Genomic DNA, 72,089 nt, shown 5'->3' with positions numbered 1-72,089 from the left:
TCCCTGTGGTAAAGCCTGTCACACTGCATCATGGACATGCCCGTTGTCCCCCTGAGAAGAGAAAAGGGACAATGAGGGACCCAGCATTTGCAGCTCTAGTGCAGAGCCCCATGCCTGGCTTGCAGGAAATGCCAGATCATGAAGACAAACGGAGATCATCTTCAGCCTAAAACCAGCTCTCCTTTGCCTATCGCAGGATCTGGTCAATAAAGAGCAGCCAGTTATAATTGCTGTTTTTCTAGGGAATTTTACCCATATATTTCCCAGGTCTTTACTCTTTTTGTAGCAGTTTAATGCAGGCTTCAAACACTTCCTAGTCAGATCAGGTGAAATCATTTTCCTTCCCATACCCTCGATGTATTTCACATCTAGTAATTCATTTTTTTAAGATCTTATTTACCCATTTCACAGACAGATCACAAGTATGTAGAGAGTGAAGCAGAGAGAGAGGGGGCAAGCAGGCTCCCCGCTGAGCAGAGATCCCAATGTGGGGCTCCATCCCAGGACCCTGAAATCTTGACCTGAGCTGAAGGCAGAGGCCTAAACCACTGAGCCACCCAGGAGCCCCCATATCTGGTAATTTTTAACCAACGTGGATTTGCTGCATCAAATAGTTCCTTCTTCTTCAAATATAAATATATAAATAAAGTGATCAAGTCACTCGCATGTCTTAGGAGAACGTCATACCTTTAGTAGCAATCTTGAAATCGTGGCCATTGGTTTTGATTTTTGTTTTGGTTAGATTTGGTTCGGTTTTTGTCATTTTAAAAATCCCTTCAGCCCTTGGCTCTGTCTGACCTGATTGCTTTCAGCTGTTTCTGCAACAAAATTGTCTGGGCAGCGAAAAGTCTCATTATTTACAGTGGCGCCCCCTTCTGAACACTTTGTTAATAAAAAGCTTTTTTTTTTTTTTTTTTCGGGTTATGGTAAATGTGGAACAACCATGAGGTATTTCAAAGAGGTGAACCACAGATAAATTTCTCTAAGGGTGGGGTGAGGGTTACTCAAAAAGGAACTTGACAAGGCTTTTAAAGATATCGACAATCATTATAACATAACGTGACTGATTGTTTCCGTGCTCTTAACTGGGCAAACACTTGTTGGCTTCCAAGAAAGACTAACATAGTTGAGATGGTTCTAGCAGCCTTCTAGCACAGGGTCTCTTGAGGCAGGGATTCTAGCCACTGGCTGTGCAAGGCATGAGGGCTGTTAGTGATTCTATTTTTTCCTCTGCAGAATAGGTCTTTCTACATTCCAAGTCCTTTCTACCCCAATAAATAATGTGGCGATTCTCTCAGTGAGTTGGACTATTGGTTTAAACAGCCAACTGTCTCTTTAAAAGGACTTTTGTTTAAATTCCTTTAAAAAAAAGTCCTTTCAAAAAAATCTTTTTTCTTTCTTTTTTATTTTTTATCCCATATGTTTACTCTGATCGTGGAACTTTGTCATTTTGACCTTCTCTGCTGGTTAAAATATTCTTCATCATCAGCACCTACTGCTCTCCTCTCCATGTGGTCTCTCCGGAAGGGGTCTTCTCTAGGTCTTCTAGCAGGTGATGGGCACTTCCCCTCTACCCCTGTTGCCAGACCAGCTTTACCTATCTTGCAGGGTCAGGTCGGCCTGGCCCTTTATCTGTTGTTCTCCTCTGAGTGGTTAGATTTTCATAGATCCCGTGCTTTGCTTTTGTCAGGATTTACCTGGATTATCAAAACCCTTTTCTTGTGCCAGTGAAGCCTAAGAAACAGTCCTAATGAGAGAACCAGGAACTCAAACAGATCATATTTATCCTGAAGGTTCTGTCCAAAATGAAAAATTCATTTCAGAGGAGCCTCAAGATCTCTGAGAAGGGAAGTTTCACCAACTCTGTCATGTAGGGGCATCAATTCCGATTCTGTGTCAATTTTCCTACTTTCCCAGCTAGTAATCCTCTCCATCAGAAAGCCCACTCTCAACCGTTTCCTCTTTCAAAGGCAGTTGCTCCTAGAGTCTGCACATGGCACTTGGGGCCTGCTGGTCGTTGGCTACTGCCCTCTGTACCTTGGGTCTAACAGCTGCGGGGCATCAAGATGAGCACGTCTCTTGTTCTAGGACTTAATATAGTTTGGGGCACATGGTAAGCAATAATCACTACTTTAGTTGATCCAAGTGTTGGATCTTTCTTAATTATTCTACTACCACAATTTACTTGTTCTAAGATTTGTCCCCTCCCCCCATTTTAATATCTCTTAAGGTGGCACTCACCTTGCACTTGATGACATATCCTACTTTAACTGACAGCATTTCTCTTTCTTAGTCGAACATAAACTATAGTGCATCTTACCCTTGATGAAAGCTAGGATGCAATTAAATACTCTATTACGGTTACCATTCTGATATCTGAAATCCTCCGGTAGCTCCCTGTGCCCCCACAGTGTAGTACCTCACCTCCTCGCCATAGTATACAAACCTTCTCACCCCCAGTGTTAACCCCAGGGCTCAGCCTCCATCCCCAGGGGATGCTGCCAGATCAGCTGTCGGTTGTCATAAACTTGCTGTAGTTTCCCGAATGCACTGTGCTGTCTCCTGGCACTTTGAAACTTGACACACTCATCCTCATTCTTCGCTTTGCCCTTGTCTATCACCTCCCCTGAAAATCTGTTCCTAAGTGGCTTTTCCCAGCTCCCACCTACCCTTGGCAGTCTTTTATCTCCCTGTGGTTAAGCCTGTCACACTGCATCATGGACATGCCCGTTGTCCCCCTGAGAAGAGAAAAGGGACAATGAGGGACCCAGCATTTGCAGCTCTAGTGCAGAGCCCCATGCCTGGCTTGCAGGAAATGCCAGATCATGAAGACAAACGGAGATCATCTTCAGCCTAAAACCAGCTCTCCTTTGCCTATCGCAGGATCTGGTCAATAAAGAGCAGCCAGTTATTATTGCTGTTTTTCTAGGCATTTTTACCCCATATATTTTTCAGGTCTTTAGTATTTTTGTAGCACTTTAATTCAGGCTTCAACCACTTCCTAGTCAGATCAGGTGAAATCATTTTCCTTCCCATACCCTCGATGTATTTCACATGGGGGAATTCTGTTTTTTAAGATCTTATTTACCCATTTGACAGGCAGATCACAAGTAGGTAGAGAGGGAGGCAGAGAGAGAGGGGGGAAGCAGGCTCCCCGCTGAGCAGAGATCCCAATGTGGGGCTCCATCCCAGGACCCTGAAATCATGACCTGAGCCGAAGGCAGAGGCCTAAACCACTGAGCCACCCAGGAGCCCCCATATCTGGTAATTTTTAACCAACGTGGATATGCTGCATCAAATAGTTCATTCTTCTTCAAATATAAATATATAAATAAAGTGATCAAGTCACTCGCATGTCTTAGGAGAATGTCATACCTTTAGTAGCAATCTTGAAATCGTGGCCATTGGTTTTGATTTTTGTTTTGGTTAGATTTGGTTCGGTTTTTGTCATTTTAAAAATCCCTTCAGCCCTTAGCTCTGTCTGACCTGATTGCTTTCAGCTGTTTCTGCAACAAAATTGTCCGGGCAGCGAAAAGTCTCATTATTTACAGTGGCGCCCCCTTCTGAACACTTTGTTAATAAAAAGCTTTTTTTTTTTTTTTTTTCGGGGTATGGTAAATGTGGAACAACCATGAGGTATTTCAAAGAGGTGAACCACAGATAAATTTCTCTAAGGGTGGGGTGAGGGTTACTCAAAAAGGAACTTGACGGGTGCCTGGGTGGCTCAGTGGTTAAGCCGCTGCCTTCGGCTCAGGTCATGATCTCAGGGTCCTGGGATCGAGTCCCGCATCGGGCTGTCTGCTCAGCAGGGAGCCTGCTTCCCTCTCTCTCTCTCTCTGACTGCCTCTCCATCTACTTGTGATTTCTCTCTGTCAAATAAATAAATAAAAAATCTTTAAAAAAAAAAAAAAAAAGGAACTTGACAAGGCTTTTAAAGATATCGACAATCATTATAACATAACGTGAATGATTGTTTCCGTGCTCTTAACTGGGCAAACACTTGTTGGCTTCCAAGAAAGACTAACATAGTTGAGATGGTTCTAGCGGCCTTCTAGCACAGGGTCTCATGAGGCAGGGATTCTAGCCACTGGCTGTGCAAGGCATGAGGCCTGTTAGTGATTCTATTTTTTCCTCTGCAGAATAGGTCTTTCTACATTCCAGGTCCTTTCTACCCCAATAAATAATGTGGCGATTCTCTCAGTGAGTTGGACTATTGGTTTAAACAGCCAACTGTCTCTTTAAAGGACTTTTGTTTAAATTCCTTTAAAAAAAAGTCCTTTCAAAAAATTATTTTTCTTTATTTTTTATTTTTTATCCCATATGTTTACTCTGATCGTGGAACTTTGTCATTTTGACCTTCTCTGCTGGTTAAAATATTCTTCATCATCAGCACCTACTGCTCTCCTCTCCTGGTGGTCTCTCCGGAAGGGGTCTTCTCTAGCTCTTCTAGCAGGTGATGGGCACTTCCCCTCTACCCCTGTTGCCAGACCAGCCTTACCTATCCTGCAGGTTCAGGTCGGCCTGGCCCTTTATCTGTTGTTCTCCTCTGAGTGGTTAGAGTTTCATAGATCCCGTGCTTTGCTTTTGTCAGGATTTTCCTGGATTATCAAACCCTTTTCTTGTGCCAGTGAAGCCTAAGAAACAGTCCTAATGAGAGAACCAGGAACTCAAACAGATCATATTTATCCTGAAGGTTCTGTCCAAAATGAAAAATTCATTTCAGAGGAGCCTCAAGATCTCTGAGAAGGGAAGTTTCACCAACTCTGTCATGTAGGGGCATCAATTCCGATTCTGTGTCAATTTTCCTACTTTCCCAGCTAGTAATCCTCTCCATCAGAAAGCCCACTCTCAACCGTTTCCTCTTTCAAAGGCAGTTGCTCCTAGAGTCTGCACATGGCACTTGGGGCCTGCTGGTCGTTGGCTACTGCCCTCTGTACCTTGGGTCTAACAGCTGCGGGGCATCAAGATGAGCATGTCTCTTGTTCTAGGACTTAATATAGTTTGGGGCACATGGTAAGCAATAATCACTACTTTAGTTGATCCAAGTGTTGGATCTTTCTTAATTATTCTACTACCACAATTTACTTGTTCTAAGATTTGTCCCCTCCCCCCATTTTAATATTTCTTAAGGTGGCACTCACCTTGCACTTGATGACATATCCTACTTTAACTGACAGCATTTCTCTTTCTTAGTTTAACATAAACTATAGTGCATCTTACCCTTGATGAAAGCTAGGATGCAATTAAATACTCTATTACGGTTACGATTCTGATATTTGAAATCCTCCGGTAGCTCCCTGTGCCCCCACAGTGTAGTACCTCACCTCCTCGCCATAGTATACAAACCTTCTCACCCCCAGTGTTAACCCCGGTGCTCAGCCTCCATCCCCAGGGGATGCTGCCAGATCAGCTGTCGATTGTCATGAACTTGCTGTAGTTTCCCGAATGCACTGTGCTGTCTCCTGGCACTTTGAAACTTGACACACTCATCCTTATTCTTCGCTTTGCCCTTGTCTATCACCTCCCCTGAAAATCTGTTCCTAAGTGGCTTTTCCCAGCTCCCACCTACCCTTGGCAGTCTTTTATCTCCCTGTGTTAAAGCCTTTCACACTGCATCATGGACATGCCCGTTGTCCCCCTGAGAAGAGAAAAGGGACAATGAGGGACCCAGCATTTGCAGCTCTAGTGCAGAGCCCCATGCCTGTCTGGCAGGAAATGCCAGATCATGAAGACAAACGGAGATCATCTTCTGGCTAAAACCAGCTCTTCTTTGCCTATCGCAGGATCTGGTCTATAAAGAGCAGCCAGTTATTATTGCTGTTTTTCTAGGGATTTTTACCCCATATATTTCCCAGGTCTTTACTCTTTTTGTAGCACTTTAATTCAGGCTTCAACCACTTCCTAGTCAGATCAGGTGAATTCATTTTCCTTCCCATACCCTCGATGTATTTCACATCTAGTAATTCATTTTTTTAAGATCTTATTTACCCATTTGACAGACAGATCACAAGTAGGTAGAGAGGGAGGCAGAGAGAGAGGGGGGAAGCAGGCTACCCGCTGAGCAGAGATCCCATTGTGGGGCTCCATCCCAGGACCCTGAAATCATGACCTGAGCCGAAGGCAGAGGCCTAAAACACTGAGCCACCAGGAGCCCCCCTATCTGGTAATTTTTAACCAACGTGGATTTGCTGCATCAAATAGTTCCTTCTTCTTCAAATATAAATATATAAATAAAGTGAACAAGTCACTCGCATGTCTTAGGAGAATGTCATACGTTTAGTAGCAATCCTAAAATCGTGGTCATTGGTTTTGATTTTTGTTTTGGTTAGATTTGGTTTGGTTTTTGTCATTTTAAAAATCCCTCCAGCCCTTGGCTCTGTCTGACCTGATTGCTTTCAGCTGTTTCTGCAACAAAATTGTCCCGCTAGCGAAAACTCTCATTGTTTACAGTGGTGCCCCCTTCTGAACACTTTGTTAATAAAAAGTTTTTTGTTTTTTTTTTTTCCGGCTATGGTAAATGTGGAACAACCATGAGGTATTTCAAAGAGGTGAACCACAGATAATTTTCTCTAAGGGTGGGGTGAGGGTTACACAAAAAGGAACTTGACAAGGCTTTTAAATATATCGACAATCATTATAACATAACGTGAATGATTGTTACCGTGCTCTTAACTGGGCAAACACTTGTTGGCTTCCAAGAAAGACTAACATAGTTGAGATGGTTCTAGCGGCCTTCTAGCACAGGGTCGCATGAGGCAGGGATTCTAGCCACTGGCTGTGCAAGGCATGAGGCCTGTTAGGGATTCTATTTTTTCCTCTGCAGAATAGGTCTTTCTACATTCCAGGTCCTTTCTACACCAATAAATAATGTGGCGATTCTCTCAGTGAGTTGTACTATTGGTTTAAACAGCCAACTGTCTCTTTAAAAGGACTTTTGTTTAAATTCCTTTAAAAAAAAGTCCTTTCAAAAAAATCTTTTTTCTTTATTTTTTATTTTTTATCCCATATGTTTACTCTGATCGTGGAACTTTGTCATTTTGACCTTCTCTGCTGGTTAAAATATTCTTCATCATCAGCACCTACTGCTCTCCTCTCCTGGTGGTCTCTCCGGAAGGGGTCTTCTCTAGCTCTTCTAGCAGGTGATGGGCACTTCCCCTCTACCCCTGTTGCCAGACCAGCCTTACCTATCCTGCAGGGTCAGGTCGGCCTGGCCCTTTATCTGTTGTTCTCCTCTGAGTGGTTAGAGTTTCATAGATCCCGTGCTTTGTTTTTGTCGAAATATACCTGGATTATCAAAACCCTTTTCTTGTGCCAGTGAAGCCTAAGAAACAGTCCTAATGAGAGAACCAGGAAATCAAACAGATCATATTTATCCTGAATGTTCTGTCCAAAATGAAAAATTCATTTCAGAGGAGCCTCAAGATCTCTGAGAAGGGAAGTTTCACCAACTCTGTCATGTAGGGGCATCAATTCCGATTCGGTGACAATTTTCCTACTTTCCCAGCTAGTAATCCTCTCCATCAGAAAGCCCACTCTCAACCGTTTCCTCTTTCAAAGGCAGTTGCTCCTAGAGTCTGCACATGGCACTTGGGGCCTGCTGGTCGTTGGCTACTGCCCTCTGTACCTTGGGTCTAACAGCTGCGGGGCATCAAGATGAGCACGTCTCTTGTTCTAGGACTTAATATAGTTTGGGGCACATGGTAAGCAATAATCACTACTTTAGTTGATCCAAGTGTTGGATCTTTCTTAATTATTCTACTACCACAATTTACTTGTTCTAAGATTTGTCCCCTCCCCCCATTTTAATATCTCTTAAGGTGGCACTTACCTTGCACTTGATGACATATCCTAATTTAACTGACAGCATTTCTCTTTCTTAGTCGAACATAAACTATAGTGCATCTTACCCTTGATGAAAGCTAGGATGCAATTAAATACTCTATTACGGTTACGATTCTGATATTTGAAATCCTCCGGTAGCTCCCTGTGCCCCCACAGTGTAGTACCTCACCTCCTCGCCATAGTATACAAACCTTCTCACCCCCAGTGTTAACCCCAGGGCTCAGCCTCCATCCCCATGGGATGCTGCCAGATCAGCTGTCGGTTGTCATGAACTTGCTGTAGTTTCCCGAATGCACTGTGCTGTCTCCTGGCACTTTGAAACTTGACACACTCATCTTCATTCTTCGCTTTGCCCTTGTCTATCACCTCCCCTGAAAATCTGTTCCTAAGTGGCTTTTCCCAGCTCCCACCTACCCTTGGCAGTCTTTTATCTCCCTGTGGTAAAGCCTGTCACACTGCATCATGGACATGCCCGTTGTCCCAGTGAGAATAGAAAAGGGACAATGAGGGACCCAGCATTTGCAGCTCTAGTGCAGAGCCCCATGCCTGGCTTGCAGGAAATGCCAGATCATGAAGACAAACGGAGATCATCTTCTGGCTAAAACCAGCTCTTCTTTGCCTATCGCAGGATCTGGTCAATAAAGAGCAGCCAGTTATTATTGCTGTTTTTCTAGGGATTTTTACCCCATATATTTCCCAGGTCTTTACTCTTTTTGTAGCACTTTAATTCAGGCTTCAACCACTTCCTAGTCAGATCAGGTGAAATCATTTTCCTTCCCATACCCTCGATGTATTTCACATCTAGTAATTCATTTTTTTAAGATCTTATTTACCCATTTGACAGACAGATCACAAGTAGGTAGAGAGGGAGGCAGAGAGAGAGGGGGGAAGCAGCCTCCCCGCTGAGCAGAGATCCCAATGTGGGGCTCCATCCCAGGACCCTGAATTCATGACCTGAGCCGAAGGCAGACGCCTAAACCACTGAGCCACCCAGGAGCCCCCATATCTGGTAATTTTTAACCAACGTGGATTTGCTGCATCAAATAGTTCCTTCTTCTTCAAATATAAATATATAGATGAAGTGATCAAGTCACTCGCATGTCTTAGGAGAATGTCATACCTTTAGTAGCAATCTTAAAATCGTTGTCATTGGTTTTTATTTTTGTTTTGGTTAGATTTGGTTCGGTTTTTGTCATTTTAAAAATCCCTCCAGCCCTTGGCTCTGTCTGACCTGAGTGCTTTCAGCTGTTTCTGCAACAAAATTGTCCCGGCAGCGAAAACTCTCATTGTTTACAGTGGCGCCCCCTTCTGAACACTTTGTTAATAAAAAGCTTTTTTTTTTTTTTTTTTTTTTTTTCCGGCTATGGTAAATGTGGAACAACCAGGAGGTATTCCAAAGAGGTGAACCACAGATAAATTTCTCTAAGGGTGGGGTGAGGGTTACTCAAAAAGGAACTTGACAAGGCTTTTAAAGATATCGACAATCATTATAACTTAACGTGAATGATTGTTACCGTGCTCTTAACTGGGCAAACACTTGTTGGCTTCCAAGAAAGACTAACATAGTTGAGATGGTTCTAGCGGCCTTCTAGCACAGGGTCTCATGAGGCAGGGATTCTAGCCACTGGCTGTGCAAGGCATGAGGCCTGTTAGTGATTCTATTTTTTCCTCTGCAGAATAGGTCTTTCTACATTCCAGGTCCTTTCTACCCCAATAAATAATGTGGCGATTCTCTCAGTGAGTTGTACTATTGGTTTAAACAGCCAACTGTCTCTTTAAAAGGACTTTTGTTTAAATTCCTTTAAAAAAAAGTCCTTTCAAAAAAATCTTTTTTCTTTATTTTTTATTTTTTATCCCATATGTTTACTCTGATCGTGGAACTTTGTCATTTTGACCTTCTCTGCTGGTTAAAATATTCTTCATCATCAGCACCTACTGCTCTCCTCTCCTGGTGGTCTCTCCGGAAGGGGTCTTCTCTAGCTCTTCTAGCAGGTGATGGGCACTTCCCCTCTACCCCTGTTGCCAGACCAGCCTTACCTATCCTGCAGGGTCAGGTCGGCCTGGCCCTTTATCTGTTGTTCTCCTCTGAGTGGTTAGATTTTCATAGATCCCGTGCTTTGCTTTTGTCAGGATTTACCTGGATTATCAAAACCCTTTTCTTGTGCCAGTGAAGCCTAAGAAACAGTCCTAATGAGAGAACCAGGAACTCAAACAGATCATATTTATCCTGAATGTTCTGTCCAAAATGAAAAATTCATTTCAGAGGAGCCTCAAGATCTCTGAGAAGGGAAGTTTCACCAACTCTGTCATGTAGGGGCATCAATTCCGATTCTGTGTCAATTTTCCTACTTTCCCAGCTAGTAATCCTCTCCATCAGAAAGCCCACTCTCAACCGTTTCCTCTTTCAAAGGCAGTTGCTCCTAGAGTCTGCACATGGCACTTGGGGCCTGCTGGTCGTTGGCTACTGCCCTCTGTACCTTGGGTCTAACAGCTGCGGGGCATCAAGATGAGCACGTCTCTTGTTCTAGGACTTAATATAGTTTGGGGCACATGGTAAGCAATAATCACTACTTTAGTTGATCCAAGTGTTGGATCTTTCTTAATTATTCTACTACCACAATTTACTTGTTCTAAGATTTGTCCCCTCCCCCCATTTTAATATCTCTTAAGGTGGCACTCACCTTGCACTTGATGACATATCCTACTTTAACTGACAGCATTTCTCTTTCTTAGTCGAACATAAACTATAGTGCATCTTACCCTTGATGAAAGCTAGGATGCAATTAAATACTCTATTACGGTTACGATTCTGATATTTGAAATCCTCCGGTAGCTCCCTGTGCCCCCACAGTGTAGTACCTCACCTCCTCGCCATAGTATACAAACCTTCTCACCCCCAGTGTTAACCCCGGGGCTCAGCCTCCATCCCCAGGGGATGCTGCCAGATCAGCTGTCGGTTGTCATGAACGTGCTGTAGTTTCCCGAATGCACTGTGCTGTCTCCTGGCACTTTGAAACTTGACACACTCATCTTCATTCTTCGCTTTGCCCTTGTCTATCACCTCCCCTGAAAATCTGTTCCTAAGTGGCTTTTCCCAGCTCCCACCTACCCTTGGCAGTCTTTTATCTCCCTGTGGTAAAGCCTGTCACACTGCATCATGGACATGACCATGTCCCCCTGAGAATAGAAAAGGGACAATGAGGGACCCAGCATTTGCAGCTCTAGTGCAGAGCCCCATGCCTGGCTTGCAGGAAATGCCAGATCATGAAGACAAACGGAGATCATCTTCTGGCTAAAACCAGCTCTTCTTTGCCTATCGCAGGATCTGGTCAATAAAGAGCAGCCAGTTATTATTGCTGTTTTTCTAGGGATTTTTACCCCATATATTTCCCAGGTCTTTACTCTTTTTGTAGCACTTTAATTCAGGCTTCAACCACTTCCTAGTCAGATCAGGTGAAATCATTTTCCTTCCCATACCCTCGATGTATTTCACATCTAGTAATTCATTTTTTTAAGATCTTATTTACCCATTTGACAGACAGATCACAAGTAGGTAGAGAGGGAGGCAGAGAGAGAGGGGGGAAGCAGCCTCCCCGCTGAGCAGAGATCCCAATGTGGGGCTCCATCCCAGGACCCTGAATTCATGACCTGAGCCGAAGGCAGACGCCTAAACCACTGAGCCACCCAGGAGCCCCCATATCTGGTAATTTTTAACCAACGTGGATTTGCTGCATCAAATAGTTCCTTCTTCTTCAAATATAAATATATAGATGAAGTGATCAAGTCACTCGCATGTCTTAGGAGAATGTCATACCTTTAGTAGCAATCTTGAAATCGTGGCCATTGGTTTTGATTTTTGTTTTGGTTAGATTTGGTTCGGTTTTTGTCATTTTAAAAATCCCTCCAGCCCTTGGCTCTGTCTGACCTAAGTGCTTTCAGCTGTTTCTGCAACAAAATTGTCCCGGCAGCGAAAACTCTCATTGTTTACAGTGGCGCCCCCTTCTGAACACTTTGTTAATAAAAAGCTTTTTTTTTTTTTTTTTTTTCCGGCTATGGTAAATGTGGAACAACCAGGAGGTATTCCAAAGAGGTGAACCACAGATAAATTTCTCTAAGGGTGGGGTGAGGGTTACTCAAAAAGGAACTTGACAAGGCTTTTAAAGATATCGACAATCATTATAACTTAACGTGAATGATTGTTACCGTGCTCTTAACTGGGCAAACACTTGTTGGCTTCCAAGAAAGACTAACATAGTTGAGATGGTTCTAGCGGCCTTCTAGCACAGGGTCTCATGAGGCAGGGATTCTAGCCACTGGCTGTGCAAGGCATGAGGCCTGTTAGTGATTCTATTTTTTCCTCTGCAGAATAGGTCTTTCTACATTCCAGGTCCTTTCTACCCCAATAAATAATGTGGCGATTCTCTCAGTGAATTGTAGTATTGGTTTAAACAGCCAACTGTCTCTTTAAAAGGACTTTTGTTTAAATTCCTTTAAAAAAAAGTCCTTTCAAAAAAATCGTTTTTCTTTATTTTTTATTTTTCATCCCATATGTTTACTCTGATCGTGGAACTTTGTCATTTTGACCTTCTCTGCTGGTTAAAATATTCTTCATCATCAGCACCTACTGCTCTCCTCTCCTGGTGGTCTCTCCGGAAGGGGTCTTCTCTAGCTCTTCTAGCAGGTGATGGGCACTTCCCCTCTACCCCTGTTGCCAGACCAGCCTTACCTATCCTGCAGGGTCAGGTCGGCCTGGCCCTTTATCTGTTGTTCTCCTCTGAGTGGTTAGATTTTCATAGATCCCGTGCTTTGCTTTTGTCAGGATTTACCTGGATTATCAAAACCCTTTTCTTGTGCCAGTGAAGCCTAAGAAACAGTCCTAATGAGAGAACCAGGAATTCAAACAGATCATATTTATCCTGAATGTTCTGTGCAAAATGAAAAATTCATTTCAGAGGAGCCTCAAGATCTCTGAGAAGGGAAGTTTCACCAACTCTGTCATGTAGGGGCATCAATTCCGATTCTGTGTCAATTTTCCTACTTTCCCAGCTAGTAATCCTCTCCATCAGAAAGCCCACTCTCAACCGTTTCCTCTTTCAAAGGCAGTTGCTCCTAGAGTCTGCACATGGCACTTGGGGCCTGCTGGTCGTTGGCTACTGCCCTCTGTACCTTGGGTCTAACAGCTGCGGGGCATCAAGATGAGCACGTCTCTTGTTCTAGGACTTAATATAGTTTGGGGCACATGGTAAGCAATAATCACTACTTTAGTTGATCCAAGTGTTGGATCTTTCTTAATTATTCTACTACCACAATTTACTTGTTCTAAGATTTGTCCCCTCCCCCCATTTAAATATCTCTTAAGTTGCACTCACCTTGCACTTGATGACATATCCTACTTTAACTGACAGCATTTCTCTTTCTTAGTCGAACATAAACTATAGTGCATCTTACCCTTGATGAAAGCTAGGATGCAATTAAATACTCTATTACGGTTACGATTCTGATATTTGAAATCCTCCGGTAGCTCCCTGTGCCCCCACAGTGTAGTACCTCACCTCCTCGCCATAGTATACAAACCTTCTCACCCCCAGTGTTAACCCCGGGGCTCAGCCTCCATCCCCAGGGGATGCTGCCAGATCAGCTGTCGGTTGTCATGAACTTGCTGTAGTTTCCCGAATACACTGTGCTGTCTCCTGGCACTTTGAAACTTGACACACTCATCTTCATTCTTCGCTTTGCCCTTGTCTATCACCTCCCCTGAAAATCTGTTCCTAAGTGGCTTTTCCCAGCTCCCACCTACCCTTGGCAGTCTTTTATCTCCCTGTGGTAAAGCCTGTCACACTGCATCATGGACATGACCATGTCCCCCTGAGAATAGAAAAGGGACAATGAGGGACCCAGCATTTGCAGCTCTAGTGCAGAGCCCCATGCCTGGCTTGCAGGAAATGCCAGATCATGAAGACAAACGGAGATCATCTTCTGGCTAAAACCAGCTCTTCTTTGCCTATCGCAGGATCTGGTCAATAAAGAGCAGCCAGTTATTATTGCTGTTTTTCTAGGGATTTTTACCCCATATATTTCCCAGGTCTTTACTCTTTTTGTAGCACTTTAATTCAGGCTTCAACCACTTCCTAGTCAGATCAGGTGAAATCATTTTCCTTCCCATACCCTCGATGTATTTCACATCTAGTAATTCATTTTTTTAAGATCTTATTTACCCATTTGACAGACAGATCACAAGTAGGTAGAGAGGGAGGCAGAGAGAGAGGGGGGAAGCAGCCTCCCCGCTGAGCAGAGATCCCAATGTGGGGCTCCATCCCAGGACCCTGAATTCATGACCTGAGCCGAAGGCAGACGCCTAAACCACTGAGCCACCCAGGAGCCCCCATATCTGGTAATTTTTAACCAACGTGGATTTGCTGCATCAAATAGTTCCTTCTTCTTCAAATATAAATATATAGATGAAGTGATCAAGTCACTCGCATGTCTTAGGAGAATGTCATACCTTTAGTAGCAATCTTGAAATCGTGGCCATTGGTTTTGATTTTTGTTTTGGTTAGATTTGGTTCGGTTTTTGTCATTTTAAAAATCCCTCCAGCCCTTGGCTCTGTCTGACCTGAGTGCTTTCAGCTGTTTCTGCAACAAAATTGTCCCGGCAGCGAAAACTCTCATTGTTTACAGTGGCGCCCCCTTCTGAACACTTTGTTAATAAAAAGCTTTTTTTTTTTTTTTTTTCGGGCTATGGTAAATGTGGAACAACCAGGAGGTATTCCAAAGAGGTGAACCACAGATAAATTTCTCTAAGGGTGGGGTGAGGGTTACTCAAAAAGGAACTTGACAAGGCTTTTAAAGGTATCGACAATCATTATAACATAACGTGAATGATTGTTACCGTGCTCTTAACTGGGCAAACACTTGTTGGCTTCCAAGAAAGACTAACATAGTTGAGATGGTTCTAGCGGCCTTCTAGCACAGGGTCTCATGAGGCAGGGATTCTAGCCACTGGCTGTGCAAGGCATGAGGCCTGTTAGTGATTCTATTTTTTCCTCTGCAGAATAGGTCTTTCTACATTCCAGGTCCTTTCTACCCCAATAAATAATGTGGCGATTCTCTCAGTGAGTTGTACTATTGGTTTAAACAGCCAACTGTCTCTTTAAAGGACTTTTGTTTAAATTCCTTTAAAAAAAAGTCCTTTCAAAAAAATCTTTTTTCTTTATTTTTTATTTTTTATCCCATATGTTTACTCTGATCGTGGAACTTTGTCATTTTGACCTTCTCTGCTGGTTAAAATATTCTTCATCATCAGCACCTACTGCTCTCCTCTCCTGGTGGTCTCTCCGGAAGGGGTCTTCTCTAGCTCTTCTAGCAGGTGATGGGCACTTCCCCTCTACCCCTGTTGCCAGACCAGCCTTACCTATCCTGCAGGGTCAGGTCGGCCTGGCCCTTTATCTGTTGTTCTCCTCTGAGTGGTTAGATTTTCATAGATCCCGTGCTTTGCTTTTGTCAGGATTTACCTGGATTATCAAAACCCTTTTCTTGTGCCAGTGAAGCCTAAGAAACAGTCCTAATGAGAGAACCAGGAACTCAAACAGATCATATTTATCCTGAATGTTCTGTCCAAAATGAAAAATTCATTTCAGAGGAGCCTCAAGATCTCTGAGAAGGGAAGTTTCACCAACTCTGTCATGTAGGGGCATCAATTCCGATTCTGTGTCAATTTTCCTACTTTCCCAGCTAGTAATCCTCTCCATCAGAAAGCCCACTCTCAACCGTTTCCTCTTTCAAAGGCAGTTGCTCCTAGAGTCTGCACATGGCACTTGGGGCCTGCTGGTCGTTGGCTACTGCCCTCTGTACCTTGGGTCTAACAGCTGCGGGGCATCAAGATGAGCACGTCTCTTGTTCTAGGACTTAATATAGTTTGGGGCACATGGTAAGCAATAATCACTACTTTAGTTGATCCAAGTGTTGGATCTTTCTTAATTATTCTACTACCACAATTTACTTGTTCTAAGATTTGTCCCCTCCCCCCATTTTAATATCTCTTAAGGTGGCACTCACCTTGCACTTGATGACATATCCTACTTTAACTGACAGCATTTCTCTTTCTTAGTCGAACATAAACTATAGTGCATCTTACCCTTGATGAAAGCTAGGATGCAATTAAATACTCTATTACGGTTACGATTCTGATATTTGAAATCCTCCGGTAGCTCCCTGTGCCCCCACAGTGTAGTACCTCACCTCCTCGCCATAGTATACAAACCTTCTCACCCCCAGTGTTAACCCCGGGGCTCAGCCTCCATCCCCAGGGGATGCTGCCAGATCAGCTGTCGGTTGTCATGAACTTGCTGTAGTTTCCCGAATGCACTGTGCTGTCTCCTGGCACTTTGAAACTTGACACACTCATCTTCATTCTTCGCTTTGCCCTTGTCTATCACCTCCCCTGAAAATCTGTTCCTAAGTGGCTTTTCCTAGCTCCCACCTACCCTTGGCAGTCTTTTATCTCCCTGTGGTAAAGCCTGTCACACTGCATCATGGACATGACCGTTGTCCCCCTGAGAATAGAAAAGGGACAATGAGGGACCCAGCATTTGCAGCTCTAGTGCAGAGCCCCATGCCTGGCTTGCAGGAAATGCCAGATCATGAAGACAAACGGAGATCATCTTCTGGCTAAAACCAGCTCTTCTTTGCCTATCGCAGGATCTGGTCAATAAAGAGCAGCCAGTTATTATTGCTGTTTTTCTAGGGATTTTTACCCCATATATTTCCCAGGTCTTTACTCTTTTTTAGCACTTTAATTCAGGCTTCAACCACTTCCTAGTCAGATCAGGTGAAATCATTTTCCTTCCCATACCCTCGATGTATTTCACATCTAGTAATTCATTTTTTTAAGGTCTTATTTACCCATTTGACAGACAGATCACAAGTAGGTAGAGAGGGAGGCAGAGAGAGAGGGGGGAAGCAGCCTCCCCGCTGAGCAGAGATCCCAATGTGGGGCTCCATCCCAGGACCCTGAATTCATGACCTGAGCCGAAGGCAGACGCCTAAACCACTGAGCCACCCAGGAGCCCCCATATCTGGTAATTTTTAACCAACGTGGATTTGCTGCATCAAATAGTTCCTTCTTCTTCAAATATAAATATATAGATGAAGTGATCAAGTCACTCGCATGTCTTAGGAGAATGTCATACCTTTAGTAGCAATCTTGAAATCGTTGTCATTGGTTTTTATTTTTGTTTTGGTTAGATTTGGTTCGGTTTTTGTCATTTTAAAAATCCCTCCAGCCCTTGGCTCTGTCTGACCTGAGTGCTTTCAGCTGTTTCTGCAACAAAATTGTCCAGGCAGCGAAAACTCTCATTGTTTACAGTGGCGCCCCCTTCTGAACACTTTGTTAATAAAAAGCTTTTTTTTTTTTTTTTTCCGGCTATGGTAAATGTGGAACAACCAGGAGGTATTCCAAAGAGGTGAACCACAGATAAATTTCTCTAAGGGTGGGGTGAGGGTTACTCAAAAAGGAACTTGACAAGGCTTTTAAAGGTATCGACAATCATTATAACTTAACGTGAATGATTGTTACCGTGCTCTTAACTGGGCAAACACTTGTTGGCTTCCAAGAAAGACTAACATAGTTGAGATGGTTCTAGCGGCCTTCTAGCACAGGGTCTCATGAGGCAGGGATTCTAGCCACTGGCTGTGCAAGGCATGAGGCCTGTTAGTGATTCTATTTTTTCCTCTGCAGAATAGGTCTTTCTACATTCCAGGTCCTTTCTACCCCAATAAATAATGTGGCGATTCTCTCAGTGAGTTGTACTATTGGTTTAAACAGCCAACTGTCTCTTTAAAGGACTTTTGTTTAAATTCCTTTAAAAAAAAGTCCTTTCAAAAAAATCTTTTTTCTTTATTTTTTATTTTTTAGTTTTTATCCCATATGTTTACTCTGATCGTGGAACTTTGTCATTTTGACCTTCTCTGCTGGTTAAAATATTCTTCATCATCAGCACCTACTGCTCTCCTCTCCTGGTGGTCTCTCCGGAAGGGGTCTTCTCTAGCTCTTCTAGCAGGTGATGGGCACTTCCCCTCTACCCCTGTTGCCAGACCAGCCTTACCTATCCTGCAGGGTCAGGTCGGCCTGGCCCTTTATCTGTTGTTCTCCTCTGAGTGGTTAGATTTTCATAGATCCCGTGCTTTGCTTTTGTCAGGATCTACCTGGATTATCAAAACCCTTTTCTTGTGCCAGTGAAGCCTAAGAAACAGTCCTAATGAGAGAACCAGGAATTCAAACAGATCATATTTATCCTGAATGTTCTGTCCAAAATGAAAAATTCATTTCAGAGGAGCCTCAAGATCTCTGAGAAGGGAAGTTTCACCAACTCTGTCATGTAGGGGCATCAATTCCGATTCTGTGTCAATTTTCCTACTTTCCCAGCTAGTAATCCTCTCCATCAGAAAGCCCATTCTCAACCGTTTCCTCTTTCAAAGGCAGTTGCTCCTAGAGTCTGCACATGGCACTTGGGGCCTGCTGGTCGTTGGCTACTGCCCTCTGTACCTTGGGTCTAACAGCTGCGGGGCATCAAGATGAGCACGTCTCTTGTTCTAGGACTTAATATAGTTTGGGGCACATGGTAAGCAATAATCACTTCTTTAGTTGATCCAAGTGTTGGATCTTTCTTAATTATTCTACTACCACAATTTACTTGTTCTAAGATTTGTCCCCTCCCCCCATTTTAATATCTCTTAAGGTGGCACTCACCTTGCACTTGATGACATATCCTACTTTAACTGACAGCATTTCTCTTTCATAGTCGAACATAAATTATAGTGCATCTTACCCTTGATGAAAGCTAGGATGCAATTAAATACTCTATTACGGTTACGATTCTGATATTTGAAATCCTCCGGTAGCTCCCTGTGCCCCCACAGTGTAGTACCTCACCTCCTCGCCATAGTATACAAACCTTCTCACCCCCAGTGTTAACCCCGGGGCTCAGCCTCCATCCCGAGGTGATGCTGCCAGATCAGCTGTCGGTTGTCATGAACTTGCTGTAGTTTCCCGAATGCACTGTGCTGTCTCCTGGCACTTTGAAACTTGACACACTCATCCTCATTCTTCGCTTTGCCCTTGTCTATCACCTCCCCTGAAAATCTGTTCCTAAGTGGCTTTTCCCAGCTCCCACCTACCCTTGGCAGTCTTTTATCTCCCTGTGGTAAAGCCTGTCACACTGCATCATGGACATGCCCGTTTTGCCCCTGAGAAGAGAAAAGGGACAATGAGGGACCCAGCATTTGCAGCTCTAGTGCAGAGCCCCATGCCTGGCTTGCAGGAAATGCCAGATCATGAAGACAAACGGAGATCATCTTCTGGCTAAAACCAGCTCTTCTTTGCCTATCGCAGGATCTGGTCTATAAAGAGCAGCCAGTTATTATTGCTGTTTTTCTAGGGATTTTTACCCCATATATTTCCCAGGTCTTTACTCTTTTTGTAGCACTTTAATTCAGGCTTCAACCACTTCCTAGTCAGATCTGGTGAAATCATTTCCTTCCCATACCCTCGATGGATTTCACATCTAGTAATTCTTTTTTTTAAGATCTTATTTACCCATTCGACAGACAGATCACAAGTAGGTAGAGAGGGAGGCAGAGAGAGAGGGGGGAAGCAGGCTCCCCGCTGAGCAGAGATCCCAATGTGGGGCTCCATCCCAGGACCCTGAAATCATGACCTGAGCCGAAGGCAGAGGCCTAAACCACTGAGCCACCCAGGAGGCCCCCTATCTGGTAATTTTTAACCAACGTGGATTTGCTGCATCAAATAGTTCCTTCTTCTTCAAATAAAAATATATAGATAAAGTGATCAAGTCACTCGCATGTCTTAGGAGAATGTCATACCTTTAGTAGCAATCTTGAAATCGTGGCCATTGGTTTTGATTTTTGTTTTGGTTAGATATGGTTCGGTTTTTGTCATTTTAAAAATCCCTCCAGCCCTTGGCCCTGTCTGACCTGATTGCTTTCAGCTGTTTCTGCAACAAAATTGTCCCCGCAGCGAAAACTCTCATTGTTTACAGTGGCGCCCCCTTCTGAACACTTTGTTAATAAAAAGTTTTTTGTTTTTTTTTTTTCCGGCTATGGTAAATGTGGAACAACCATGAGGTATTTCAAAGAGGTGAACCACAGATAAATTTCTCTAAGGGTGGGGTGAGGGTTACACAAAAAGGAATTTGACAAGGCTTTTAAAGATATCGACAATCATTATAACATAACGTGAATGATTGTTACCGTGCTCTTAACTGGGCAAACACTTGTTGGCTTCCAAGAAAGACTAACATAGTTGAGATGGTTCTAGCGGCCTTCTAGCACAGGGTCTCATGAGGCAGGGATTCTAGCCACTGGCTGTGCAAGGCATGAGGCCTGTTAGTGATTCTATTTTTTCCTCTGCAGAATAGGTCTTTCTACATTCCAGGTCCTTTCTACCCCAATAAATAATGTGGCGATTCTCTCAGTGAGTTGTACTATTGGTTTAAACAGCCAACTGTCTCTTTAAAAGGACTTTTGTTTAAATTCCTTTAAAAAAAAGTCCTTTCAAAAAAATCTTTTTTCTTTATTTTTTATTTTTTATCCCATATGTTTACTCTGATCGTGGAACTTTGCCATTTTGACCTTCTCTGCTGGTTAAAATATTCTTCATCAACAGCACCTACTGCTCTCCTCTCCTGGTGGTCTCTCCGGAAGGGGTCTTCTCTAGCTCTTCTAGCAGGTGATGGGCACTTCCCCTCTACCCCTGTTGCCAGACCAGCCTTACCTATCCTGCAGGGTCAGGTCGGCCTGGCCCTTTATCTGTTGTTCTCCTCTGAGTGGTTAGATTTTCATAGATCCCGTGCTTTGCTTTTGTCAGGATTTACCTGGATTATCAAAACCCTTTTCTTGTGCCAGTGAAGCCTAAGAAACAGTCCTAATGAGAGAACCAGGAACTCAAAGAGATCATATTTATCCTGAATGGTCTGTCCAAAATGAAAAATTCATTTCAGAGGAGCCTCAAGATCTCTGAGAAGGGAAGTTTCACCAACTCTGTCATGTAGGGGCATCAATTTGTCCCCTCCCCCCATTTTAATATCTCTTAAGGTGGCACTCACCTTGCACTTGATGACATATCCTACTTTAACTGACAGCATTTCTCTTTCTTAGTCGAACATAAACTATAGTGCATCTTACACTTGATGAAAGCTAGGATGCATTTAAATACTCTATTATGGTTACAATTCTGATATTTGAAATCCTCCAGTAGCTCCCTGTGCCCCCACAGTGTAGTACCTCACCTCCTCGCCATATTATACAAACCTTCTCACCCCCAGTGTTAAGCCCGGGGCTCAGCCTCCATCCCCAGGTGATGCTGCCAGATCAGCTGTCGGTTGTCATGAACTTGCTGTAGTTTCCCGAATGCACTGTGCTGTCTCCTGGCACTTTGAAACTTGACACACTCATCCTCATTCTTCGCATTGCCCTTGTCTATCACCTCCCCTGAAAATCTGTTCCTAAGTGGCTTTTCCCAGCTCCCACCTACCCTTGGCAGTCTTTTATCTCCCTGTGGTAAAGCCTGTCACACTGCATCATGGACATGCCCGTTGTCCCCCTGAGAAGAGAAAAGGGACAATGAGGGACCCAGCATTTGCAGCTCTAGTGCAGAGCCCCATGCCTGGCTTGCAGGAAATGCCAGATCATGAAGACAAACGGAGATCATCTTCTGGCTAAAACCAGCTCTTCTTTGCCTATCGCAGGATCTGGTCTATAAAGAGCAGCCAGTTATTATTGCTGTTTTTCTAGGGATTTTTACCCCATATATTTCCCAGGTCTTTACTCTTTTTGTAGCACTTTAATTCAGGCTTCAACCACTTCCTAGTCAGATCTGGTGAAATCATTTTCCTTCCCATACCCTCGATGTATTTCACATCTAGTAATTCTTTTTTTTAAGATCTTATTTACCCATTTGACAGACAGATCACAAGTAGGTAGAGAGGGAGGCAGAGAGAGAGGGGGGAAGCAGGCTCCCCGCTGAGCAGAGATCCCAATGTGGGGCTCCATCCCAGGACCCTGAAATCATGACCTGAGCCGAAGGCAGAGGCCTAAACCACTGAGCCACCCAGGAGGCCCCCTATCTGGTAATTTTTAACCAACGTGGATTTGCTGCATCAAATAGTTCCTTCTTCTTCAAATATAAATATATAGATAAAGTGATCAAGTCACTCGCATGTCTTAGGAGAATGTCATACCTTTAGTACCAATCTTGAAATCGTGGCCATTGGTTTTGATTTTTGTTTTGGTTAGATTTGGTTCGGTTTTTGTCATTTTAAAAATCCCTCTGGCCCTTGGCTCTGTCTGACCTGATTGCTTTCAGCTGTTTCTGCAAAAAAATTGTCCCGGCAGCGAAAACTCTCATTGTTTACAGTGGGGCCCCTTCTGAACACTTTGTTAATAAAAAGTTTTTTTTTTTTTTCCGGCTATGGTAAATGTGGAACAACCATGAGGTATTTCAAAGAGGTGAACCACAGATAAATTTCTCTAAGGGTGGGGTGAGGGTTACACAAAAAGGAACTTGACAAGGCTTTTAAAGATATCGACAATCATTATAACATAACGTGAATGATTGTTACCGTGCTCTTAACTGGGCAAACACTTGTTGGCTTCCAAGAAAGACTAACATAGTTGAGATGGTTCTAGCGGCCTTCTAGCACAGGGTCTCATGAGGCAGGGATTCTAGCCACTGGCTGTGCAAGGCACGAGGCCTGTTAGTGATTCTATTTTTTCCTCTGCAGAATAGGTCTTTCTACATTCCAGGTCCTTTCTACCCCAATAAATAAGGTGGCGATTCTCTCAGTGAGTTGTACTATTGGTTTAAACAGCCAACTGTCTCTTTAAAAGGACTTTTGTTTAAATTCCTTTAAAAAAAAGTCCTTTCAAAAAAATCTTTTTTCTTTATTTTTTATTTTTTATCCCATATTTTTACTCTGATCGTGGAAATTTGTCATTTTGACCTTCTCTGCTGGTTAAAATATTCTTCATCATCAGCACCTACTGCTCTCCTCTCCTGGTGGTCTCTCCGGAAGGGGTCTTCTCTAGCTCTTCTAGCAGGTGATGGGCACTTCCCCTCTACCCCTGTTGCCAGACCAGCCTTACCTATCCTGCAGGGTCAGGTCGGCCTGGCCCTTTATCTGTTGTTCTCCTCTGAGTGGTTAGATTTTCATAGATCCCGTGCTTTGCTTTTGTCAGGATTTACCTGGATTATCAAAACCCTTTTCTTGTGCCAGTGAAGCCTAAGAAACAGTCCTAATGAGAGAACCAGGAATTCAAACAGATCATATTTATCCTGAATGTTCAGTCCAAAATGAAAAATTCATTTCAGAGGAGCCTCAAGATCTCTGAGAAGGGAAGTTTCACCAACTCTGTCATGTAGGGGCATCAATTTGTCCCCTCCCCCCATTTTAATATCTCTTAAGGTGGCACTCACCTTGCACTTGATGACATATCCTACTTTAACTGACAGCATTTCTCTTTCTTAGTTGAACATAAACTTTAGTGCATCTTACACTTGATGAAAGCTAGGATGGAATTAAATACTCTATTACGGTTACAATTCTGATATTTGAAATCCTCCGGTAGCTCCCTGTGCCCCCACAGTGTAGTACCTCACCTCCTCGCCATATTATACAAACCTTCTCACCCCCAGTGTTAACCCCGGGGCTCAGCCTCCATCCCCAGGTGATGCTGCCAGATCAGCTCTCGGTTGTCATGAACTTGCTGTAGTTTCCCGAATGCACTGTGCTGTCTCCTGGCACTTTGAAACTTGACACACTCATCCTCATTCTTCGCATTGCCCTTGTCTATCACCTCCCCTGAAAATCTGTTCCTAAGTGGCTTTTCCCAGCTCCCACCTACCCTTGGCAGTCTTTTATCTCCCTGTGGTAAAGCCTGTCACACTGCATCATGGACATGCCCGTTGTCCCCCTGAGAAGAGAAAAGGGACAATGAGGGACCCAGCATTTGCAGCTCTAGTGCAGAGCCCCATGCCTGGCTTGCAGGAAATGCCAGATCATGAAGATAAACGGAGATCATCTTTTGGCTAAAACCAGCTCTTCTTTGCCTATCGCAGGATCTGGTCTATAAAGAGCAGCCAGTTATTATTGCTGTTTTTCTAGGGATTTTTACCCCATATATTTCCCAGGTCTTTACTCTTTTTGTAGCACTTTAATTCAGGCTTCAACCACTTCCTAGTCAGATCAGGTGAAATCATTTTTCTTCCCATACCCTCGATGTATTTCACATCTAGTAATTCTTTTTTTTAAGATCTTATTTACCCATTTGACAGACAGATCACAAGTAGGTAGAGAGGGAGGCAGAGAGAGAGGGGGGAAGCAGCCTCCCCGCTGAGCAGAGATCCCAATGTGGGCCTCCATCCCAGGACCCTGAATTCATGACCTGAGCCAAAGGCAGACGCCTAAACCACTGAGCCACCCAGGAGGCCCCCTATCTGATAATTTTTAAACAACGTGGATTTGCTGCATCAAATAATTCCTTCTTCTACAAATATAAATATATAGATAAAGTGATCAAGTCACTCGCATGTCTTAGGAGAATGTCATAACTTTAGTAGCAATCTTGAAATCGTGGCCATTGGTTTTGATTTTTGTTTTGGTTAGATGTGGTTCGGTTTTTGTCATTTTAAAAATCCCTCCAGCCCTTGGCTCTGTCTGACCTGATTGCTTTCAGCTGTTTCTGCAACAAAATTGTCCCGGCAGCGAAAACTCTCATTGTTTACAGTGGCGCCCCCTTCTGAACACTTTGTTAATAAAAAGCTTTTTTTTTTTTTTTTTCCGGCTATGGTAAATGTGGAACAACCATGAGGTATTTCAAAGAGGTGAACCACAGATAAATTTCTCTAAGGGTGGGGTGAGGGTTACTCAAAAAGGAACTTGACAAGGCTTTTAAAGATATCGACAATCATTATAACATAACGTGAATGATTGTTACCGTGCTCTTAACTGGGCAAACACTTGTTGGCTTCCAAGAAAGACTAACATAGTTGAGATGGTTCTAGCGGCCTTCTAGCACAGGGTCTCATGAGGCAGGGATTCTAGCCACTGGTTGTGCAAGGCATGAGGCCTGTTAGTGATTCTATTTTTTCCTCTGCAGAATAGGTCTTTCTACATTCCAGGTCCTTTCTACCCCAATAAATAATGTGGCGATTCTCTCAGTGACTTGTACTATTGGTTTAAACAGCCAACTGTCTCTTTAAAAGGACTTTTGTTTAAATTCCTTTAAAAAAAGTCTTTTCAAAAAAATCTTTTTTCTTTATTTTTTATTTTTTATCCCATATGTTTACTCTGATCGTGGAACTTTGTCATTTTGACCTTCTCTGCTGGTTAAAATATTCTTCATCATCAGCACCTACTGCTCTCCTCTCCTGGTGGTCTCTCCGGAAGGGGTCTTCTCTAGCTCTTCTAGCAGGTGATGGGCACTTCCCCTCTACCCCTGTTGCCAGACCAGCCTTACCTTTCCTGCAGGGTCAGGTCGGCCTGGCCCTTTATCTGTTGTTCTCCTCTGAGTGGTTAGATTTTCATAGATCCCGTGCTTTGCTTAGGTCAGGATTTACCTGGATTATCAAAACCCTTTTCTTGTGCCAGTGAAGCCTAAGAAACAGTCCTAATGAGAGAACCAGGAACTCAAACAGATCATATTTATCCTGCATGTTCTGTCCAAAATGAAAAATTCATTTCAGAGGAGCCTCAAGATCTCTGAGAAGGGAAGTTTCACCAACTCTGTCATGTAGGGGCATCAATTCCGATTCTGTGTCAATTTTCCTACTTTCCCAGCTACTAATCCTCTCCATCAGAATGCCCACTCTCAACCGTTTCCTCTTTCAAAGGCAGTTGCTCCTAGAGTCTGCACATGGCACTTGGGGCCTGCTGGTCGTTGGCTACTGCCCTCTGTACCTTGGGTCTAACAGCTGCGGGGCATCATGATGAGCACGTCTCTTGTTCTAGGACTTAATATAGTTTGGGGCACATGGTAAGCAATAATCACTACTTTAGTTGATCCAAGTGTTGGATCTTTCTTAATTATTCTACTACCACAATTTACTTGTTCTAAGATTTGTCCCCTCCCCCCATTTTAATATCTCTTAAGGTGGCACTCACCTTGCACTTGATGACATATCCTACTTTAACTGACAGCATTTCTCTTTCTTAGTCGAACATAAACTATAGTGCATCTTACCCTTGATGAAAGCTAGGATGCAATTAAATACTCTATTACGGTTACGATTCTGATATTTGAAATCCTCCGGTAGCTCCCTGTGCCCCCACAGTGTAGTACCTCACCTCCTCGCCATAGTATACAAACCTTCTCACCCCCAGTGTTAACCCCGGGGCTCAGCCTCCATCCCCAGGTGATGCTGCCAGATCAGCTGTCGGTTGTCATGAACTTGCTGTAGTTTCCCGAATGCACTGTGCTGTCTCCTGGCACTTTGAAACTTGACACACTCATCCTCATTCTTCGCTTTGCCCTTGTCTATCACCTCCCCTGAAAATCTGTTCCTAAGTGGCTTTTCCCAGCTCCCACCTACCCTTGGCAGTCTTTTATCTCCCTGTGGTAAAGTCTGTCACACTGCATCATGGACATGCCCGTTGTCCACCTGAGAAGAGAAAAGGGACAATGAGGGCCCCCCGCATTTGCAGCTCTAGTGCAGAGCCCCATGCCTGGCTTGCAGGAAATGCCAGATCATAAAGACAAACGGAGATCATCTTCTGGCTAAAACCAGCTCTTCTTTGCCTATCGCAGGATCTGGTCAATAAAGAGCAGCGAGTTATTATTGCTGTTTTCTAGGGATTTTTACCCCATATATTTCCCAGGTCTTCCCTCTTTTTGTAGCACTTTAATTTAGGCTTCAACCACTTCCTAGTCAGATCAGGTGAAATCATTTTCCTTCCCATACCCTCGATGTATTTCACATCTAGTAATTCTTTTTTTTAAGATCTTATTTACCCATTTGACAGACAGATCACAATTAGGTAGAGAGGGAGGCAGAGAGAGAGGGAGGAAGCAGGCTCCCCGCTGAGCAGACATCCCAATGTGGGGCTCCATCCCAGGACCCTGAAATCATGACCTGAGCCGAAGGCAGAGGCCTAAACCGCTGAGCCACCCAGGAGCCCCCATATCTGGTAATTTTTAACCAACGTGGATTTGCTGCATCAAGTAGTTCCTTCTTCTTCAAATTAAATATATTAATAAAGTGATCAAGTCACTCACATGTCTTAGGAGAATGTCATACCTTTAGTAGCAATCTTGAAATCGTGGCCATTGGTTTTGATTTTTGTTTTGGTTAGATTTGGTTCGGTTTTTGTCATTTTAAAAATCCCTCCAGCCCTTGGCTCTGTCTGACCTGATTGCTTTCAGCTGTTTCTGCAACAAAATTGTCCTGGCAGCGAAAACTCTCATTGTTTACAGTGGCGCCCCCTTCTGAACACTTTGTTAATAAAAAGCTTTTTTTTTTTTTTTTTCGGGCTATGGTAAATGTGGAACAAACATGAGGTATTTCAAAGAGGTGAACCACAGATAAATTTCTCTAAGGGCGGGGTGAGGGTTACTCAAAAAGGAACTTGACAAGGCTTTTGAAGATATCGACAATCATTATAACATAACGTGAATGATTGTTACCGTGCTCTTAACTGGGCAAACACTTGTTGTCTTCCAAGAAAGACTAACATAGTTGAGATGGTTCTAGCGGCCTTCTGGCACAGGGTCTCATGAGGCAGGGATTCTAGCCACTTGCTGTGCAAGGCATGAGGCCTGTTAGTGATTCTATTTTTTCCTCTGCAGAATAGGTCTTTCTACATTCCAGGTCCTTTCTACCCCAATAAATAATGTGGCGATTCTCTCAGTGACTTGTACTATTGGTTTAAACAGCCAACTGTCTCTTTAAAAGGACTTTTGTTTAAATTCCTTTAAAAAAAAGTCCTTTCAAAAATATCTTTTTTTTTATTTTTTATTTTTTATCCCATATGTTTACTCTGATCGTGGAACTTTGTCATTTTGACCTTCGATGCGGGTTAAAATATTCTTCATCATCAGCACCTACTGCTCTCCTCTCCTGGTGGTCTCACTGGAAGGGGTCTTCTCTAGCTCTTCTAACAGGTGATGGGCACTTCCCCTACCCCTGTTGCCAGACCAGCCTTACCTATCCTGCAGGGTCAGGTCGGCTTGGCCCTTTATCTGTTGTTCTCCTCTGAGTGGTTAGATTTTCATAGATCCCGTGCTTTGCTTTTGTCAGGATTTACCTGGATTATCAAAACCCTTTTCTTGTGCCAGTGAAGCCTCAGAACAGTCCTAATGAGAGAACCAGGAACTCAACCAGATCATATTTATCCTGAATGTTCTGTCCAAAATGAAAAATTCATTTCAGAGGAGCCTCAAGATCTCTGAGAAGGGAAGTTTCACCAACTCTGTCATGTAGGGGCATCAATTCCGATTCTGTGTCAATTTTCCTACTTTCCCAGCTAGTAATTCTCTACCTCTCAAAGCCCACTCTCAACCGTTTCCTCTTTCAAAGGCAGTTGCTCCTAGAGTCTGCACATGGCACTTACGGCCTGCTGGTTGTTGGCTACTGCCCTCTGTACCCTGGATGTAACAGCTGCGGGGCATCAAGATGAGCACGTCTCTTGTTCTAGGACTTAATATAGTTTGGTGCTCATGGTAAGCAATAATCACTTCTTTAGTTGATCCAAGTGTTGGATCTTTCTTAATTATTCTACTACCACAATTTACTTGTTCTAAGATTTGTCCCCTCCCCCCATTTAAATATCTCTTAAGGTGGCACTCACCTTACACTTGATGCCATATCCTAGTTTAACTGACAGCATTTCTCTTTCTTAGTCGAACATAAACTATAGTGCATCTTACCCTTGATGAAAGCTAGGATGCAATTAAATACTCTATTATAGTTACGATTCTGATATTTGAAATCCTCCGGTAGCTCCCTGTGCCCCCACAGTGTAGTATCACACCTCCTCGCCATAGTATACAAACCATTTCACCCCCATTGTTAACCACGGGGCTCAGCCTCCATTTCCAGGTGATCCTGCCAGATCAGCTCTCGGTTGTCATGAACTTGCTGTAGTTTCCCGAATGCACTGTGCTGTCTCCTGGCACTTTGAAACTTGACACACTCATCCTCATTCTTCGCTTTGCCCTTGTCTATCACCTCCCCTGAAAATCTGTTCCTAAGTGGCTTTTCCCAGCGCCCACCTACTCTTGGCAGTCAATTATCTCCCTGTGGTAAAGCCTGTCACACTGCATCATGGACATGCCTGTTGTCCCCCTGAGAAGAGAAAAGGGACAATGAGGGACCCAGCATTTGCAGCTCTAGTGCAGAGCCCCATGCCTGGCTTGCAGGAAATGCCAGATCATGAAGACAAACGGAGATCATCCTCTGGTTAAAACCAGCTCTTCTTTGCCTACTGCATGATCTGGTCAATAAGAGCAGCCAGTTATTATTGCTGTTTTTCTAGGGATTTTTACCCCATATATTTCCCAGGTCTTTACTCTTTTTGTAGCACTTTAATTCAGGCTTCAACCACTTCCTAGTCAGATCAGGTGAAATCATTTTCCTTCCCATACCCTCGATGTATTTCACATCTAGTAATTCTTTCTTTAAAGATCTTATTTACCCATTTGACAGACAGATCACAAGTAGGTAGAGAGGGAGGCAGAGAGAGAGGGGGGAAGCAGGCTCCCCGCTGAGCAGAGATCCAATGTTGGGCTCCATCCCAGGACCCTGAATTCATGACCTGATGGAAGGCAGAGGCCTAAACCACTGAGCCACCCAGGAGCTCACATATCTGGTAATTTTTAACCAACGTGGATTTGCTGCATTAAATAGTTCCTTCTTCTTCAAATATAAATATATAAATAAAGTGATCAAGTCACAAGCATGTCTTAGGAGAATGTCATACCTTTAGTAGCAAACTTGAAATCTTGGCCCTTGGTTTTGATTTTTGTTTTTTTTAGATTTGGTTCGGTTTTTGTCATTTCAAAAATCCCTCCATTCCTTGGCTCTGTCTGACCTGATTGCTTTCCGCTGTTTCTGCAACAAAATTGTCCCTGCAGGGAAAATGCTTATTGTTTACAGTGGCGCCCCCTTCTGAACACTTTGTTAATAGAAAGCTTTTTTTTTTTTTTTCGGCTATGGTAAATGTGGAACAACCATGAGGTATTTCAAAGAGGTGAACCACAGATAAATTTCTCTAAGGGTGGGGTGAGGGTTACGTGAAAAGGAACTTGACAAGGGTTTTAAAGATATCGACAATCATTATAACATAACGTGACTGATTGTTACCGTGCTCTTAACTGGGCAAACACTTGTTGGATTCCATTAAAGACTAACATAGTTGATATGGTTTAAGCGGCCTTCTAGCACAGGGTCTCATGAGGTAGGGATTCTAGCCACTGGATGTGCAAGGCATGAGGCCTGTTAGTGATTCTATTTTTTTCTCTACAGAATGGGTCTTTCTACATTCCAGGTCCTTTCTACCCCAATAAATAATGTGGCGATTCTCTCAGTGACTTGTACTATTGGTTTAAACAGCCCACTGTCTCTTTAAAAGGACTTTTGTTTAAATTCCTTTAAAAAAAAAGGCCTTTCAAAAAAATCTTTTTTCTTTATTTTTTATTTTTTATCCCATATGTTTACTCTGATCGTGGAACTTTGTCATTTTGACCTTCTCTGCTGGTTAAAATATTCTTCATCATCAGCACCTACTGCTCTCCTCTCCTGGTGGTCTCTCCGGAAGGGGTCTTCTCTAGCTTTCTAGCAGGAGATGGGCACTTCCCTTCTACCCCTGTTGCCGGACGAACCTTACCTGTCCTGCAGGGTCAAGTCGGCCTGGCCCTTTATCTGTTGTTCTCCTCTGAGTGGTTAGATTTTCATAGATCCCGTGGTTTGCTTTTGTCAGGATTTAACTGGATTATCAAAACCCTTTTCTTGTGCCAGTGAAGCCTAAGAAACAGTCCTAATGAGAGAACCAGGAACTCAAACAGATCATATTTATCCTGAATGTTCTGTCCAAAATGAAAAATTCATATCAGAGGAGCCTCAAGATCTCTGAGAAGGGAAGTTTCACCAACTCTGTCATGTAGGGGCATCAATTCCGATTCCGTGTCAATTGTCCTACTTTCCCAGCTAGTAATTCTCTACCTCTCAAAGCCCACTCTCAACCATTTCCTCTTTCAAATGCAGTTGCTCTTAGAGTCTGCACATGGCACTTGGGCCTGCTGGTCGTTGGCTACTACCCTCTGTACCTTGGGTCTAACAGCTGCGGGGCATCAAGATGAGCACGTCTCTTGTTCTAGGACTTAATAGAGTTTGGGGCACATGGTAAGCAATAATCACTTCTTTAGTTGATCCAAGTGTTGGATCTTTGTTAATTATTCTACTACCACAATTTACTTGTTCTAAGATTTGTCCCCCCCCCTTTTTAATATCTCTTAAGGTGGCACTCACCTTGCACTTGATGACATATCCTACTTTAACTGACAGCATTTCTCTTTCTTAGTCGAACATAAACTATAGTGCATCTTACCCTTCATGAAAGCAAGGATGCAATTAAATACTCTATTATAGTTACGATTCTGATATTTGAAAACCTCCGGTAGCTCCCTGTGCCCCCACAGTGTAGTATCTCACCTCCTCGCCATAATATACAAACCATCTCACCCCCAGTGTTAGCCCCGGGGCTCAGCCTCCAACCCCAGGTGATGCTGCCAGATCAGCTGTCGGTTGTCATGAACTTGCTGTAGTTTCCCGAATGCACTGTGCTGTCTCCTGGCACATTGAAACTTGACACACTCATCCTCATTCTTCGCTTTGCCCTTGTCTATCACCTCCCCTGAAAATCTGTTCCTAAGTGGCTTTTCCCAGCTCCCACCTACCCTTGGCAGTCTTTTATCTCCCTGTGGTAAAGCCTGTCACACTGCATCATGGACATGCCCGTTGTCCCCCTGAGAAGAGAAAAGGGACAATGAGGGCCCCCCGCATTTGCAGCTCTAGTGCAGAGCCCCATGCCTGGCTTGCAGGAAATGCCAGATCATGAAGACAAACGGAGATCATCTTCTGGCTAAAACCAGCTCTTCTTTGCCTATCGCAGGATCTGGTCTATAAAGAGCAGCCAATATTATTGCTGTTTTTCTAGGGATTTTTACCCCATATATTTCCCAGGTCTTTACTCTTTTTGTAGCACTTTAATTCAGGCTTCAACCAATTCCTAGTCAGATCAGGTGAAATCATTTTCCTTCCCATACCCTCGATGTATTTCACATCTAGTAATTCTTTTTTTTAAGATCTTATTTACCCATTTGACAGACAGATCACAAGTAGGTAGAGAGGGAGGCAGAGAGAGAGGGGGGAAGCAGGCTCCCCGCTGAGCAGAGATCCCAATGTGGGGCTCCATCCCAGGACCCTGAAATCATGACCTAAGCCGAAGGCAGAGGCCTAACCCGCTGAGCCACCCAGGAGCCCCCATATCTGGTAATTTTAACCAACGTGGATTTGCTGCATCAAATAGTTCCTTCTTCTTCAAAAATATATATATAAATAAAGTGATCAAGTCACTCACATGTCTTAGGAGAATGTCATACCTTTAGTAGCAAACTTGAAATCTTGGCCCTTGGTTTTGATTTTTGTTTTTTTTAGATTTGGTTCAGTTTTTGTCATTTTAAAAATCCCTCCAGCCCTTGGTTCTGTCTGACCTGATTGCTTTCAGCTGTTTCTACAACAAATTTGTCCCAGCAGCGAAAACTCTCATTGTTTACTGTGGCGCCCCCTTCTGAACACTTTGTTAATAAAAAGCTTTTTTTTTTTTTTTTCCGGCTATGGTAAATGTGGAATAAACATGAGGTATTTCAAAGAGGTGAATACAGATAAATTTCTCTAAGGGTGGGGTGTGGGTTACTCAAAAAGGAACTTGACAAGGCTTTTAAAGATATCGACAATCATTATAACATAACGTGAATGATTGTTACCGTGCTCTTAACTGGGCAAACAGTTGTTGGCTTCCAAGAAAGACTAACATAGTTGAGATGGTTCTAGCGGCCTTCTAGCACAGGGTCTCATGAGGCAGGGATTCTAGCCACTGGCTGTGCAAGACATGAGGCCTGTTAGTGATTCTATTTTTTCCTCTGAAGAATAGGTCTTTCTACATTCCAGGTCCTTTCTACCCCAATAAATAATGTGGCGATTCTCTCAGTAGTTGTACTATTGGTTTAAACAGCAAACTGTCTCTTTAAAAGGACTTTTGTTTAAATTCCTTTAAAAAGAAATCCTTTCAAAAAAATCTTTTTTTTATTTTTTATTTTTTATCCCATATGTTTACTCTGATCGTGGAACTTTGTCATTTTGACCTTCTCTGCTGGTTAAAATATTCTTCATCATCAGCACCTACTGCTCTCCTCTCCTGGTGGTCTCACTGGAAGGGGTCTTCTCTAGCTCTTCTAACAGGTGATGGGCACTTCCCCTACCCCTGTTGCCAGACCAGCCTTACCTATCCTGCAGGGTCAGGTCGGCTTGGCCCTTTATCTGTTGTTCTCCTCTGAGTGGTTAGATTTTCATAGATCCCGTGCTTTGCTTTTGTCAGGATTTACCTGGATTATCAAAACCCTTTTCTTGTGCCAGTGAAGCCTCAGAACAGTCCTAATGAGAGAACCAGGAACTCAACCAGATCATATTTATCCTGAATGTTCTGTCCAAAATGAAAAATTCATTTCAGAGGAGCCTCAAGATCTCTGAGAAGGGAAGTTTCACCAACTCTGTCATGTAGGGGCATCAATTCCGATTCGGTGTCAATTTTCCTACTTTCCCAGCTAGTAATTCTCTACCTCTCAAAGCCCACTCTCAACCGTTTCCTCTTTCAAAGGCAGTTGCTCCTAGAGTCTGCACATGGCACTTACGGCCTGCTGGATATTGGCTACTGCCCTCTGTACCCTGGATGTAACAGCTGCGGGGCATCAAGATGAGCACGTCTCTTGTTCTAGGACTTAATATAGTTTGGGGCTCATGGTAAGCAATAATCACTTCTTTAGTTGATCCAAGTGTTGGATCTTTCTTAATTATTCTACTACCACAATTTACTTGTTCTAAGATTTGTCCCCTCCCCCCATTTAAATATCTCTTAAGGTGGCACTCACCTTACACTTGATGCCATATCCTAGTTTAACTGACAGCATTTCTCTTTCTTAGTCGAACATAAACTATAGTGCATCTTACCCTTGATGAAAGCTAGGATGCAATTAAATACTCTATTATAGTTACGATTCTGATATTTGAAATCCTCCGGTAGCTCCCTGTGCCCCCACAGTGTAGTATCACACCTCCTCGCCATAGTATACAAACCATCTCACCCCCATTGTTAACCACGGGGCTCAGCCTCCATCCCCAGGTGATCCTGCCAGATCAGCTCTCGGTTGTCATGAACTTGCTGTAGTTTCCCGAATGCACTGTGCTGCCTCCTGGCACTTTGAAACTTGACACACTCATCCTCATTCTTCGCTTTGCGCTTGTCTATCACCTCCCCTGAAAATCTGTTCCTAAGTGGCTTTTCCCAGCGCCCACCTACTCTTGGCAGTCAATTATCTCCCTGTGGTAAAGCCTGTCACACTGCATCATGGACATGCCCGTTGTCCCCCTGAGAAGAGAAAAGGGACAATGAGGGACCCAGCATTTGCAGCTCTAGTGCAGAGCCCCATGCCTGGCTTGCAGGAAATGCCAGATCATGAAGACAAACGGAGATCATCCTCTGGTTAAAACCAGCTCTTCTTTGCCTACTGCATGATCTGGTCAATAAAGAGCAGCCAGTTATTATTGCTGTTTTTCTAGGGATTTTTACCCCATATATTTCCCAGGTCTTTACTCTTTTTGTAGCACTTTAATTCAGGCTTCAACCACTTCCTAGTCAGATCAGGTGAAATCATTTTCCTTCCCATACCCTCGATGTATTTCACATCTAGTAATTCTTTCTTTAAAGATCTTATTTACCCATTTGACAGACAGATCACAAGTAGGTAGAGAGGGAGGCAGAGAGAGAGGGGGGAAGCAGGCTCCCCGCTGAGCAGAGATCCAATGTTGGGCTCCATCCCAGGACCCTGAATTCATGACCTGATCGAAGGCAGAGGCCTAAACCACTGAGCCACCCAGGAGCTCACATATCTGGTAATTTTTAACCAACGTGGATTTGCTGCATCAAATAGTTCCTTCTTCTTCAAATATAAATATATAAATAAAGTGATCAAGTCACTCGCATGTCTTAGGAGAATGTCATACCTTTAGTAGCAAACTTGAAATCTTGGCCCTTGGTTTTGATTTTTGTTTTTTTTAGATTTGGTTCGGTTTTTGTCATTTTAAAAATCCCTCCATTCCTTGGCTCTGTCTGACCTGATTGCTTTCCGCTGTTTCTGCAACAAAATTGTCCCTGCAGGGAAAATGCTTATTGTTTACAGTGGCGCCCCCTTCTGAACACTTTGTTAATAGAAAGCTTTTTTTTTTTTTTTCGGCTATGGTAAATGTGGAACAACCATGAGGTATTTCAAAGAGGTGAACCACAGATAAATTTCTCTAAGGGTGGGGTGAGGGTTACGTGAAAAGGAACTTGACAAGGGTTTTAAAGATATCGACAATCATTATAACATAACGTGACTGATTGTTACCGTGCTCTTAACTGGGCAAACACTTGTTGGATTCCATTAAAGACTAACATAGTTGATATGGTTTAAGCGGCCTTCTAGCACAGGGTCTCATGAGGTAGGGATTCTAGCCACTGGATGTGCAAGGCATGAGGCCTGTTAGTGATTCTATTTTTTTCTCTGCAGAATGGGTCTTTCTACATTCCAGGTCCTTTCTACCCCAATAAATAATGTGGCGATTATCTCAGTGACTTGTACTATTGGTTTAAACAGCCAACTGTCTATTTAAAAGGAATTTTGTTTAAATTCCTTTAAAAAAAAAGTCCTTTCAAAAAAATCTTTTTTCTTTATTTTTTATTTTTTATCGCATATGTTTACTCTGATCGTGGAACTTTGTCATTTTGACCTTCTATGCTGGTTAAAATATTCTTCATCATCAGCACCTACTGCTCTCCTCTCCTGGTGGTCTCTCCGGAAGGGGTCTTCTCTAGCTCTTCTAGCAGGAGTTGGGCACTTCCCTTCTACCCCTGTTGCCGGACGAAACTTACCTGTCCTGCAGGGTCAAGTCGGCCTGGCCCTTTATCTGTTGTTCTCCTCTGAGTGGTTAGATTTTCATAGATCCCGTGGTTTGCTTTTGTCAGGATTTACCTGGATTATCAAAACCCTTTTCTTGTGCCAGTGAAGCCTAAGAAACAGTCCTAATGAGAGAACCAGGAACTCAAACAGATCATATTTATCCTGAATGTTCTGTCCAAAATGAAAAATTCATATCAGAGGAGCCTCAAGATCTCTGAGAACGGAAGTTTCACCAACTCTGTCATGTAGGGGCATCAATTCCGATTCCGCGTCAATTGTCCTACTTTCCCAGCTAGTAATTCTCTACCTCTCAAAGCCCACTCTCAACCATTTCCTCTTTCAAATGCAGTTGCTCTTAGAGTCTGCACATGGCACTTGGGGCCTGCTGGTCGTTGGCTACTGCCCTCTGTACCTTGGGTCTAACAGCTGCGGGGCATCAAGATGAGCACGTCTCTTGTTTTAGGACTTAATAGAATTTGGGGCACATGGTAAGCAATAATCACTTCTTTAGTTGATCCAAGTGTTGGATCTTTGTTAATTATTCTACTACCACAATTTACTTGTTCTAAGATTTGTCCCCCCCCATTTTAATATCTCTTAAGGTGGCACTCACCTTGCACTTGATGACATATCCTACTTTAACTGACAGCATTTCTCTTTCTTAGTCGAACATAAACTATAGTGCATCTTACCCTTCATGAAAGCAAGGATGCAATTAAATACTCTATTATAGTTACGATTGTGATATTTGAAAACCTCCGGTAGCTCCCTGTGCCCCCACAGTGTAGTATCTCACCTCCTCGCCATAATATACAAACCATCTCACCCCCAGTGTTAACCCCGGGGCTCAGCCTCCAACCCCAGGTGATGCTGCCAGATCAGCTCTCGGTTGTCATGAACTTGCTGTAGTTTCCCGAATGCACTGTGCTGCCTCCTGGCACTTTGAAACTTGACACACTCATCCTCATTCTTCGCTTTGCCCTTGTCTATCACCTCCCCTGAAAATCTGTTCCTAAGTGGCTTTTCCCAGCTCCCAACTACCCTTGGCAGTCTTTTATCTCCCTGTGGTAAAGCCTGTCACACTGCATCATGGACATGCCCGTTATCCCCCTGAGAAGAGAAAAGGGACAATGAGGGCCCCCCGCATTTGCAGCTCTAGTGCAGAGCCCCATGCTTGGCTTTCAGGAAATGCCAGATCATGAGGACAAACGGAGATCATCCTCTGGCTAAAATCAGCTCTTCTTTGCCTACCGCATGATCTGGTCAATAAAGAGCAGCCAGTTATTATTGCTGTTTTTCTAGGGATTTTTACCCCATATATTTCCCAGGTCTTTACACTTTTTGTAGCACTTTAATTCAGGCTTCAACCACTTCCTATTCAGATCAGGTGAAATCATTTTCCTTCCCATACCCTCGATGTATTTGACATCTAGTTATTCTTTTTTTAAAGATCTTATTTACCCATTTGACAGACAGATCACAAGTAGGTATAGAGGGAGGCAGAGAGAGAGGGTGGAAAAAGGCTCCCACTGAGCAGAGATCCCAATGTGGGGCTCCATCCCAAGACCCTGAAATCATGACCTGAGCCAAAGGCAGAGGCCTAAACCACTGAGCCACCCAGGATCCCCCATATCTGGTAATTTTTAACCAACATGGTTTTGCTGCATCAAATAGTTCCTTCTTCTTCAAATATAAATATATAAATAAAGTGATCAAGTCACTCGCATGTGTTAGGAGAATGTCATACCTTTATTAGCAAACTTGAAATCTTGGCCATTGGTTTTTATTTTTGTTTTTGTTAGATATGGTTCCGATTTTGTCATTTCAAAATCCCTCCAGCCCTTGGCTCTGTCTGATCTGATAGCTTTCAGCTGTTTCTGCAACAAAATTGTCCCGGCAGTGAAAACTCTTATTGTTTACAGTGGCCCCCACTTCTGAACACTTTGTTAATAGAAAGCTTTTTTTTTTTTCGACTATTGTAAATGTGGAACGGCAATGAGGTATTTCAAAAGGCTTGAACCACAGATAAATTTCACTAAGGGTGGGGTGAGTGTTACTCAAAAAGGAACTTGACAAGTCTTTTAAAGATATCGACTTCATTATAACATAACGTGACTGATTGTTACCGCGCTCTTAACTGGGCCAACACTTGTTGGCTTCCAAGAAAGACTAATATAGTTGATATGGTTCTAGCGGCCTTCTAGCACAGGGTCTCATGAGGCAGGGATTCTAGCCACTGGCTGTGCAAGACATGAGGTCTGTTAGTGATTCTATTTTTTCCTCTGCAGAATAGGTCTTTCTACATTCCAGTTCCTTTCTACCCCAATAAATAAGGTGGCGATTCTCTCAGTGAGTTGTACTATTGGTTTAAACAGCAAACTGTCTCTTTAAAAGGACTTTTGTTTAAATTCCTTTAATAAAATGTCTTTTCAAAAAAATCTTTTATTTTTTATTTTTTATTTTTTATTTTTTATCCCATATGTTTACTCTGATCGTGGAACTTTGTCATTTTGACCTTGTCTGCTTATTAAAATATTCTTCATCATCAGCACCTACTGCTCTCCTCTCCTGGTGGTCTCTCCGGAAGGGGTCTTCTCTAGCTCTTCTAGCAGGAGATGGGCACTTCCCCTCTACCCCTGTTGCCAGACTAACCTTACCTGTCCTGCAGGGTCAGGTCGGCCTGGCCCTTTATCTGTTGTTCTCCTCTGAGTGGTTAGATTTTCATAGATCCCGTGCTTTGCTTTTGTCAGGATTTACCTGGATTATCAAAACCCTTTTCTTGTGCCAGTGAAGCCTAAGAAACAGTCCTAATGAGAGAACCAGGAACTCAAACAGATCATATTTATCCTGAATGTTCTGTTCGAAATGAAAAATTCATATCAGAGGAGCCTCAAGATCTCTGAGAAGGGAAGTTTCACCAACTCTGTCATGTAGGGGCATCAATTCTGATTCCGTGTCAATTGTCCTACTTTCCCAGCTAGTAATTCTCTACCTCTCAAAGCCCACTCTCAACCGTTTCCTCTTTCAAAGGCAGTTGCTCTTAGAGTCTGCACATGGCACTTGGGGCCTGCTGGTCGTTGGCTACTGCCCTCTGTACCTTGGGTCTAACAGCTGCGGGGCATGAAGATGAGCACGTCTCTTGTTCTAGGACTTAATAGAGTTTGGGGCACATGGTAAGCAATAATCACTTCTTTAGTTGATCCAAGTGTTGGATCTTTCTTATTTATTCTACTACCACAATTTACTTGTTTTAAGATTTGTCCCCCCCCCCATTTTAATATCTCTTAAGGTGGCACTCACCTTGCACTTGATGATATATCCTAGTTTAACTGACAGCATTTCTCTTTCTTAGTCGAACATAAACTATAGTGCATCTTACCTTTGATGAAAGCTAGGATGCAATTAAATACTCTATTATGGTTACGATCCTAATCCAATCCATTACTCTAACACTGACTACTACATAACCCTGTTGTTGACACTAATGTGGACTTTAAACCAATACCTGATCCTGACCGTAAACGTGACACTGGCTCTAGTCTTCACCTGACCCTGACTCAGGCAAACACCAGAAACCTAACCCTGAACCTAAAAGTGACCCTGACCCTGACCCTAACACTAACCCTGAAACTGATGTGAGCCTGACCTTAACTCTTACCCTAAACCTAACCCTCCCTGACACTAACACGGGCCCTGACCCGAAACCTAACGATGAACCTAACCCTAAAACTAACCCCTAACATTATCCCTGACACTGACTTTAACCCGGTCTAACCCTAACCCTCAACCTACCTCTTCCCTAACCCTAACCACACTTTAACAATAATCCAGATCCTCTCCATGACCATGATCTTAACCCTAACTCTGAAATTTGCCTTTGTCAGATCTTAAACTTAAACCTGACCCTGGCCTTGACCTTAACACTGACCCTAACCCTGACTGTAAACCTAACTCTGATGCAAACCCTTATCCTGAACAGAATCGTAACCCTAAAGCTCACCCTGATCCTGAACCTACTCATAAAACAGAACCTAAACATAAAGCTGACCTTACCATAACTATGAACCTAACCCTGACCCTGACCCTACCGAGACACTAAACCTGTCCTAAACCTAACCCTGAACTGACATGACCTTGCCCCAAACAAAAACTTGAACCTGACCCTAAATCTGACCATCATCCTGAACCTGACACTAAACCTAACAGTCACCCTAACACTGACCCTGCCCTGACTCTGACCATAACCCTAACCATGACCCTACTGTGAGCATGACCCTAAACCTAACCATGAACCTAACCCTAATCCTGACCCCTACCCTAAGCCTCGCTAACCCTGACCCCAACAAGGTCTAAACCTAAACCTGACCCTAAGTCTTTCTTCTCCCTAACCCTAACACTAACCTGGTCTAAACCCAGCTCTGTTCCCTCCAGTGGGGACAACAGCTGCACCCAGGCCTCCCAAGAGCTGGGGGAAGGCTGTATGGGGGTCACTGGATGGGCACTGCATTGAGTGGAGTGTGAGCCTTGAGCAGCTTGGGGACCAGCGGCTCAGGGAACTCTGGTGGAGCAGAAAGTTTGGTAAGGAGCCCCCAGGCAGTGGTGACCTCACTTCCCTGACGACAGAGCCCAACAGAATTGGAACCCATGTATCCAGGCACCCCATAAAGAGAAAACCCTCCTGCCCAGCTCATTTCTAGGCACATCCTAAAGGAAGCAACATGTTCTTCTGCTGTACTGAAGCCGAGAGGATGCAGGGAGAAGAGAGCTCGCCGCTTGACATGTCCCCTCCCTGGCAGGTCATATCAGGTTTCACCAACGCCTCAGGCCCTTTAGCTAATAAAATCAAAAGGTGACACCAGGGGGCTCAGAGTCAGAGAGTCCCACACCTTCTGATCCACTGGTGTAGCTCTAGGTCTCTTCGCAGTCTCTCTCTCACTGTGTGTGTGTGTGTGTGTGTGTGTGTGTGTGCGCGCCTCTGAGTGTCTGTGTCTTTGTGTGTATAGAGGACCTGGCCATGCCATCATGGGTGGAGATGCCCCAAGCAGGATCAGGCTGATGAGGGGTTAGATGTCTGGTGGGCAAGTCATTTTCACACCCCAGTTTAAGGCTGGTTAAGTGGGATCGGGCGGAGGGTCTACACCCTTCTGCCCAGGGTTTATCCGGAGACCTTGAAGGAATGGGTCATGACCGTGGAGCGGGGCTATACCGAACAGTAACCACTAACCCTGACCCTGACACTGACTGTGATCCTGCACCAAACCCTAAACCAAGCCCTGAGCCTGATCCTGACCCTGACACTGACCGTGATCCTGACCTGAACCCTAAGCCTAAACCTAAGCATGACACTTACCCTGATGTGGACCCTGAACCTAGTCCTAACTCTGACATTACCGTAAACATGACTCATACCTAACCATGACACTGACCCTGACCCTAATCCTAACCCTGACGCTGACCGAACCCTGACCCTAACCATCACCCTGACTGTGACTGTGAGCCTCACCGTAACCTTAAACCTAGTGGTAACTCTAACCATGACCCTAATACGGACCCTGAACCTTCACCTCATTGTGACCTGAACCGAACACTAACCCCTACCCTAAACCAAACACTAACCCTGACCTTATGCTGTCTAACCCTAACATTAACCATAACCCTACTTCTAACTCTAACCCTAACCCCAATCCCAAACCCTCCCGCCAAAACCTAACTGTGACACTGAACCGAACATTGACCCTAAACCAAAGCCTGACGCTAAACCTGACCCTGTCCCTGACCTTCACCTGACCCAGACCCTGACCCTGACCCTAATCCTAACCATGACACTAACACTGACCACTACATAATCCTGTCCCTGACCGGAATGTGGACTTTAAACCAATACCTATACCTGACCCTAAACCTGACACTGGCGCTAAACTTCACCCTGACCCTGACCCAGACCATGACCATAAACCTAACCCTGACCCTTACAGTGACCCCGACCCTGACCTGAACAACAAACTGACCCTGACTGTGAGCCTGACCCTAACACTTACCCTAAATGTAATCCTGACCCTGACACTAACACGGGCCCTCCCCAGAATCCTATCGCTGAACCCAACCCTAACACTAACCACTAAACCCTAACCCCACTATAACAATAATCCTGACCCTCTCCCTGAACCTGATCATAACCCTAACTCTGAACTTTGCCTATGTCAGCCCTTAACCTTAAACCTGACCCTGGCTTTGACCTTAACACTGAACCCTAACCCTGACTGTAAACCTAACTCTCACCCAATCCATGATCCTGACAGAATCATAACACTAAAGCTAACCCTGATCCTGAACCTACACATAAAACAGAACCTAAACATAAAGCTGACCTTACCATAACCATGAACCTAACCCTGAACCTGAACTAACCCTGACACTAAACCTGTCCCAAATCTAACCCTGACCCTGACATGAACCTTGCCCCCAAACCTAAACTTGAACCTGACCCTAAATCTGACCATGACCCTTAACCTGAACCTAAACCTAACCGTCACTAACACTGACCCTGACTCTGACCATAACCTTAACCGTGACCCTACTGTGAGCCTGACCCTAAACCTAACCATGAACCTAACCCTAACCCTGACCCCTACCCTAAGCCTTACGCTAACCCTGACCCCAATGACGTCTAACCCTAACCCTGATCCTAAGTCTTTTTTAACCCTAACCCTAACACTAAACTAGTCTATACCCAGCTCTGTTCTCTCCAGCGAGGACAACAGCTGCACCCAGGTCTCCCAGGAGCTTGGGGGAGGCTGTATGGGGGTCATTGGATTGGCACTGCATTAAGTGGAGGGTGAGCCTTGAGCAGCTTGGGGACTGGTGGCACAGGGAGCTCTGCTGAAGCAGGAAGTTTGGTAAGGAACCCCCAGGCAGTGTTGAACTCACTTACCTGACGACAGAACCCAACGGAATAGGAACCTTTGTATCCAGGCACGCCATTAGAGAGAAAACCCCCCATCCAAGCTCATTTCAAAGCAAATCCTAAAGGAAGCGACATGTTCTTCTGCTGTACTGAAGCCGAGAGGATGCAGGGAGAAGAGAGCTCGCCCGCCAGACACGTCCCCTCCATGGCAGGTCATATCAGGTTTCCCCAACGCCCAAGGCCCTTTGGCTAAAAAAATCAAAAGGTGACACCGGGGGCTCAGAGACAGAGAGTCCCACACCTTATGATCAACCAGTGTAGACCTAGGTCTCCTCCCCGTCTGTGTGTGTGTGTGTGTGTGTGCGTGTGTGTGTGTGCCTCAGGGTGTCCGTGTGTCTGTGTGTAAAGAGGACCTGGCCATGCCATCGTGGGTGGAGATGCCACAAGCAGGATCAGGCTGATGAGGGTTTAGATGTCTGGTGGGCAAGTTATGTTCACACCCCGGTTTAAGGCTGGTTAAGGGGGATCGGGTGGAGGGTCTACACCCTTATGCCCAGGGTTTATCCTGAGAGCCTGAACGGATGGGTCCATGACCCAGGAGCGGGGCTAACCCTAACAGTAACCACTAATCCTGACCCTGACACTGACTGTGAGCCTGCCCCAAACCCTAACCCAAACCTTGACCCTGACCCTGACCCTATCTGTGATCCTGACCGGAACCCTAAACCTAAACCTAAGCCTGACACTGACCCTGATGTGGACCCTGAACCTAAACCTAACATTGATATTACTGTAACCAAGACTCATAACTAACCATGACCCTGACCATGACCCTAATCCTAACCCTGACGCTGACATAACCCTGACCCTAACCCTACCCATGACCGTGACTGTGAGCCTGACCCTAACCCTAAACCTAAATGTATCTCTAACCATGACCCTAATACGGACCCTGAACCTAAACCTAACGCTGACCCTGACCCTAACACTAACCCCTACCCTAAACCAAATCCTAACCCTGACCTTACGCTGTCTAACGCTAACCCTAACCATAACCCTACTTCTAACTCTAACTCTAACCCCAATCCCAAACGCTACCGACAAACCTAACTGTGACACTGAACCGAACATTGACCCTATACCAAAGCCTGACCCTAAACCTGACCCTGGCCCTGACCTTCACCTGACCCTGACCCTGACCCTTATCCTAACCATGACACTAACACTAACCACTACACAATCCTGTCACTGACCCGAATGTGGACTCTAAACCAATACCTATACCTGACCCTAAACCTGACACTGGCGCTAAACTTCACCATGACCCTCACCCAGACCATGACCATAAATCCAACCCTGACGCTAACAGTGACGCCGACCCTGACCTGAACACTAAACCTGACCATGACTGTGAGTCTGACCCTAACACTAACCCTAAATGTAACCCTGACCCTGACACTAACACGGGCCCTACCCCGAATCCTATCGCTGGTCCCAACCCTAACACTAACCACTAACCCTACCACAGACCCTGATCCTAACAAGCTCTAACCCTAAACGTCAACCAAACGCTAACCCTAACACTAACCCTAACTTTAACAATAACCCTGACCCTATACCTGACTATGATCATAACCCTATCCCTGAACTTTGCCTATACCAGACCCTGACCCTATACGTGACCCTGGCCCTGAGCCTAAACCTAACCATGACCCTAACACTGACCACTACATAACCCTGTCGCTGACCTGAATGTGGACTTTAAACCAATACCTGATCCAGACCGTAAACCTGACACTGGCCCAAGACTTCACCCTGACCCTGACCCAGACCATGACCATAAATCTAACCCTGACCCTGGCAGTACCCTGACCCTGACCTGAACACTAAACCTGACCCTGACTGTGAACCTGACCCTAACTCTAACCCTAAATGCAACCCTGACCCTGACACTAACACGGGCCCTCCCCAGAATCCTATCGCTGAACCAAACCTAGCACTAATCCCTAACCCTACCACGGACCCTGATCCTAACAAGTTCTAATCCTAACCGTCCACCAAACGCTAACCCTAACACTAAACCTAAACTTTAACTTTAACTTTGACCCTATACTTGACTTTGATCATAACCCTATCTCTGAACTTTACCTATACCAGACCCTGACCCTATACCTGATCCTGGCCCTGAGCCGAAACCTAACCATGACCCTAACACTGACAACGATATAACCCTGTCGCTGACCCGAATGTGGACATTAAAACAATACCTGATCCTGACCGTAAACCTGACAATGGCCCTAGACTTCACCCTGACCCTGACCCAGGCAAACACCAGAAACGTAACCCTGACCCTAACAGTGACCCTGACCCTGACCCTAACCATAACCCTGACACTGAATGTGAGCCTGACCCTAACTCTAACCCTAAACGTAACCCTGACCCTGACACTAACACGGGCCCTGACCCGAAACCTAATGCTGGACCTAACCCTAAAACTAACCCCTAACATTATCACTGACACTGACCCTAACCTGGTCTAACCCTAACCCTCAACCTACCTAGCCCTAACCCTAACCCCACTTTAACAATAATCCTGACCCTCTACCTGACCCTGATCATATCATACCCCTATCTCTGAACTTTGCCTATGTCAGACCTTAACCTTAAACCTTACCCTGGCCTTGACCTTAACACTGACCCTAACCCTGAATATACACCTAACTCTGACCCAATCCAAGATCTTGAACAGAATCGTAACCCTAAAGCTAACCCTGATTCTGAACCTACTCATAAAACAGATCCTAAACATAAAGCTGACCTTACCATAACCATGAACCTAACCCTGACCCTGACCCTAACCCTGACACTAAACCTGTCCCAAACTAACCCTGACCCTGACATGAACCTTGCCCCCAAACCAAAACCTGAACCTGACCCTAAACCTAACCGTCACTAACACTGACCCTACCCTGACTCTGACCGTTACGCTAACTGTGACCCTACTGTGAGCCTGACCCTAAACCTAACCATGAACCTAACCCTAACCCTGACCCCTACCCTAAGCCTTACGCTAACCCTGACCCCAACGACATCTAAACCTAACCCTGACCCTAAGTCTTTCTAAAACCTAACCCTAACACTAACCTAGTCTAAACCCAGCTCTGTTGTCTCCAGCGAGGACAACAGCTGCACCCAGGCCTCCCAAGGGCTGGGTGGAGTCTGAATGGGAGTCACTGGATGGGCACTGCATTGAGTGGAGTGTGAGCCTGAGCAGCTTGCGCACCGGTGGCTCAGGGAGCTCTGGTACAGCAGAAAGTTCGGTAAGGAGCCCCCAGGCAGTGGTGACCTCACTTCCCTGACGACAGAGCCCAACGGAATTGCAACCCATGTATCCAGGCAACCCATTACAGAGAAAAACCCCCTGCCCAGCTCATTTCTAGGCACATCCTAAAGGAAGCGACATGTTCTTCTGCTGTACTGAAGCCGAGAGGATGCAGGGAGAAGAGAGCTCGCCCGCCAGACACATCGCCTCCCTTCAGGTCATATCATGTTTCCCCAATGCCTCAGACCCTTTGGCTAATAAAATCAAAAGGTGACACCAGGGGGCTCAGAGTCAGAGAGTCCCACACCTTCTGATCCACGGGTGTAGCCCTAGGTCTCTTCCCCGTTTCTCTGTGTGTGTGTGTGCCTCTGGGTGTCTGTGTGTCTGTGTGTAAAGAGGACCTACCATGCCATCGTGGGAGGAGATGCCCCAAGCAGGATCAGGCTGATGAGGGTTTAGATGTCTGGTGGGCAAGTTATGTTCACACACCAGTTTAAGGCTGGTTAAGTGGGATCGGGTAGAGGGTCTACACCCTTCTGCACAGGGTTTATCCTGAGAGCCTGAACGGATGGGTCCATGACCCAGGAGCGGGGCTAACCCTAACAGTAACCACTAACCCTGACCCTGACACTGACTGTGAGCCTGCCCCAAACCCTAACCCAAATGCTGACACTGACCCTGACCCTGACACATTATGCCCCGCGATTGCTTAAGTACGAAGAGGGCACAAACACGCATTGTGACCCTCAGCGTGAGTCCTGTCCTCTAGTAAGTCCTCTCAGTGGCTGGACCATTAGACGTCATAATGGGCTTGCCATGCCCCTAGGCCCCAAGTTTTAACCAGCTTTCTGGTTGTCCCCTCGCCCCTCCCCAGTGCTCTGCTCTGGAAACTCTGTTTTGGTGGGACACCTGAGGTAAAAACAAAACAAAACCAACTCCTCCCATCTCAAAGAATAACCCCAAGCTCTTCGGATCGGGCCAAATGCCCAGAGAGGAAGACTCGTCCATGGCCCATGAGGCCACCCGGACATTCCACGGCCATCAGTGACACAATATCCAGAGACAAAATCTTGAGCAAGCGTCTCACACTTGCCCCCTTGTTCGTATCCTGAAGAGTTCTCCTCACTGTCTGTAGATCAGTCCTGCAATACCTACGACCCGAAACCTAAGCCGAGTTTGTGTTTTCAGACAACTGTCCCCACAGCCCTGGCCCACAAAACCTACAGGCACAGGTTCTTGGAGCCAAACCTGAGGACTGTACCTGGGAATTCTGCCCATTCCATTGGCCACAAACCTAGAAATAGGATGATAAACCTCCAAAGTGCCCGGGGCCATCCCAATAGTGTTGACTGCCCAGGAAAAACAAGGGCGGTCTGACACCAGCTGAGCATCTACCTGCACTTAGACCCGTGGACAGATGTCCCCAGAGGTAAATTGCAGTGAGCAGGCCCCTAGATCCTAATCGGATCCATTGCTTTGTTGTCCAGGCATCTCTCCTCAGAGGCCTGGATTCCAATAGCAGCATATGGCTGTTTCTTGAGGCACCCATCAGAAGAAATCTCGTCTCCACGTGGGAATCTTGCACGTTGGAGATGAGTCAAAGCCTCTGGTTAGGAGAACCCTTCAGGGACCCTGTGCCACTGCCTCATTCCAAGTTCTCCATGGACACAAACCCACATTAGGACCCATCCACAAGAGAGTCCATTTCAACTCAACCCTCTCAGTTTCTCCCCCAGATCCAGCAGATCTAACCTGTCTTGTCACTAGGACACAAGAGGAATGAGAGTCGGGTTTCCCAGCCATCCATCCTTAGAACCCTACTCGGAATCGATCCGTATGGGAAGTCCTGGAGCCAACCAACAGGTCTCAATCGCCCTGCAGAAGAATCTTTATGGTTTGGAGCATCTCACAACTCCCATCGTGGGAAAAATTCCATGGCCTCGTGATCCACCACCTCTTCATGAAGAGGGCCATAAGGGACAAAAACTCCAACCTGAGCGTTTGTCAGATCCTCACCTGATTTCAGATGCACGAGATCTTGTTTCATCTGCAGAGCGGACCTGCCATGCCCTTGCCAAGACCCTAAGGTTGCTTGGGTTCTCAGACTTCTGTTCTCAACTCCTGGCCCACAAGCCCTCCATTTTGGCAATTCCAGAACTACAATGCAGCCCTCTGCCTGCCCTCCAGAAGAAAAAACATTGCCCTCTGGGGCTAAACAGAAACCCCTGAAATATATGGGGGAAATATCCCTAGAAAAACAGCTATAATAACTGGCTGCTCTTTATTGATCCAGATCCTGCGGTAGGCAAAGAAGAGCTGGTTTTAGCCAGAGGATGATCTCCGTTTGTCTTCATGATCTGGCATTTCCTGCAAGCCAGGCATGGGGCTCTGCACTAGAGCTGCAAATGCTGGGGGGCCCTCACTGTCCCTTTTCTCTTCTCAGGGGGACAACGGGCATGTCCATGATGCAGTGTGACAGGCTTTACCACAGGGAGATAAAAGACTGCCAAGGGTAGGTTGGAGCTAGGAAAAACCACTTAGGAACAGATTTTCAGGGGAGGTGATAGACAAGGGCAAAGCGAAGAATGAGGATGAGTGTGTCAAGTTTCAAAGTGCCAGGAGGCAGCACAGTGCATTCAGGAAACTACAGCAAGTTCATGACAACCAACAGCTGATCTGGCAGCATCACCTGGGGATGGAGGCTGAGCCCCGGGGTTAACAATGGGGTGAGATGGTTTGTATACTATGGCGAGGAGGTGAGGTACTACACTGTGGGGGCACAGGGAGCTACCGGAGGATTTCAAATATCAGAATCGTAACCATAATAGTGTATTTAATTGCATCCTAGCTTTCATCAAGGGTAAGATGCACTATAGTTTATGTTCGACTAAGAAAGAGAAATGCTGTCAGTTAAACTAGGATATGTCATCAAGTGCAAGGTGAGTGCCATCTCAAGAGATATTAAAATGGGGGGGTGGAAAAATCTTAGAACTATAAATTGTGGTACTAGAATAATTAAGAAAAGTTCGAACACTTGGATCAACTAAAAAAGTGATTATTGCTTACCATGTGCCCCAAATTATATTAAGTCTTAGAACAAGAGACGTTCTCATCTTGATGCCCCGCAGCTGTTAGACCCAAAGTACAGAGCGCATTAGCCAATGACCAGCAGGCCCCAAGTGCCATGTGAAGACTCTAAGAGTAACTGCCTTTGAGAGCGGAAACGGTTGAGATTGGGCTTTATGAGGTAGAGAATTATTAGCTGGGAAAGTAGGAAAATGGACAAAGAATCGGAATTGATGCCCCAACATGACAGAGTTGGTGAAACTTCCCTTCTCAGAGATCTTGAGGCTCCTCAGAAATGTATTTTTCATTTTGGACAGAACATTAAGGATAAATATGATCTGTTCGAGTTCCTGGTTCTCTCATCAGGACTGTTTCTTAGGCTTCACTGGCACAAGAAAAGGGTTTTGATAGTCCAGGGTAAATCTTGACAAAAGGAAAGCACGGTATCTATGAAAAACTAACCACTCAGAAGAGAACAACAGATAAAAGGCCAGAACGACCTGACCCTGCAGGATAGGTAAGGCTGGTCCGGCAACAGGGGTAGAGGGGAAGTGCCCATCTCCTGCTAGAAGAGCGAGAGAAGTCCCCTTCTGGAGAGACCACCAGGAGAGGAGAGCAGTAGGTGCTGATGGTGAATATTTTAATCAGCCGAGAAGGTCATAATGACAAAGTTCCACGATCAGAGTAAACCTATGGGATTAAAAAATAAAAAATAAGAAAAATATTTTTTTTAAAAAGACCTTTTTTTTAAGGAATTTAAACAAAAGTCCTTTTTAAAAGACAGTTGGCTGTTTAAACCAAAAGTACAACTCATTCACTGAGAGAATTGCTGCATTATTTATTGGGGTAGAAAGGACCTGGAATGTAGAAAGACCCATTCTGCAGAGGAAAAAATAACATCACTAACAGGCCTCATGCCTTGCACAGCCAGTGGCTAGAATCCTTGCCTCATGAGACCCTGTGCTAGAAGGCCGCTAGAACCATCTCAACTATGTTAGTCTTTCTTGGAAGCCAACAAGTGTTTGCCCAGTTAAGAGCACGGTAACAATCAGTCACATTATGTTATAATGATTGTCGATATCTTTAAAAGCCTTGTCAAGTTCCTTTTTGAGTAACCCTCACTACTCCCTTAGTGAAATTTATCTGTGGTTCACCTCTTTGAAATACCTCATTGTTGTTCCACATTTATCATAGCCAAAAAAAAAAAAAAAAGCTTTTTATTAACAAAGTGTTCAGAAGGGGGCGCCACTGTAAACAATGAGAGTTTTCGCTGTGGGGACAATTTTGTTGCAGAAACAGCTGAAAGCAATCAGGTCAGAAAGAGCCAAGGGCTGGAGGCATTTTTAAAATTACAAAAACCGAACCAAATCAAACCAAAACAAAAATCAAAAATCAAAACCAATTGCCAAGATTTCAAGCTTGCTACTAAAGGCATGACATTCTCCTAAGACATGCGAGTGACTTGATCAATATATTTATATATTTATATTTGAAGAAGAAGGAACTATTTGATGCAGTAAATCCACGTTGATTAAAAATTACCAGATATGGGGTCCCCTGCGTGGCTCAGTGGTTTAGGCCTCTGCCTTCGGCTCAGGTCATGATTTCAGGGTCCTGGGATGGAGCCCCACATCGGGCTCTCTGCTCAGCGGGGAGCCTGTTTCCCCCTCTCTCTCTGCCTCCCTCTCTACCTACTTGTGATCTGTCTGTCAAATGGGTAAATAAGATCTTAAAAAAAAGAATTACTAGATGTGAAATACATCGAGGGTATGGGAAGGAAAATGATTTCACCTGATCTGACTAGGAAGTGGTTGAAGCCTGAATTAAAGTGCTACAAAAAGAGTAAAGACCTGGGAAATATATGGGGAAAAATCCCTGGACAAACAGCAATAATAACTGGCTGCCCTTTATTGATCCAGATCCTGCGGTAGGCAAAGAAGAGCTGGTTTTAGCCAGAGGATGATCTCCGTTTGTCTTCATGATCTGGCATTTCCTGCAATCCAGGCATGGGGCTCTGCACTAGAGCTGCAAATGCTGGGGGGCCCTCATTGTCCCTTTTCTCTTCTCAGGGGGACAACGGGCATGTCCATGGTGCAGTGTGACAGGCTTTACCACAGGGAGATAAAGGACTGCCAAGGGTAGGTTGGAGCTAGGAAAAACCACTTAGGAACAGATTTTCAGGGGAGGTGATAGACAAGGGCAAAGCGAAGAATGAGGATGAGTGTGTCAAGTTTCAAAGTGTCAGGAGGCAGCACAGTGCATTCAGGAAACTACAGCAAGTTCATGACAACCGACAGCTGATCTGGCAGCATCACCTGGGGATGGAGGTTGAGCCCCGGGGTTAACACTGGGGGTGAGAAGGTTTGTATACTATGGCGAGGAGGTGAGGTACTACACTGTGGGGGCACAGGGAGCTACCGGAGGATTTCAAATATCAGAATCGTAACCATAATAGAGTATTTAATTGCATCCTAGCTTTCATCAAGGGTAAGATGCACTATAGTTTATGTTCGACTAAGAAAGAGAAATGCTGTCAGTTAAACTAGGATATGTCATCAAGTGCAAGGTGAGTGCCACCTAAAGAGATATTAAAATGGGGGGGTGGAAAAATCTTAGAACTATAAATTGTGGTACTAGAATAATTAAGAAAAATAATACAAGAACACTTGGATCAACAAAAAAATTGATTATTGCTTACCATGTGCCCCAAACTATATTAAGTCTCCAAAAATTTTATCTTATTTGATAGGTCAGATATATATAAAATTACATTTAAAGTTTTAAAAATATCAGCAAATATTTTCATTTAAATGCAAATTTCAAGGAAAATCTACTTTTCCAAACACGACTTTTTATCCTATTGTTTTTTAATTTTGTCGACAACTGATAAAAAGTTTAGCAAGATGATAAATGTTTGATCGAAAAAAATGATTAATAGATGTAGGTTCAAATTATTATGTTCCATTAAAAATGATTTATTCTTTGATGAACATCTGTTTGGTAATATGTTGTATCCAGATATAGTAAATTAATGACATATATAAAATTATAGGGAAATGACACCTTCCATTCCAATATGAGTAGAGCTTTTAAATGCTATTTGTCACAACCTGTCATCTTGTCATTATGTAGCATTATGTAACATTTAAAAAATGTATACTCTTCACTTTGAAGTCTTTTAGAAATCTAAAATATGACTTTCTATGGTTTGTGTTTCCATATTCCTTTATTGCCAGTTTGAACAAATCCACATGCTTTGATTCAAAGGTAATAAATTCCTCTTATTTGGAAAAATGATGTTTATTTTTGTTCTCTCACCCTTAGCAGGTGGTTTCATTTTAGCACACTTCAGAGTTATAATTTCATGCTTATTAAAAACATTTATTATGATCTACGTAGATGAATGAAACTTTTATTTATTAAATTATTTGCCAAAAAAAAATCTGTTATTTTTAAAAATGTATTTCCTTTGAAGGGCTATTTTAGAGCATTCAGAGAGGATCTAGGAGTGTGGTATTATGCAATTTTTAAGTAGGTATGAAATGGTTATTTATATGATTGTTTTTTTAAGGCTTATGTATATTGTCCATTATATGCTATAAAATATTTTGAAAGTAAATTTAAGGCATGTTTTACCTAGTTTCTATTTTGGAAAAAAATATTGAAATGACTTATGAAATTCAGTATACTCTCAACATTATTTTTTTCTGAAATTTACAAATTGTCTACTGAACCTATTATATGGCAGATATTTTCCAAAGTGGTGGTATCATGATATATGCCAACAACAGTTTAGATTTTTTGTTGCTTCTCAATCTAGCTCCGACGAAGTACAATTAGCCTTTATAATTTTAGCCATTCTAATAGATATGTAAGCATGTCTCATTATGATTTTAATTTGTATTTCTTTAATGTCTAAATGTTGAGAAATTTGTCATGTACTTATAGGCCATCCATATCCTTTTGGTGACATGTCTCTGCAATAATTTTCTTCACATGTAAAATTGGATACTCTGTTTGGTTATTAGTAAGGTTTTTTTATTTTTATTCATTTTTTTAATAATCAGAATAGATGTCCATTATCAGATATATAATTTGCAAATCCCTTCTCCATCTTTACGGTTTCTCAATGGAGCTTTGATAGCTGTGTCTTTCAAGAAAGTGCTACTTCTTTCCTGGTACACGGAGGAATGACTAGAACATTATCAATGTTGACCTTTGCAAAGAAAATTATGGCTTAAGATATATGTAGACTGCGGTTGTTGGGAGTGTTCTGTAATATCAAGCATATCTAGTTAGTTGATAATTTTGTTCAAGTCTTACATATCTTACCAATTTGATGACCATTTGTCTATATAATCTTAAAATAAAGGTGTTGAAATTTTTTCCATTTCTCTTCTAAGGTAGAAGTTAAGATTTTTGTTCTTAGTTTTTCCCTATATATCCCCAAATCTGTTATTAAGTATTAAAAGTCAAGAATTATTATACTCCCTGAGGAATTCATCCTTTTACTATTCTGTAATTTTGACTTGATCTTTATGTCTGATAATGAAATTTGCTTTAAAATCACTTTTCATTATCTTGATATAACCACCAAAGTTATAGTGTGATTAGTGTTAATATAGCATATTTTTTCTTTTTCTTTTTAAAGCACTTCTATATTTAATCCTGACCAAAAAAAAAAAAAACAAAACAAAACAGCTTTTTAGCTCTGGAAGCACATTTCTAAATTATCTTTTTTTTTTTAAATGAAGCAGTAGCAATTATTGTTAAGGGACCTAAACTGAAAGTACGTTTAGAAATTTATTTATTTATTTATTTATTTAAGAAAAGATTTTATTTTGTTTATTGACAGCAAGAGAGAGAAAGAGAGAGAGAGAGAGGAAGTGCACAAGCGGGGGGAATCACGTGCAAAGGGAGAGGAAGAAGCAAGCTCCTTGGGGTGCAAGTAGTCCCATGCAGGGCTGGAGCCCTGTACACTGGAATCATGACCTCAGCCAAAGGCAAACATCTGCTTAAACAGCTGAGTCCTCCAGGCACCCCTAGAAAATTTTTTTAAAAAAAGACCTTTTAAAAACATTTTGTTTCTTTCTTTTTTTAAAATATTTTATTTATTTGAGAGACAGAGAGATAGGAAGAGGAACTATAAGCAGGGCAGAGGGAGAAGGAAAAGCAGGTTTCCCACTGAGCAGAGAGCCTGATGTGGGGCTCCATCCCAGGACCCTGGGATCATGACCTGAAAAGAAGGGACACTTATGGAGGAAGTCACCCAGACACCTCTTTTCTTTGTTTTTAATATATGGCAACTGATGCTTCCCAGCCACGAGGAGCATATTACCCATTGATTAAATCTTTGATAACAACCTATTTAAAAAGGTGTGTAAATATATACTTACTCAGATTTATACACTTTGTGTTTTCTTCATAGTTTGGGGCTGGACCCCATGGTCACAACACTGCTTTCAGTCTTTGCCTTCCCATCTTTTGATACCAGGTATTTGGTCAGCAATGCAAATTAGTATCAAAATTAATAAGCCCTTGGCACCATATCTCTGGAGCAGGGGTTGCTCTTAGCCAAGGCCCACAGCAGTTGACCTCCCCTCACTAGTGCTATAGCCCCAAGGACTAGGTCCCTGCCACCAGAACTCAGTCTTACATGTTATGCTAAGCAGACAAAACCAAAACAGGAAAGCTCCAACAGCTTTCACTGGCATGCATCATCTCCCACTCCCTCGACGTCCAGGCAGTACCAGATGCCAGGGAGGGGTCTTGGTCCAACATATGGGCGGGAAGGAAGTAGCCACGAGCAAGTACCTGCCTCTCTGTGCCTTTCTTTCATGAGAAGGTTGTAAGGAGGAGGAAGAGGAAGGGGAAGAGAGGTGAACTTCAAGGGGTGAAGGCCTCAGGTAGGCAGCTGGCTCCTGCCAGTAGGAAAGGGACAAAGGAGAAGGCAGCGAGTCTTGCAGGGAGGGTGGGGGGTAAAAGTTACAGCTTATGACGGAATCTGGACAGGAGTAATAGGGATACTAGTCATTTGAGTCCACCATTGGCAAGCTGGGCTGGGTGTCAGGGCAGATAGGCCTCCCTGGGCAACAGCACATGAGAGAAGGTGGAATTCTTCTCTGAGGAGCAGGTGGAGCTTCAGGTGTTGGGAAAGCATAGACAGTATTGTTCCAGGGCCAAGGACAGGTCCAGGTACTCCTGGTTGGAGGTCAAGGCCACAGTATGATCCAGGTCTTCTACCAGCAGCTTGAAGGAACCACATGCCAGCCACCCCTCATTATTGTGTATAACTCTCTGGTGCACTTATTGGCTTATCCATCAAATGACTCCTTCAGCAGCTTGAAAGCCACCTCCACAGGCACTCCAGGATATGGGAGGCTTCCAGATTGAAGATTTTGCACAGGATCACCCCAAAAGACCAGAAGTCACTCTGGTGGATGTAGCTCTGGTCAAACATGGCCTTAGGGATCATCCACTTCACAGGCAGTCCACTGTTGGTTGTCTTTTTATAGTAACTGATGTGGTGATATCTCTGGCAAGGCTGAAGTCTGAGATCTTCATCATGTTGTCCTTTGTCACCAGCACTTCCCTGGTGGCAAGGTCTTGGTGTATGCACTTCTTGGAGGCAAGGTACTCCATGCCTCAGGCTACCTGATAGGCACAGGATACCAGGTCCTTGGAGGAGAGTTGCTCTGCTGCATTGTGGCTGATATTGTAACAGTACTCCAGGTCAGGAGGCCTCTGGGCCTGCAGGTACTCCTGTATGTTGTCTTTGGAGGCATATTCCATGAGAGTGTACGAAGGACCATCCTGTGTGCAGAACCCAGCAGGTTGATGGTGTCCTTGTGCTGACCAATCATCTTCATCATCTCCATTTCTGAGATTAGGTTTAACAGGTCTTTCTCTGTAGCATCTGACTTCAACATCTTCACAGACACTTTAGTCAAATGGTTGGATTTGTCTTTGTCCAGCCCAATGGCCTCCTCCAACACCATCTGCCCAAAGTAGGCCTGTCTTAGGGGTCTGCCTAAACTGCCTACAACCAGCCTGTCTCAAGGCAGTTATGAACTCTAGATTATCCTCAAAAACATTAAACCACAAGCTAAAAATTCTATTCACTAGGTCTCTCTCGCAGTTCTAATTTTCTTATCTTTCATCATTTATCTTTTTCCTAATTCTTATTTTCAGTATAGTTTATTTTGCTTCCAGGTGTTTCCCCTGGTTTCTGTATGCTGTTTCATAGGGAAGAATTATCCTGTCATAAAATTATTTCTTGAGCATTCATTACATCTCTCAGTTAAAATGGGTTCTTTTATGGTATTGATTCATTTGAGTTTTCTCAAAATGGGAAGAATTTTCAAAATGGTGTTTTCCTCAAGGTTCAGAGTATGTCTTAGCCTCATCTTTAAGCTTTTTGAAATTCACTTTACAGATTCTTGTCCCTCTTTTTATCTTTTTAAAATAAAATGTTTTATTTTTACTATTTTTTTATTTGAGTATAGTGATATTCAGTGTTACATTGGTTTCAGGTTTTCAATATCTCCATACATTATTCTATGATCACTATAAATATAGCCACCATCTGTCACCATATAACACTATTATAATATCATTGATTATATTCTCTACACTGTCCCAGATCTCTTTTTAAAATCTCTAATTTTTATGTTTTCTGTTATTCCAATTTTCAACCATCATTTTACATGGTTACTTTAATAAAATATGCCTGATTACACACTCTTTGCTGAAAACCTCTTTTTTTTTAAATTAACATATAATGTATTATTAGCCCCAGGGGTACAGGTCTGTGAATCGCCAGGTTTACACACTTCACAGCACTCACCACAGCACATACCCTCCCCAATGTTCATAACCCCACCACCCTCTCCCTACCCTCCCCACCCCCGGCAACTCTCAGTTTGTTTTGTGAGATTAAGAGTCTCTTATGGTTTGTCTCCCTCCTGATCCCATCTTGTTTCATTTACTCTTTTCCTGTCCCCCAAGCACCCATATTGCACCTCCAGTTCCTCATATCAGAGAGATCATATGATAGTGTCTTTCTCTGGTTGACTTATTTTGCTAAGCATAATACCCTCTAGTTCCATCCATGTCATCGCAAATGGCAAGATTTCATTTCTTTTGATGGCTGCATAGTATTCCATTGTATATATATATATATATATATATATATATATATATATATATATATATCATTCATTTGTTGATGGACATCTAGGTTCTTTCCATAGTTTGGCTATTGTGGATATTGCTGCTATAAACATTTGGTGCACGTGCCCCTTTGGATCATATACTAGTCTTCTTTACCTCTATCAGAAGCCCAGGAAGCTTATTTATTTATTTACTCACACAAACACATGATCCAATACAACGTTTTTTGTTGTTCAAATGTATTATAATGTCTTACCGCTTAACACTATGCTTACTGTTCTCTTTCACTGTCTGACTAAATCCTCATCATCACTATGCCATTTAATGACAAAGAACAATTGAACTCAGAGTTCTCTCCATATCAGGGAATGAAGACTCCACGCTTCTGTTTGTGCAGGTAAAATAAATGTTGATATTGTCTGTCCTGCACATACCCCATCCTGTTCACCGGAATATTCACCATCAAAATATATACAAAATAAAAACCATACCTCACCACTTCTATTACCACCCAGCATGCTAAAAACACCATGATATGTTCCTGAATTATTGACTTGATTGATAGCCCCACTTCCACACATACTGCACTCCTTTCTCCCTGCAAATTTATTTTGGTACAGCAACTTAACCTAAAAATCAAGTCAGATGATTTTATTCTGCTGTTGAAAGTCTTTTGGTATCTTCCCCTTTCATATTAAATAAAAACTGAAGGCGTTTCAATGTACTAGAAGGTACAATACGTTCTTCCTCTCTCCACCACTATAAACTCCTCATTGGCCTCCTTTCTTTTCCTCAAAAGTAACAGACAAGCTGTTCACACAAAGTCTATATACTTACTTGCTCTGCCTAGAGGAATCTTTTCCTTTAATATTTGTATAACACCCTCCTTCACTTCCTGGGTCTTTGTGCAAATAACATCTCCTAAATGAGATATAACCACCCAACACAAAATAAAATTAACTTTCATCCCAGCATTCTCCAATGGCTTTTACCTTTCTTGTATTTCTTTGTAACACTTATCGCCATCAACCATCAATCATTATTCTATTACTGGTTTATTTCCTTATTTGAGACAGAGAGAGAGAGAATTGGGAGGGTGCACAGAGGAAGAAGAAAACACCCCACTGCCTAGAAAGCCTGCTGGGGAGTTACATCCCAGGACCCTGAGATCATGACCCAAGCCAGAGGCAGTCATTCAATGGACTGAGCCACCAAAGCGCCCCTCTATTATTGGTTTATTTCACTATTATATTTCAAAAGAATGTAAGCTCTTTGTGGTCAGCTATTTTATATGTTTTATTAATTGAAGATTTCTCAGAAAGGTAGCTGGCAGATTGTAAGGGATCACTAAACTGTATTTTGTTGTTATTATTGGGCTCCTTTATGGGCTTTACCTCTTACGCTAGAAGTCTATCCTTCAGATGTAAGCAATAAGAATAGAACCCTGCTGCCGGGTTCAAATGAGTAAAAAGCCTGTATTAAGTGGATATTTTAAAAGCTAAATGAATGGCTTAATAGTTGTATATAGGGAGAAAGGGAACATATTTTCCACAGTTTAGAAGTGGAGTTCTTTTATAGAGTTCTTGTACAAGCCTACACTATTGAACGATAATGGGCAGTTGTACATTACAATTATACAAACACTTTGGTATTTATATCATTTTTTTTGTAATTCATGACTGGATCATTTGATTCCTTAGGAGCATTACAGCATTTCAACTTTTCACGTTCAATAAACTTATTGGGGTTGCTACCTTTTTTATTCAAATGGAGAAATAGTCATGATTTAATCTAAATAAAGTGTTATTGATTGTGTTGTTTTCTAGGAATGAGTCGCACATGCTAGTTTAAAAGTTTTGTTAAATTCCCAAGTCTGTCACCGATAAAAGCCTTTTGTAGATTAGTAACTTGATCAAAACAGAAAAGTTATGTAACACTCAATTGTTAAACTATCTTTGTTTCCATCTTGCATTGTAATAACGCCCATCTTAACTCTATTTAAGACAAGTCATCGACAGATGGCTTTCTGGCATTGATGGCATGATATGAAATCTAGTATAACTAAAAGTTTTTGGTTTTAGTAGCCTATAAATCAATTTAGAAAAATATATGTATTTGAATATAAGATAAAGTTTTAAATTATTTGGCAATAGTAAACTAAACTTTTTTTGTAAATTTTTATTTTCTAAAATTTCATTGAGCTCTTTTGCATATTGAAACAAGTTACAAAAAGTTAAGGTTTATTTACCCCAATTCAAAATTATTAGGAATATAATCATAGAGGTTGAAGTATTTTAAATATTGAACCCAAAATATTTTATTAGGTAAATTCATGAATGCTGAGCATTCACTGTTAAAATATACTAATACTATTGATAGACTGGTAGAAGCCTAAAATCAAATATTTATTAAATATTTATATCCATATCTTTTCATGGCTTGGTAATTCATTTCTCTAGCATTAAATAATATTCCATTGTTTGCATGTACTACACTTTATTTGACCTTTCACCTATGGAAGGATATCTTGGTTGCTTCCAAGCTTTTGTCAGTTATGAATAAAAGTACTATAGACCTCTTTGTGGGTATAGATTTCATCTTCTTTGGATAAATACCAAGAACTGCTACTGCTGAATCATCTGGCAAGAATATGTTTAGTTTTGTAAGAAACTGCCAAGTTTTTTCCATTCTTTATTCTCAATAGACATGGAAGAACATTCCTGTTGCTCCACATCCTCACCAACATTTCGTGTTCTGTTTTCAGTGTTCTGAATTCTGGGTATGTACGGGGGTCTCTTTTTTGTTTTAATTTGCATTTTCCTGATGACATATGATGTGAAGCATCTTTTTATATGCTTATTTGCCATCTGTAATATTTTCTTTTGTGAGGTATCTGCTAAGGTCTTTGGCTCATTTTTAATCAGGTTTTTCCCCCATTGTTGAGTTTTAAGGGGTCTTTGTGTATTTTTGATTAACAGCCCTTTGCCAGATGTGTATTTGCAAATTTTTTCTCATAGTCTGTGCTTTGCCTTTTCATTCTCTTGGCATTGTATTTCACAGAGTAGACATTTTAAAATTCAGTGCTTGGGATTTTGTAGCTAAAGTTATTGCCAAAACCAAGGTCATTTAAATTTTCTTCTATATTACCTTCTACATGTTTCATGTTTAGGTTTATAATCCAATCTGAGTTAATTTTTGTGAAGAGTGTACGATATCTGCCTGGATTTATTTTATTTTATTATTTTATTTTATTTTTATTTTATATTTTTACATTTAGCTTCACCATTACTCCAGAACCATTTATTTAAAAGATTGTATTTTGCTCTCTTGTATTGCTTTTGCTTTTATATTAAATATAAAATATAATTGATAATATATATTCTGCTCCTTTAATCTAGTCTTTCTGTGGTATTACAATATCTTGCTTACAATTATTGTTATGGTCAACTTTTTTTAAAAGATTTTATTTATTTATTTCACAGAGAGGGATCACAAATAGGCAGAGAGACAGACAGAGAGAGAGATGAGTAGAAGCAGGCTCCCTGCTGAGCAGAGAGCCCAATGAAGGACTCGATCCCAGGCCCCTGGGATCATGACCTGAGCCGAAGGTAGAGGCTTAACCCACTGAGCCACCCAGGTGCCCCATCGTTATGGTAAACTTTGAAGTCAGTCCTCAGTCTTTGTTCTTCTTCAACACTATGTTGACTATTGTGAGTCTTTGCCTCTTCATATAAACTTTAAAGTAAGTTTGTTAATATTAAAAAACAAAGAACTTGCTGGAATGCATTAATTGTATAGATAAACTTGGAAACCAGTGACCTCTTGAGCTTAGCAGGAGATAGACCAGGGTCATCAGTTGTCACAGTGGTGCCTCTGGCAGAACCTTTTGCAAATCCTTAGGTAAAATGAGACCTCAAGGATCTGAGAGATGTCTAAGAAGTACTTGATACATCCCTTGGGTATGGTTTATTGAAGTGTCCACCTGTCTGAAAGCTGGGGAATCTAGATAAGGGAGGGAAAATTAGTTATGATAAAACATATCAACAAACATGAATAAATTTTGTAAAACTAATTGTCATGGCTCATATACAGTATGACCAACAGAGGGACAATCAAAAGAAAAGCATCAGTTATGTTTATTGTGAAATTTTTTTATTCAAAATAAAGCAATGTGAGGGGAACACACTATGAGAAAATTACCATTTTTTAAATGGTAAATATCTTACCAAATGGAATAGGTTTTATATTCTAAGTAGTATATTGAACAGTAAAACATTGGGGCGCCTGGGTGGCTCAGTGGTTTGGGCTGCTGCCTTTGGCTCGGGTCATGATCTCAGGGTCCTGGGATCGAGCCCCGCATCGGGCTCCCTGCTCCGCAGGAAGCCTGCTTCCCTCTCTCTCTCTCTCTCTGCCTGACTCTCTGCCTACTTGTGATCTCCGTCTTTTAAATAAATAAATAAAATCTTTAAAAAAAAAGAAAATAAAATTAAAACATTAAAACATAATATTTTAATTTAAAAAATTATGTAATTTTTAAAAAAGGTTAAAAATAGCAGAACCATTTTTCTTATAACTGGAAAATACATTGTATATATATCTATCAAAAATAACTTGTCATGGGGGCGCCTGGGTGGCCCAGTGGGTTAAAGCCTCTGCCTTCGGCTCAGGTCATGATCCCAGGATCCTTGGATCGAGTCCCACATTGAGCTCTCAGCTCATCAGGGTTCCTGCTTCTTCCTCTCTCTCTGCCTGACTCTGCCTACTTGTGATCTCTGTCACATAAATAAATAAAATCTTTTATAAAAAAAAAATTTAAAAAAATAACTTGTCATGTCTGGAATCAGGAGCATATGGAAAAAAATAATATCTGAGGACAATACTTCTGCCGTTTTGTGCCTTGTTAATATTTTTAAACAGTCAGGCAACTTTTAGCTTTATTGAAATACCTGCTAAGATACCAGCAGTGCCTTTTGGAGCCCTATGACTATAAAAATTCATTGCAAATATTCAAAATGTTTACTATGGTGTCACTATTTAGGGCCACCACCAAGTATGTTTCAGAAGTAAGCATAACTGTTACTCTTCTGTAAGGCAAAAGGGCATATTTTCAGGAGTTCCATCTGCTGTACCAGGAGGTGAATCAAGTAATGATTTTGTCTATAAAATAATTCACTTTTCAATCTAACATTCCTTATTCCACATTATAATAATAAAAACCAGGAGGAGACTAAAACAAACAAACAACTACAACTACAACAACGAGCTTTTCCTTCAGTGGAAAAGTAAATATAACCTTATGAGTAGCCTGAAATTTATTTTTAAATATTTTTAAGATAAACGTTTTTGTTAGAAAACCATATATTTTATATTACTAAGAAATAACAGGCAAAGTTTTATTAACTTCTAAAAAGTCTAGTTACTTCTATTTATCTATTAACTCATCTCTTTTTGAAGTAGAACATGATCACACCTATTGTATCTACCCAAGTTTGTATGCTTTGGTTATTTTATGTTTGCTATTTCCTTGCTTAATTTTTACAATATTTGATACATAATAGTATCTTTAAGTCCATCTATGGTTTCACAGAATTTGTTTGAACTTCATAAAAATGTACCATACTTTTTGCACTGCCCTTGTTTTACTTCTCTATTAACTTTCCAAGATTTATTCACTTTAGAGTGTGTAGCTATCATTTATTTTTATTCCTCCATAATGCTATGTTTACAAATTTGTATTTATCTGTACTTTTAAAATTATCTTAATTATAAACCATTTCTCATCTCACGTAACACTCATGTTACTTCTACACTTATCAGATATTATGTAACTGAAAACCACAACTCAGCAACAATATAGCACCATTTTTCAAAATTAAATGGCTTACCAGAATTCTTTAATTCTATCCTTTATTTGTATTAGATGACCCTTTATTCTGGTATTTGGCATTGTTCATATGGAGGAAAGCTTATAAGTTGATATTCCATAAATAGAAGGATTTATTATGATTGATTAATTATTTTCATTTAGAATGCATAGAATATGGTTGATTTACTATTTCTTTCTTACTCTCTGCCTGGAACATAGTGCTATCTATGTAATAGCCACTAAAATATTAAGTTAATCACCTAGACTTTAAACTGCATATTAATAGGAATAACATACAGAACTCTTCTCAGATTGGGACACCTGGGTGGCTCAGTCAGTTAAACGCCTGAGCCTTTAGCTCAGGTCATGATCTTAGGGTCCTGGGACTCAGTTCTGCAACAGAATCCCTGCTTAGCCGGGAGTTTGCTTCTCCCTCACCCTGCTGCTCCCCCTGCTTGTGCTCTCTCTCACTCACAAATAAATAAAATTAAAAAAACAAATTCTTCTCAGATAGCTAATATAAAATATCGTCTTTGTATTCATCAAAGGGAAAGTGCCATATAATAATGAAATTCAGACTACTTCAAATTCATTTTTTAACCAGTAAGAAAGTACTGGAAACAAGCCAAAAATGTCTTTAATGAATCAAAGAAATAGATTGATTTTCAATATCTTAATGTTTCTAAAATAAATTGCAAGATTTTTATACTAGATATCAGTGTAAATATTCATTATACAAGGATATTCTAAAAACAAACGTGAGAAAACTACTTGTCATATATGATGACAAAAACGAGTTTGACAAAAGTCAGTTTGGGTAAAACTTACAACACCTACCACCTGAAACTCTTGTTCTATAATTTAATTATTTTAATTTACAAAAATACAAAAATAATATATCAGAGTAAGTCTATTGATAGCTTTGAAGGTATGCTCTGGTTGTGCACTGTTTACTATTGAAAGGGGAATCAAATATGTGATGCTTATGGTGTGACTATATTAAAATTCAACAAGTTCAGAAGCATGCGAGGAATAGAATAAAGACAAAAGATGACCCTTACTTATCCTAAAGATAGACAATTGTATATATGTGCTAGTTGGGGAGAGAATCCAGTCAGTAGATGGAGGATGTGGTAGTGGCAAAAAAAAAGACACAACGTTTTGGTTGAACGTTTAGCACTATATTTAACAAAGTGAAATTGTGAGTTAATAGCCTTGAATAAAATCCAAAAAATATTTTCAATTCATTGAAGATTATTTAGAAAAAACTTGAAAAATCCAACTTGATAAGGATTCCAATAAAAGATTCATAAGCAATACAAGTTTCAGAATTTTTAGTATATTTTCCCTAAAAAGCCATTTGATTTAAATTAAAAAGAATTCTATTTACCTGCCACTTAAATAAGAGGAAATTATTTGGTTTTGTAATAAGTCAATAAAATAAATTAACATATCTTTAGAAAACAGATATGCACACTAATTTAAAAATAATAGTGCTTAAGCTGTTCAGCAAACATTTGTAAAATTCCTTGCCATCAGCTAGCTCTGGAGTTCTGCTAGGTGAGTAAGGCCATGTATGTTACTGCTCAGAGTACTGACGCAAAGCAATTGTCCCCTTCACATCCATTTTTTGCTGTTGATAGGTCATGCTATGTTGTTTAGAGATACATAGATGGCCCTACATGAAGGCCTTTTTTTGTGTGTATACGGGTGACTGTGATTTAACTTTCAAATATTTTTTGGATTTTATTCAAGATGGCTCCTGATTTACAATGATTCAACTTACAATATATTTGGCAAAGATGTGAAAGTGAAAGTGATTCAGTAGAAACTGTACTTTGAATTTTGAATTTGGGTCTTTATAAAAAGGGCCAGTGACATGTGGTATGGTGCCATCTTGTGATGCTGGGCAGGGGCAGTGAGCCACAGCTCCCAGTCAGCTAGAAGATTACAGGGGTGAACACCTGATATTCTTACAACCATTCTATATATAACCATTCTTCTTTTTTTTTAGTGTAATGTTTAATAAATTGCATGTGATATTTGATACTTTGTTATAAAATAGGCTTTGCTTAAGATGATTTTGCCCAAATGCAGGCAAATGTAAGTGTTCTGAGTATGTTGAAATAAGCTTAAGGTAAGCTATGATATTTGATAGTTTAGGGGTATTAAATGCATTTTCAGTTTTTTATGTGTTTCTCTGTACATAGCCCCCTTGTAAGCTGAGAAACATCTCTATATGTATATGTAGCCTTGGTATGGCTTACATATTATTGGCATGAAACATCTAGAACAGTACGTATGCCATATAATTGTCTACAACATCCAACAAGTTTCTTGAAAACTTGTGCCAAAGGGGTTATGTCTTTAATGATTCTTATTTCAGAAGGGTTCTCTCAAACGTAAGATTTTTCAGAAGTTAAGTGAAAATCTGACCAAACTAAACATTTTTCCATTTTCCCTATTGAGCAAAGATAGCTAAAATCTATCTGCCATTTTCAACACTGTACTCAACGATTGTAATTCTAATTTAAGAACAGATGATTTATATCAAAACCACATGTTGGCCTAATCTTATACAATATTCATAAATCTCACTCAGAGCCTTGGACATTTTTATTTGTTGAGTCTATATGGTACTACGGACATTCATCTTTTTTGACCTCATAGCTTCATGTATGTCTATACTTTTGAAAATACATGCATCATAGTTCCATTGTAAAATGTCTGGGTTATAAAATGTGCTATGCTATCAAAATGGTAATAAGAACATACAAATGACCTGATGTAATGAACTGGACCAGATTGCCAGATATCACATTTCATACCAGAAAGATTCAGTGGTAAGTTTTAAAATGGCCAGCTATACTTCGACTGAATTATAACTCATTTAACTTCTTTCTTTGTGTACAGTATTATACATTAGTCAGTATTAGAGTAAATAAGTACTTTGGACAGATGTAAATATGCTGTAATAAAAAATGTTTTTCTTCTTTCTTTTAGTCCTTTTTACTTGTAAGACTAGCCACAAATACCATGCCTCCCCCCAAATAATTTGCAATCCAAATTTATCTCTAAATGAATTCATTGAACAGAAAAAAAATATATATATATATATACACTTACAGTAGACATGTTCAAAAATAGTTACACAACAGCAGGGCCCTAAATGTAAGCAGTATAGTTTCTTTGTTTTGTTTTGTTTTTGTTCTTTAAAAAAAAAAGAGTTTATGTGAAATATTGGAATTTTATTTCGAGGCCTAGTATTTCAAGACAGTTAACCACACTTACGGTGTCATCAGCCTCTTGTTGGTAGTATGATTTTATTGGCTCCATGGAATAACAGCAAGAATTTACTATTGCTTCTTTCTTTTATTACACACACAGAAAAAAAAATTGACACATTTGCTCAAGACCATCCAGAATCATTTTAACCTATCAAAATTGATGGGAGGCCTTCACTGCCAAAGTCACTGCTGGGTTTTCACAATTCATTTCAGACAATCTGCTACTCCCATTATGATAAAAGAGAGAAGAGTCATAATCAGGGAAGAAAGCTAGATTAATACTTGTAATTATCATTGAATTATTTAGCCTGCTATAGGATTATTATTATTAGTGTCATTTGATAATTTTCTCTCCTTTTAAAAAACACAACTGTGAGTAATTACCCTACCTAATATTTCTCTGTATTGGCTGACTAGCTAGCAAACATTCATGAAAATATCCATTAGCCACACACATAAAATGCTGCATTATGATGCTGTTGAATCAGAACATACCACTACCTGATCCTGTAGCTCTTTGAGGATTTGCAAATCAATTACTTATATGTTTCTTGGATTCTTCCTATACAATTAGAAAATTTATAATAGAGTCCATGAACATTATTAGTTTTACCATTTTAAACCAGCAATCACACTTTGATTTTTACAACAAAAGCAGAAATATAAACACACACATTTGGGTCAGTTTTCTGTTAGTCTGTCTGGATTTCAAAATTCTATTCCTCAAGATAATGCACACCAAAGTTCTGGATTAAACAAGAAATTAGATGGCACCTGAACACTTGGTTTAATATTCCCAAAAGGACTATGCAACCTATTTCTTACATTATGACATTGTTTTACAAAGATCCACACTTTTATAATGTACTGACATTCTTTTTAATCATGATTAAAAATCAAACATAAAATTTCTACTTTTTTCTTTTGCCCCCTCCATTTAGAACTTATTTATAGCCTGATAATTCAAAGGTCCTTATGTTTATGAAAATCTGGACAGAAATAGCTGTAAGACCCCATTCAGAACTTGATATTAATCTAAGTCTTTTGGCTCCATTTATCCTGAGAGCAAAGAGTAGGACAAAGGATTTGAGTACTGTTAGTTTATCTGGGAGATTATCCAAGGTAGAAAAGAATGGGAAAGTTATACAGTGAAGAAACAACTTTGTCAAAGAGGTACATCGTTGATATAATTGTTGTGGATAAAAAATGAAGGCTTGCTTTTACTGAAAGGTCCTGAGGAACTTCTTTAAGTTGTCCTCATGAAGACCTGAAAACTGACAATTTTATCTATGACTCTTATTTCCACTTCACTGAGAGCTGTCCTCAGAGGACATTAACTCTCCTACACTTTTGGGTTGGGTTGGAGACATTCTAAAATGAGAGAGAGAACATGAGATGCTATCAGTGTTAAGTAACTGCAATTTCCCATGGAACTATCCACCACAGGTTTGGCTATAATCAAGTGTTGGGCCTTGATATCAGAGGGATTTGAGGCAGTATCATTTTAGGTTAATCATTATATCTGAAATTTCCAAAAACTTCAACTGATGAAACTTTGATTATAAATCTATAAATATAACAATAAATCTACAGTATTCAAATTATTATCATAGAAATACACAGACAAAGCATCAATTGATTAATATTTAAATGTTACAAAATACTGAACTGAAAGGATTTGGTCATAGAACAACGTGTAAGAAGTAGAACTTAGGTTTAGGTTAGAACTCAGGATGCATTTGAGACTCAGTTAATAAATTGAATGGAGGGACGCCTGGGTGGCTCAGTGGGTTAAGCCACTGTCTTCGGCTCAGGTCATGATCCCAGGGTCCTGGGACCAAGCCCCAAGTCGGGCTCTCTACTAAGCAGGAAGCCTGCTTCCTCCTATCTCTCTGCCTACCTCTCTGCCTGCTTGTCATCTCTCTCTGTCAAATAAATAAATAAAATCTTTAAAAAAAAGAAATTGAATGGATGTCTGACTATCTTCTAGGTTTGCTAAAAATTAGTGACTTTGTGTTCACGTGTGGCTATGCAGGAATTTTTAACTTTCTCTAAGAAGGTATTAGATTTGATTATATAATGGCAGTAAAGTATGGGGAAAAGCAAAGTACAAACCCCATAAAAACAAAGACACTGAGTATGAGAAAAGAGTAATAGATAAGAAGAATCAATGCATTTGAGGAAAATGGGAATTGAAATACACAATGATTGTTGATTTTTTTAGATGGAGAAAACAAAACTAGCTTGCAAGAAGGAAATAACAGAAGACATGTTGTGAGGTGATACAGAATCCCGGACAAGGCAGTAACGTGGAATAAAGGAGTAGGGAGAGCATATCAGGTAATTTGGATAGGAAGGAGTTAGGAGATAATTGCTTGATAAATTCTATATGGCCCACTTAAATTCACAGATTTCTCTTCTTTAATTTATATGGAGAACAGGGTGTCCTTTCTCTTCCCTTTCTGAGCACCAGAGGTGTACTCTTTCAGACTGAAAACCTGAAAAGCTCAGGACTCAGTTGCTTAAGCACAGCTGAGAGGACATATTTCAATTAAGATTTACATTTTGCTGTATGTAGTAGACTTTCAAAAGTGGTTTAACCATATTTTTTCATTTAACAAGAAGACTACAGAGAGTGTTTTCTGGTGTTGGTTCAGCGTCTTAAGAAAGTGAAGTGAACTATCTTAGAGGTTTTCATGGCTTTTTATTCACAGTTGCAAAAATTGCTGTTGGAGTTCTCACTATTAAGCCCACATTTCTGGCAGAAAGATAGAGGTAAAGAGAATGATATATTGTACGACTGATACTTTGTCATGTGGTTACAATATAAATCGAAAAGAGACAATAAAATATTTGATGTTGTTTTAAGTTTCCTTCTTGTCAATCCCTCAGTGCTTTCTGAGATTCAAGGAAAAAGTAAATGGATATTGACCTGGCAACTATCAACACCTGTCAGTCTCTCTTGGATAACCAATATCTCTATAATCTCTTCTTCCCAGTAAAAAACAATAAAATATATTCATAACCCACACTGTGCCATATCAAGTTACTGCACCAAGATAAAATTACAATGATTTTCAGTTGTTCCAAATGGACAGAATACCCTTCCTTATGATATCATGTCTTATAAGATAGATAATTGGCTTGCTACCAATATACCCAGATGTGACTGTGGAAGAGACAGGAAAAAAATAATAATATTTATTTATTCCTTGGGTTGACTCTGTTTACACAGATGCATTAGTATTAGAAAAGGTTGGTTTCGGACATTGGAATGAATTTACTTAATGGGTCTGTATGTAATTGTGTTGGAGGAAATTTTTAATTGCTACAAAATTATTAGGATTCTATCTTATTATCTTTTGTTAATTTTCACATGTTAACAAAGCCAAAGTTTTTTCTAGCAGACAAGATCTTAAATCCTAACAAAACTCAATTTTTTCCTTTTTTTTTTTTTAAGTTTGAGAGCCTCATGTTCTCTCATGCTGCTTTAAATACAACTCAAAAAAGAAAAGGAGCTAAATGGGGCAGTAAGACCAGACTTTTTAATTTATTTTATTTATCTTATTTTTAATTAAAAAATTAAAGATTGTATTTATTTATTTGAGGGAAAGAGAGAGCATGAGTGGGGCTCCCTAATGAGCAAAAAGCCCGATAGGGAGCTCGATCCCAGGATCCTGACTGAGATCATGACCAGAGACAAAGGCAGATACATGTGCAAAATCCCTTTTTTTCTGGGAAACAATACTTTACAAGAGATGTTTGAAAAAGTACTGGGGAATCAACTTTAATAGGAGATACAAAAATTTAATTGATTTTTGTAAAGCTACAGAGACCCAAATGATGGGAATCCCAGCCCATTTAGGTTGTGGACCACAGAGTATTCCTCTTTGTAATATTTTATATTATTCAATGTCTACTAACTCCAGTCCAAGTTCACTGATCTCTTTTTAGATAGTGCAAAACATGGCAAAGAATACCAAACGAGTGCCCAATATTCTACATTTATTATATCATTTCTAACATATAGAAGTGTGTTATCAAGGCTGCTTCTGTGAACGAACATAGTTACGCTAAAGTGTGTTTTGTTCTCCAAGAAATTAAATGCATGATTATCACACAATTATAAAATACTTGTGTCAAGAATTTTTATTCAAAAATTAATAAGAAGCAGATATTAAAACTAGTTCACATGGTTATTTGGGATATAAGCAGAGTTGTGCAGCAGAAGTGCTCTGGGCCCATAATTTGGGTTATAGAATTTATGTTTTCTAATGAAATATCACTAACTTGCATTATTGTTAACAAGAATCTTGTGCATTACCAACAGTTTTCTACATTATAACCTCTGGCTCTACAGTTTGTAAATAACTTTGTCAATAGCAAGCTAGTAAACAGGGTGACTCCAATGGATTGAGATAATCTCCAGAGTTTCTGCTACATAATGCCCAGGACTCCATTGAAAGGACACCTAAGAATTTATTTTGCCCAAAAATTTGATCATTTTTTTCACTGTCCTTACCTATTTTCCAAACCTAGTCCTTTTGCTTCACCTTTCAGTCTACGGACAACTCTGTATCTGACTGACTTGTTAATTCTGGGAATGTCGTGCAGATTAGTTTGCTTGCCAGAGGTGGTTCCTCTAATTGATGTCTAAGAACCCTAATTAGTTAAGAAAACATTTTTTAACATTTTCATTGCTATTTATTATTATTATTGCTAATATCTCTATTATAAATAATTCACAAGGGCATCTTTCTGACAAAAGACAAAGTGCTGGCTACTAGTAGAAAAAGTACATTTGACTCTGTCAGTGAAAGTGGTAAAGGGATTTGAGAAAATAGGGCAAAGCACTGGAATTATGTGTTAAAACTTTAAATATTATAGACACATTTACTTAATTTCTAATACTGTTGTTGCTTATAATTAAATAAGATGTTTTCCATGAACCACGCATTACAGCAAATATATTGTTTATACAGATTAAATTTTCATCAAAAGGGATGCCTGGGCGGCTCAGTTGGTTAAGCAGCTGCCCTTGGCTCAGGTCATGATCCCAGCATCCTGGGATCGAGTCCCACCTTGGGCTCCTTGCTCGGCCGGGAGCCTGCTTCTCCCTCTGCCTCTGCCTGCCATTCTGTCTGCCTGTGCTTGCTCTCTCGCCCAATTTCTCTGATAAATAAATAAAATCTTAAAATAAATAAATAAATTTTCATCAAAAAATAGTAAGTTTATTTTATTGTAGGATCATGATCAGCATTTTGCAGATGAGAAAAGTGAAATTTAGAAAAGTATGTCTCTTCAAATCCCTCATACAATATCTGGCCTAGATAGAAGGATATACTATCA

This window comes from Mustela nivalis (genome assembly GCF_964662115.1).
Source record: "Mustela nivalis genome assembly, chromosome: 3".
Classification (NCBI taxonomy): Eukaryota; Metazoa; Chordata; class Mammalia; order Carnivora; family Mustelidae; genus Mustela; species Mustela nivalis.
The sequence above is the reverse complement of the archived record's forward strand: the minus strand, read 5'-3'. Positions refer to the sequence as shown.